This window comes from Mustela erminea, chromosome 12 (assembly GCF_009829155.1).
Source record: "Mustela erminea isolate mMusErm1 chromosome 12, mMusErm1.Pri, whole genome shotgun sequence".
NCBI classification, from domain to species: Eukaryota; Metazoa; Chordata; class Mammalia; order Carnivora; family Mustelidae; genus Mustela; species Mustela erminea.
The window spans coordinates 28,205,335-28,277,423 of record NC_045625.1 but is presented as its reverse complement, the minus strand read 5'-3'; the positions used below and the strand labels follow the sequence as shown (position 1 = coordinate 28,277,423).

Genomic DNA, 72,089 nt, shown 5'->3' with positions numbered 1-72,089 from the left:
GCTTCCCTTCCCACCAGGATTTTTACCTTATGAAAATTCTATTGACAGACACTAAAATCAAAAGAGACACATCTAGAAGAGCATTTCAGTTTTGAATCGGTTTGAGCTGCTGATGAGATGAAGTAGAAATAACTGGAATAAATTACCATAAGTGAAGAAAAATATTACATTAGAAGTTTGAAATTACCCAAGAAACTTTAAACTCACTGTTTTAAGAACTTGACATTATACCTTAGGGAGAATGATGATGTAGTTGATCTTCATTGACCTTTCTTTCCTAAACCAAGACTTGAGTAATTTTCTAACTTAAGAAAAATATCTCAATTTTCTTACCTCTCTAGGATCCTTTTGCTCATTTAGTTTATGAAAGAACCTATATCTTCTTTATCATAGGACATTTTAGTTGAGGAAGTAAAAATAAAAATTGGGACTTAGTAGGCCTAGATTCTATTCTTTGGGTAAATTTCCTAATTATTTAGTAAATACCAAATAAGATAATTAGGTTATTTTCTGAGGTTATTTTGAGCATAGAGCCACTTATTAATCATGAATTGTTATAAACCTCACCTCAAGAAAATATGCCTGGGTCCAAAGGTGAAGACATTGCAATTTTTAAAAAAGAGTTAAATAATTAAATATCTTTTGCATAATCACTGATGAATATTAACAGTGAATTGCCACTTTGGGAGTTGGTATAACAGGAGATAGCCCCTACTGAGCTAAACCATGGGAGAAAGGAACTATCAGGTACCATTAAGTAGTCAAGATAATTAATCTGAATATCCATAAAATATCTTCAGTAACTGATGGGAATTTCAATTTAATGTATGAGAGAAATATTGCTTAGGGCGTGGTTTGGCCCATAAGTCCTAAATTCCATTATTCCAGGATCCAAAATTTAAATACTTTTCATTGCTATATTCCTTTTTGAATATTAGACATTGCCATACCCCAAGGAGTGCTACTCCTAAGAAAAAAAATAAGAAAGAGTGGACTATATAATTAACAAGGTGATTAAAGTATACAGCAATGTTGAATTCAACTTAGCTTCCTTTGGTATGCATATTTATTTATTGAAATAATCTCAGAAAAGTTATTACCATTTTGTTATCGGAAATAGATTTTTAAAAGGACTGTACTCTTTAGAAATAGATACATCATATAGTGAAATTGACCATAGTCTCAATGAAATGTCCAAAAAGTACCACAGCTTATGAATGGATGTTTTATTTTTTTTATTTATTTTTAATTTTTTTAAATTTATTTTCAGCATAACAGTATTCATTGTTTTTGCACCACACCCAGTGCTCCATGCAATCTGTGCCCTCTCTAATACCCACCACCTGGTTCCCCCAACCTCCACCCCCCACCCCGCCACTTCAAACCCCTCAGATTGTTTTTCAGAGTCCATAGTGAATGGATGGTTTTTTTTTTTTTTTAAGATTTTATTTATTTATTTGACAGAGAGAAATCACAAGTAGATGGAGAGGCAGGCAGAGAGAGAGAGAGGGAAGCAGGCTCCTTGCCGAGCAGAGAGCCCGATGCGGGACCCGATCCCAGGACCCTGAGATCATGACCCGAGCCGAAGGCAGCGGCTTAAACCACTGAGCCACCCAGGCGCCCCATAGTGAATGGATGTTTTAAAGAAGTTTGGTGTGATGTAGCTAGCATGACTTACAAGAAAAAGTGGGGTCTCTAGTTGAGTGTGAAGGGAATTCCAAACAAATGGAACAAAGCATCCCAAACAAAAACAAAAAATATATATCCCAAAGAAGTGTTTATTTCTTCCCAAATACTCATTTCCAAAATGAAGGACTTCTAATATAAAGTCTACATCATTCAGAAAAAAAAAAAAGTAGACACTAAAATATTTCAGGTAAAACCAATGGTCACCTAAAAAGAGAGGACACATATGGGAAGCACATAGCTTCCCAAAAGTATAGTCCCACAAGACTACAAGCAAGCAATGGCTTCAGTGTTCTGTGGGGAAAATTTTTTTGGCCCAGAATTCTATATCAAGCCAAATTTGTAATTCAGTGTATATGTTTTAGCATAAAAAAAAGATGACATTTTATTTCAAATATTTTATTTTTCAAGATTTATTTATTTGAGAGAGAGAGGGAGAGAGAGCATGCACTTGGGGGAAGGGACAGAGGGAGAAGAGAGAGAATCCTCAAACAGACTCCCCACTGAGGACAGAGCCCAAAGTAGGGCTTGAACTCAGGACCTAGTTAGGATCATGAATCATGACCTGAGCTGCAATCAAGAGTCTGATGCTCAACTGACAGAGTCACCCAGGCACCCCAAAAAGAAGACATTTTAAAATAAGCAGTGACTTAGAAGGTTTGCCTATGGCATACCCATTCTTTCTTGGGAAGGTACTTGATAAACCACTTCAAATTAAAAAGAAAGAAGTAGAAACATAGGATATAGAAAGCAATGTAAAGAATTCTGGAAAGAGGAAAATGGAAAGGCCAATTCAATACTGCTCAACATATCTAGAGAACAATGAGTCTAGATTGAAGCTATTGCAGGGAGGTCTCTGAAACAAAAACCTTATAGGAGATTTGATTAAATGAAGAATTTGGAAAAACTATAAAATAATACATTTAAATAGTTCCAGGAAAAAATAAACTGATTTAAAAACTCTAGAGAAATCAAATAAAGGTCAGTATAAAAAAAAAAAAAAGAGAGAGACAAACACCGTGATCGTTAGGATTTATAGTCAATAATATTTGGTAGGTCCAAAAAATGAAATGTGAATTATGATTACAGAAGCAAGTATAATTGTTATAAACTTTGATGAGATAAAAAATGAAAAGGCAGAAAGTTCTAAGAAAAGGCAAAGTGGGGATACCATTCCATAGGTTTTTTTATAATTGTTAAAAAAGGATGTAAAGAATTGATGCATTTTTTTTAATTAACATATAATATATTATTTGCTTCAGGGCTGCAGGACTGTGAATTCATCAGTCTTAAACAAATCACAGCACTCACCATAACACATACCCTCCCCAATGTCCATCACCCAACCACCTCATCCCTTTCACCTCCCTCCCCTCCAGCAACCCTCAGTTTCCTGAAATTAAGAGTCTTTTATGGTTTGTCTCCCTCCCGATCCCATCTTGTTTCATTGGTGCATTATTTTAAAATTACAAAGATAACTGAGAGAAAATTTAATTTGGAAAAGTAATAGTGGTTAAAAAAAGTGATAGTGGCTAAATAGAAGGATATATATGAGCTAAACCATAATATATCAAAGCAATAAAAATCATATCTAAAATTGATAAGCCAGGGAAATAATTGGTGCAGATTATATAGATTGTACTAACAAAGTAGCTATTAGTCTCTATGTGACAATTCAAACTTAAATTAATTTAAAAATTTTTAAATTTAAATTTCAGGTCCTAAGTCACACTAGCCATATTTCAGATGTTCAACAGCCACATGTGACTAATGCCTATCATATTGCACAGTGCAAATATAGAATAATCTATAATCACAGAATCACACATACTGTAACATGGATGGATCTTAAGGACATTATGCTAAGTACAATAAACCAGTTACAAAGGGACAAATACTGTATGATTCCACTTATATGAGCCATCAAGTGTAGTCAGATTTATAGAGGCAGAAAATAGAATGGGCTGGAGGGAGGAGTGAATGGAAATTTTTGTTTAATGGCTATAGAACTTCAGTTTTGCAATATGAAAAGAGTTCTGAAGGTGGATTTTGATGATGGTTGTTCAACAATGTCAATGTTGAACTTAGTGTCATGGAACTGTGCACTTATAAATAGTTATGATGGTACATTTTATGTTATGTATATTTTAACATAATTTAAAAATTAAAGTAAAATGTAGAAACACATAAGAAAAGCTAACAATGAGCATCTTTCCATTGTAAATCTAAATCAATCCCATTATCAGAAAGAATATTAGTGGGGCGCCTGGGTAGCTCAGTGAGTTAAGCCTCTGCCTTCAGCTCAGGTCATGATCTAAGTAAGGGTCCTGGGATCGAGCCCCTGCATTGGGCTCTCTGCTCAGCAGGGAGCCTGCTTCTCCTTCTCTCTCTCTTCTGCCTACCTCTCTGCCTACTTGTGATCTCTCTCTCTATGTCAAATAAATAAGTAAAATCTTTAAAAAATAAAAGAAAGTAAGAAAGAAAGAATATTAGTTCTTGAAAGATATGTTTCAGAAATGTTTTCACTTACTAAAAATTCCAATACTGACTTCTTCCTACAACTTAGGGTAAAATAAAGCTTAGAATTCATGCTCAGAAATTACATCCAATGATTCATCTTGAGTCTGGAAAAACAAGCTCAACCAAATCAATACATATCTCTAAGGCAATTAGGATCTTTGGTTTTTCTGCATTCCATCTTCATATAAGGGTATGTTAAACCAGTGTGAAGACTTTTATGACCCACCAGTGGGAAGAACCGATTTAGTAGTGAAAGATGAGTGAAGATGACATAAAAGCCCTGTCCTCAATATGAGGGACATGAAGGATTATAATTTCATGGGTATATATGTAATATGATTAGCCACATTTAGTAAGGAAAGAGTAAAGCAAAATACATGTTTTGGGGGAGATCTTTGAAAATAGAATGAATATTTGTCTCTCCAGATTATTCAAATTTTCACCAAACTCATTGTCAATTAAGTGATTTGTTTTCATGTATCTTCTTCAGGATTAAAAGGAATTTGTCTGTATATTGGGTGTGAAAATGAATAGTAATCATATAATTAGCAACTTTATAAAAATGTATGATTTACAACCAAAAATTGTTTAGGAATATCAGTTGGTTTTCTAAGGATCACCATAGTATTAAATCCCCAGCCTGAAAACAAATTGCACTTTAAGCTATTCAAATTATATGTGTGACAGAACATTAATAATCTCTCCAAAGAGAGACAATCATCCTAATAGTCCTAAATGGTATATAATGTGTCTTTTACTTTCAGAGAAACATATAATGCACAATAGCTTGAATTGCTATTCAAGCAGTGATATTCAGTCAAATTATTTCCTCATCTACCATTAAGTATTATAGATACCAAGAAATGAAGCTTGAAATGTAGGGTCAGAGACCATGCTCTTCCCTGTGCATCTCATTAATTCTAGTATGGCTTCAAGATAAATATTAGATGCTGGACAGAGAATATTGAATGCATTAGAGACAACAGTGTTGATTTGCAAAAAGAAGTAATGAAAACAGCCATTTTTAAATCATAATACAGCTTGCTATTTCTTTGAGAAAAATAGATGAACAATCCCCAACACTTTCCTTCAGTTAGCTGATACTCTAATGAAGGATAGCCACAGTAGACAACATTTAAAGCACCTATAGTAGTGGTCAAACACATTACTTTAGAAATAAAGTCAGTATTTTAAAAACAATTCAGGTTTCAGGGATTGATCAAGGAAAGTTAAGTTAGATGACAGTAGATAAGAGTTATTGCAGCGGAAGAGTTAATTACTAGGTAGAAAAAAAAATAGAAAAGACATTCCAAAAAGAAAAAAAAAAAAAGGTGTAGAAAGTGTCAGAAACCAAAATGAGCACCATGTGCTCATAAAACTGAAAGTGGATTAATATCACTGAAGTACAGGAGGACATAATAAAATAATGATAGTAATTATATACCAAATCTTTCTAGAATTTCCATACTATGTCATGCTCTTATTGTAGGGGATAGATATAATTTATTGCATGCTTTCTAGGTATCTGATACCATTTAAAGCAGTGTGTTCATGTGTTTGCATGTGATTTGAAAGAGTATATATACTATATATACATATATGCTATATCGCACGCTATATATATTATGCATACTATGTATATATATCATGCCATTTAATTAAAGTAACAAATAATTAGGATTCATATATATTTATATGTGACATATATCATATCATTTAATTCATAGTAACAGAATTCATTCCCACTTTAAATGTGAGAAAACTGATTTTCCAAATAGTTAAGTAATAGCCTAAGATGTCCACTCAGTAAGTTGTTGGGCCAGCATTCAAGTGTGATATGTCTGGTTGGTAAAATGAGGTTGGAGAAGTAGATAACTATTAGGTTAAGGCTTCCAGTCTCCCATAAGCCCAATGCAATTGAAAACACATTATTTTTAGATCCATAATTTTCTCTTATCCTTTGAAAAATATTATCAGTTTTTTGTAAAGATATGTTAATATCCCAGAGCTTTACTCTAAGTAAATGATGGGTGATTTGCATCATAAATAAAGTAACAATTTAGGATCATGCTGTCATGTAACAGATTATCATTATCAGTATCATGTATGAATCCTATGCATTCCCTTAAATGAAATCAAAGGGAATGTGCCTTGCTATTAAGACTATGAATATCTTTATTTACTTTTACAACAGGTCTAGCTTTAGCAGAAAGTTTCTAAGAAGATATATGAATGCCATAATTTACAAAACTTTGGTTTTATTTTTTTTTTAAGATTTTATTTATTTATTTGACAGAGATCATAAGTAGTCAGGCAGGCAGGGAGAGAATGGAGGAAGCAGACTCTCTGCAGAGCAGAAAGCCCAACGCGGGGCTTGATCCCAGGACCCCAGGACCATGACCCCAGCCCAAGGCAGAGGCTTTAACCCACTGAGCCACCCAGTCGCCCCAGTTTTATTTTTAATACCAATGTTATTAGGTCACAAAAGTCACAATGCTTCTTGTGTCAAACCTCTTGCTAATGAGAGCAAGAAGCCAAAAAAACTACAGAACCGCCTTAAGTGTTTCCATCCTATATATCGTTTTATTTCCCTGCTGAGTGTTTTATTATGAGGAATGTCGAAATATAAAAGGGTAGAATCATATGAAACTGATCAAACAATAACATAAAACTAAAAGCATTGCCTCCATAGTTACTTGAAAAGTATTATCATTGTATTGCCAAGCAAAAGAAATTAGACACAACTGGTGGCATATTGATGAGACAAGTTTTCTGGGAATGGTTGAGCTGTTTTATGACTTGAAGCAGGGGAAGATAGTTGAAACAGATTCTTTCATCAGTGATTCTATCAACCCTATACCACATCTCCCTTATATTTCATATTTTGAAGCGACCTATGGGGTAAAAAAAATTCATCTCTGACCTTTACTTTCACTGTGCAATTGAATAATTTTACTATTAGTTTTCAGTTCAGCCAGCAGCTAATTTGATTGTGTACTGTTGTATACACTTGCTGATACCAGCAGAGTAGATATCCTAATTGCTGAGCCACTTAAGAATTGTTAATGGACAGCTCCTCTTTAGAGAAGGTAAACAGGGGCACCTGGGTGGCTCAGTGGTTAAAGCTTCTGCCTTCAGCTCAGGTCATGATCTCAGGGTCCTGGGATGGAGCCCCACATTGGGCTCTCTGCTCATCAAGGAGCCTGCTTCCCCCTCTCTGCCTACTTGTGATGTCTCTCTAATAAGTAAATAAAATCTTTTTTAAAAAATTTAAAAAGAGGTAAATATATTTTTCTTAGAAAAACAGCCTGGAATGAAAATCTTGGTTCTCTGACCACAGATGTAGCCCCAGGGATACTTTTCAATACATATGATTTTGCTGTTTTTATACAGAAGTAAGCCCAAATATCTCTGTAAATTTTATGCTTTGATACTGACAAGTGTTAACTGAGAGATACTCAAACCATCTTATTTGTTGAAATGAAAATTTTACCACCAGAGCCTAAGCATTTTTAAGAAGGTTTGTAAAGAAATGAAAAGAGAATATGCACTTGTCCTCTACTAAACAAATATTTTTTTTTCCTTTCCACAAACTCTGTCTTTAAATACTTGATTAGATTTAGAATGGGTGTTTTGTTTTCTTTTGTTTGAGAGAAAATGAAAACTCACTTTCAGAGAAAGATTAGTTTCTGCGTGGCTTGGCCTACATTATTCAGGGGAATAAAATTATGTCTCAACATCAAAACCTTTTTGTTACTGTTGTGGATACTTTTGAAATCCTTTTTATGGGGCCAGGGGAGAGTCAGGTTATCCCTTCACAAGAAGGAAATGAAGTAGACAATTGGACAAACTTCCCAGGGCTGGACAAAGCATTTTTATAGGCGGTCATTATTTCAAAGCCTTGTAAATGTATCTATAGACTGAATTCTGCATACCCTTGGATGTACTACTTAAATCTTTTGACATACACTTATGCGACTTAAGTATGCATGTATGCCAGATTCATACTATTAAGTATGCATTATCGCCTCAGTCCTTCTCCTTTCCCTGTACTGGTGCCATTTGTCATGCAACTTTGCAGCACCCTCCCACTGGATTTTTTCATGACTTGCTTTGGCCAGTGGAGGCACTGCAGATGTAATGTGAAGATTACTTGTGTGTTCCTATATGCCTTCTTACACCTCTGCAATCTCTTGATAAGAAAACACCTGGACTTGTTTACCAGCCCAGAAGGGGAATGAAAGACACATGTTGCAGGGCCAGTTTGAATCTGCAAAGCCCAGCCTAGGCCTCTATATACAGGAGGAGTATGTACGTACCAACTGTATACCTCTGATGTTTTATGGTTTTTGTTATTACAATTACTGTGTCAAAATATAACTGACACAGGTTTCGTAATTCTTTCTTTGCTCACATAGGCAGTATCAAATGTTGTCCCATAACAAATATATTGCAATTATTTGAAGACAAAAGAAATTTTGCAATAAATTTAACAATATCGTATTTTAGATAATTCTATTGTACTGTGATATAGGGTTATCTTTTTATGGTAAAGCACATTGTAAGTGCTTTTCTTAAAATTATGCATTCAAGTTGGACAGAAAAGCACTACCTTTCCATCGTGGAAAAAGGTGTTGCCTTCATAGATACAGGCTAGTGACAGGATGCTCAATTTAGGTTGGAGAGCAGAGGCTGAATTTGAGCCTTGTTTTGCTCCTTTAGCTCAATAATCCAAAACATTTATAACATTGTGAGTCAGGAGAAAAGGTCAAATTAAAAGTTCATGTAATGAACAGAAGAATTTTAGGGCAGTGAAACTATTTTGTATAATACTGTATGGTAGATACATGTCATTATATATTTGTCAAACCCATAGAATATAAAACACTAGGAGTGTACCCTAATGTAAACTCTGGACTAGGGCTTCTCACCATATAAAAATGGTGAGAGTAGACATCCTTGTCTTGTTCCTGATCTTAGGGGAAAAGTTCTCAACTTTTCACCATTGAATATAATACTAGCTGTGTGGGTTTTTTTATGGCCTTCATGACATTGAGTTATGGTCCCACTAAACCTACTTTGTCGAGGGTTTTTATAATGAATGGATGTCGTACTTTGTCAAATGCTTTTTTTTCCTGCTTCTATTGAAATGATTGTATAGTTTGTATTTTTTCTCTTGTTCATGTATCACATTTGATTGATTTGTGAATATTGAACTACCCTTGCATCTCAGGAATAAATCATACTTGATCATGGTGAATGATTTTTAAATGTATTGTTGGATTCAGTTTGCTAATATTTTGGTGAAGATTTTTCTATCTGTTCATCAGAGATATTGGTATATAGTTCTCCTTTTTTGTGGTGTCATTATATTGTTTTGGCATCAAGGTAATGTTGGCCTCATAGAATGAATCTGACAGCTCGTTTTTTCTCTTCTGCTTTTTCGAATAGTTTGAGAAGAATAAGTATTAACTCTTCTTTAAATGTTTAGTAGAATTCACCGGTGAAGCTATCTGGTCCTAGACTTCTGTTTGTTGGAGTTTTTTTTATTACTGCTTGAATTTCATTACTGATGATTAGTCTGTTCAAATTTTCTATTTTTTTCCTAATTCAATTTTGGAAGGTTATGTGTTTCTAGGAATTTATCCATTTCTTCTAGGTTATCCAGTTTTTTGGCCTGTAATTATTCATAATATTCTCTTATAATCCTTTGTATTTCTGTTATGTCAGTTGTCATTTCTCCTCTTTCATTTTTGAATTTGAGTCCTCTTTTTTCCTCTCTCTCTCTTTTTTTTTTTTTTTTTTTTTTTTTTTTAGCCTGGCCAGGGGCCTATCGATTTTATTGATATTTTCAGATAAAATATCAGAGAAAAAATGGTTTCATTGATCTGTTCTAATTTTTTTAGTTTCTATTTTATTTATTGTTGCTGTAATCTTTAGTATTTTCTTCTACTGGTTTTGAGGTTTGTTCTTTTTCTAGCTTCTTTATGTGTAAGTTTAGGTTGTTTAATGTGAAATTTTTTTCGCTTTTTAAGGTAGGTTTGTGTTGGTATGAACTTCCCTCTTAGAGCAGCTTTTCTTCATCTTAACAGATTTTGGACAATTATGTTTTAATTTTCATTTATCTTCATGTATTTTTCTAATTTCCTCTGATTTCTTGGTTGACCCATTCATTATTCAGTGTCACGTCATTTAATCTCCATGTATTTGTGTCCTTTCCAGATTTTTTCTTGTGGTTGATTTTTAGTTTGTGGTCAGAAAAGATGCATGGTATGAATTTGATCTTTTTGAAGTTGTTGAGACTAACAACTTCTAACATGTGATCTATTCTGGTCTAACGTGATCTATTCTGGAGAATGCTTTGTGCTCTTGAAAACAATGTGTATTCTGCTGCTTTAGGATGAATGCTCTGAATGTATCTGTTAGATCCATCTGGTCCAATGTATTATTCAAAGCCACTGATTCCTCATAGATTTCCTATTTGGATGACCTTCCCATTGATGTAAGTAGGATTTTAAAGTCCCGTATTATTATTGTATTACTATTGATTACTTCCATTTGTTAATAGCTACTTTATGCATTTGAGTGTTCCAGTGTTGGGTGCATAAATATTTACAATTGTATCTTCTTGTTAGATTGTTCCCTTTATGATTATATAGTGTCTTTCTTTGTCTCTTGTTACAGTTTTTGTTTTAAAGCCTATTTTGTCTGTTAAAAATATTGCTATCCCAAGTTTCTTTTCACTTTCATTAGCATGATAAATGCTTCTCGCTCCTGTCATTTTCAATCTGCATGTGTCTTTAGGTCTCAGATGAGTCTCTTATAGGTAGCATATAGATAGGTGTTACTTTTTTATCCATTCTTCACCCTATGTCTTTTGATTGGAGTGTTTAATCTATTTTACATTCAAAGTAATTATTGATCTGTATGTACTTATTGCCATTTTGTTACTTGTTTTATGGTTGTTTTTGTAATTATCTATTCCCTTCTTCTCTTACACTCTTCTCTGATGGTCTGTTGGCTTTCTTTTGTATATATTTAGATTCCTTTCTCTTTGTTTTTTGCATATCTGTTACTGGTTTTTGATATGTGATTACCATTATGCATATAACAGTCTATATGAGTTGATGGCTGCTTAAGTTTGAACCTATTCTTTACTACTCTCCTCTCCACAATGTACATATAAAGAGGTAACTTAAAAAATGAGGATAAAGACCAGAAAAGATGATAGAGAAGAGAACCATTTTAACGTGAAGAAAAATTAGAAGGTAAAGAAAGCAACTCCAAAAATCTCTGAGCTGCAAGCTTGCACCTCAAGATGGAACAAGGAACAGCAAGGTGGTTCCAGAGGAAAGCAACTTTAACGTAACTCTATACTTAATTCTCTAAAATTAAATTCCACAAAAACATATTTAGACACCAAGTAATCCAAGTACTATGTATGAAATAACTGTATATTAAATGTTTAAGCAAAAGAATGACTGAATAAATAAGTGAGGTACAGAAGGTCTCAAAATTAACCAAGCATATTAAAAATCAAAGCAAAGATATCAGGTTTAAACTTGAAATGTAAAGAGGTTAGAAAATGTCACTCCCATTTTTACAAGACAAAGCTGAACAAACTGAAATCACTGACCTCTCTTGGGAGCATAAAAGAACTTAAGTTTCATAGCAAACTCACTCTGAGATCTGGACACTGAGATGCATCAGAGAAATGGGAACCAAAATCTTCTCTGGAACAGAAACCACTAGAGCCATAAACTAGTAGGAACATTTTCAGTGGTAGTTTTGATAAGCTGCTAGATGTTATGCCCCAATAATGGGTCCGTGATTAAAGGAGCGAGACTGATACAAGGCGAAGGTCAAGCAAAGCTTTATTTCACGCCAAGCATCAAGAAACTAACCGAAAGTTTGGGTCCACACCTCTTACAAGAGAGGACGACCGTTCTCTGTTTCACAGACTAGCTTTTAAGGGCAAAGGCCCTGCGGTCAGGCCTGGCCACACACTGGTGGCCAATGAGATTGTAACACACACAGGAAATTCCACAGTGATGCTAGGTGACCAATTGAGTTACAACTTACCCTAGTAGACATTTGAACCAGCCTATTTCACCTTGGTTGGGATTGGCGCCAAAAAGGCTCCCCAAGGGCAGGGCCCATACTCCTTGGTAACCAGGGAGGCACTGATCTGATATCTCCACCTGGCCTGACCCACCTTTGTATCTGGGCTTTGTTACCTGAAGCTGGTTTCTGGGACTTGTCTCCAAGTAAATCCCCTGGGGGAAGAGGAGCAGGGACAGTTTCTAAATAGGTCACTACACTAGAGACTAAGTATTATAAGTGAGGTAGAAGAAGAAAAATGGAGGGGGAGTTCATGTTGGAAAATTAATGCCAGTGGTATATTTGGAATTTATTGTCAAGATCTGGGGAAAAAGACAGAAGGGGAAAAGAAAAAAGAAAGAAAAAAAAAAAAACTAGCCGAGAAAATTTGTTAAAATAAAGGTATATCCCAGATGATACAGAAACCCAGCAGAGGTGTTCATATCTTGTATCTTAATTGAAACCAAAATAGATAAAGTGGGTTAAACAAAAATGACAGGAATCCTCAGAGAAATTGATAAATCAACTTTGTGCTGATGATATGGCAAAAGCCTGGGTCAAATAGGGCATCTGAAAAGAGCAGAGTTCAGTAGTTCCAGGAAAAGATCTATCCTGTAGAACTTGAAAGATGACAGCTCCAGAAAGATGAGAGAGGCTTTAAACTGCCTGATTTTGGCTGCAGTAAAACTAATCCAAATGTGAAAACAAGGAGGTGGGGTATAGTTAAAAGGAGAATTTTGGATATTCTCAGAAATCTCTAAACAGCCCAGTTCCCATGGTCATGTGACAAACAGCACAGGATGCCATGAATTTACAATAATAGTGTCTGGAAGGATAAGGCTCACACCAGAGGATTGCAATATATTCTGAAAACCCGGAGAAGACTGCTTTCTCATTAGTTTAAGAGCAAGAAAACAAAGGGAAAGAAAGGCTAACTACATGGAGCAGATGGTATAATGTTAATCAAAGATTAAGGATGATTAGAGCACTTTGAAAGGAGGGCAATCTCAATATTGACATCCACTAATGTCATGAAACAGTTAACATATCTCTTATTTTTTAAAAATTTATAATACAGTAGTTGAAGTTACTGATGATATTTCAAAGTTATCCATAGTTAAAGAGAACTTTTAATAGTTCAAATGCATGTGATTTTTTTGTAGCGTAATGCTAGTTTTCATGTGCATATTTTGGCTCTTGATTTTAGGTGGTTGTGGTATAATTATTTTATAACGTAGTCACCACAGAAACTAAACGCAGTATGTAAATGCATGTTCTTTTGTGGTCCAGTGTGTTTTTGATTCTCATTTAGTGTCCAACTAGTGAACTATCAGAAAGGACAGGAATAAAATATAGTATGTGGTATTTTGGTAATATTTTACTTTCTAAAGTTTATCTAACATTGCTTTTTATTTTTATTTGTGTAATAATTATTAAATTGTATTTCACTTTATTGTTAGTTTAAATATATGCCTAAAGATGAAATATGAAGACCTTAGACATTAAAACAGAGTCTGCTCTATTTTCTTTAATGAAATATAGATAACTTTCTTATCCCAAAATCTTATATTAATGAAGAGATCTTAAGGGTGCCTTGGTGGTCCAGGGATCAAAGTCCCACATTGGACACTCTGCTCAGCAGGGAGTCTGCTTCTCCCTCTCTCTCTCTGGCCCCCCACCCTGTTCATGCTCTCTCTCTCTCTCTCAAATAAATAAATAAATAAAAATCTTTAAAAAAAATAGTGAACAGATCTTAGAATTAACATGGACATTATAAAATTGATATATTAGTATCAAAATAGAGAACCAAATGTGCAGAATGTCCCATAGCTCCAAACAGACAGGTAGTAACTAAGTTTGATTTTGTGTCCAAACCATGTATTATAGACAATTAAGTCCAAATTCAAAGCACTCATTAACATAAACTTGCCAAAGTAGAAAGAATAGATAAGTTAACATTTTCTGTTTTCTTTTCCTCCCCTCTTTCTCTCCATTTCCTCCTTGTGCCTTCCTTCCTTCCTTCCTATTTGCTTTCTTCCTGCCTTGCTCAAGACAATCTGCCAAACTGTCATTCTGTTTCCTTTAATTCCATGCCCAACCTGTACCCAAGCACACTTCCTTAACATCAAAAGGAAAACTTTTGTTTAAAACTGGAAAATACAAGGGAGGCATTGAAGGGCAAATGAATAAAATGAATTTTAATACAAATGGCTTGCTGCCCCCTACAAATTATCACAAAACCTTCCAGAATGAGAGTCCCAGATCTTCAGCATACATTTATTTCTCTGATGACCCAAGTCCTTCTGATTTACATCTTTTACCTTTTTATACCGAGGTATAATTTTGACTATTAAAATGTCTGCATTTTATTTATTTATTTATTTATTTATTAAGATTTTACTTATTTACTTGACAGAGAGAAGGAGAGATCCAAGTAGACAGAGAGGCAAGCAGAAAGAAAGGGGAAAGCAGTCTCCCCGCTGAGCAGAGAGCCCAATGCGGGGCTCCATCGCAGGACCCGGAGTACATGACCTGAGTCAAAGGTAGAGGATTAACCCACTGAGACACCCTGGTGCCCCAAAATGCCTGCATTTTAAAGATATAACTGAATTAATTTTACTAATGTATATATTCACAATTATATATACACTGAAGATTAGATATATAGACCAGGGTGCAGGTACATAGTTTTATCTCACTGTGGTTTTAAATTATATTTCTCAGCTGCATAATTATATTAAGCATTTTTGGATACACTTATTGTCCATGTGAATATTCTCATTTGTGTAGTGTCTATTTAAGGTTTTTAACCAATTATAAATTAGCATGTCAATTTTACCTTTTGTTATTTGTGTATTTTGAATAAGAATTTTCAGATATTTTCTCCCACTCTGCAGTTTGCCTTTTATGTTTCCATTACCAAGATGGTGTAAAAAATAATTTATTTTTCTTTTATTCCTTAATGTTTTATATATACTGTTCACATTTTTATTGAGTTAATTCACTATTCATCTTTGGGATATAGTGGAACATAGTGGGGAATAGATAATATGATTTATAACAAGTTTTTATAATTCCACAATTATATTAGACAGTTCAACATAGAAAGTTGTACATTATTTCTTTTATCTTTATCTATTTTTAGCTCAACATTATTGTGATTTCTCCAAGAATCAACTATGGGAAAATTATTCATAAAAATAGACTCTTCTACTTTACTTCGAGAACTGTGCTTCTTAATCTGATGGCTATACATCCGTTTTCCCAATCATTATAATTCTTAAGAGAAAACTAGAAATATCTCTGAAATAGAAGTTCTATGAGCTTTGAAAGCAGGTGTTACTAATTTAAGCAAGAGACAGAAAATATTTAAAAAGTTAACAGGGGAAATAAGGGCATATATCTCATAGCTGGCAAATTACTGATTTATGACTTTCATTATGCTTTTAGAATTAGAACAAGGATGTGAAACTTTGTGTTTAAATTATTATTCTTTCTATGACCAGATATAGTTTTATATAAACTACATGAAATAGTCATGTTAATAATCTTATACAAAAAGAAGAATCAATACAAAATTCCCAATGAGGTTTGCTTTGTTTCTTCTACATTCTCTTTCATTTCCTTCCTTGAGAAGGCATAATATGCTAGAATAATTGAATCTAAATTATTCATGCTTCTTCTACCTCAGCTAATTTTTCAATAAAATAACTGGAATATATAAACTATGCACATAATTTCCCTGTGACTAGTGATTGGGAGGCAGAATTATTATACTTGTTATCGATACCATTTTTCTGGATGTTCCAGAAACTTCCTAGCAAATATAATTATTCAGCAAATATTTATTTGGTGCCTAGTAATTTCAAGATTCTATGAGAGCCACAAAGATAAAAAGAGAATTCCCATCTTTAAGGAAAAAAAATGAAACCAAGCCAAAAGAATTCTGTACAGATAGTATAGAGTGTAGTATAAGGTATACAAAGATCTGTGCAGAAAGATGAAGTATTGCAAAAAGATGTATGTGTGGACTACAATGAGGACATGAAAGGAAAAAGCCATTGCAACATGTTTAGAAAATAGAGGCTGTTCTTAGCGGGGAAGGCTTAACTCATCCTTGAAATTTATGTTGGTTTTAGGCAACTGGTCTTAGAGAAGATATTCTAGCTAAGCCAGAGGACATGTGAAAAGTCACAAGATTATGAACATGGATGGAAATCATAGGATCTTACAGTTAATTTGGTATATCATGATGCATAAATCTAGGGACAAACAAGGAAATGAGTTTAGAAGGATTGTCTGTGACCAGTCTGGATTTTACCCTGAAGAAGATGGGGATATGATTATGCAGAAGTATAATGTGTTTATTCGGAATTTTAGTAAAATCACTATAGCCAGTGAGTAACGAAGGCAACAGGAATAATAAACAGACTGGTAAATTACCATGGAAATTAAAATTTAGAGCTCATCTTCCCAGTTCATTTCTTAGGCTTAACAAGTCCAAAATGGTCAATTCTGTCATCTGAAATTATCCTACTGATGCTGCAATTAAAACAGTTTATGGGGTGGCTCCATGGGTTAAGGCTTCTGCCTTCGGCTGGGGTCATGATCCCAGAGTCCTGGGATCGAGCCCCACGTCGGGCTCTCTGCTCCGTGGGGAGCCTGCTTCCTCCTCTCTCTCTGCTTCTCTGCCTACTCGTGATCTCTGTCAAATAAATAAATAAAATACTTTAAGAAAACAGTTTATGGGGACGCCTGGGTGGCTCAGTTGGTTAAGCGGCTGCCTTCGGCTCAGGTCATGATCCCAGCGTCCTGGGATCGAGTCCCACATCGGGCTCCTTGCTCGGCAGGGAGCCTGCTTCTCCCTCTGCCTCTGCCTGCCTCTCTGTCTGCCTGTGCTTGCTCGCTTTCTCTCCCTCTATCACTGGCAAATAAATAAATAAAAAATCTTAAATTAAAAAAAAAAAAAAAAAGAAAAAGAAAACAGTTTATGTACCCCTGCACACAATAGACAGGTTCATAGAAAGGGATGTTACTAGATGCCAGCACCCCCACCTAATTCCCACTGTCTAGAAATGATTTCCATCTCTATGCTAGTTTCTCTGGGACCCCTATAGGTGAGTAGTTGAACAAATGCCACATGAAGGAATAACTGACTTTAAAAATAACAAAATTACATGGAAATAACAGAAATAACAAGGACAAACATAGAGAAAAGGTGACACAAATAGGGTGATCATAAGCAGTGACTGCAGTCTGAAAAGGAAAAAACTAAAAGAAGTAGAAAGGAGGACACAGAGAAGCTTACTTATATTGACAAAATCAGGAAGACCTTAGATTTCTACTCTCTCTTATTTTTAGACTTCAAAGAAAATACACACAGATTTATCTGGAATTCACCGGTCTACCACATGAATTTGTTTCTACACGTTCCTCTGTCACTGTCTAATTTGCCGAAATAGCCAACAGGACAGTACTTAATACAAACATAGTTTAGAAAGGGAGTAGATTAAAAGTGCCATGTATGGATCAAGGGTGTAGACTGGTACCCTTATAAAAGTAGATTGACTGCCATGGGAAGGGGAAGATACAGAAACTGAAAGAATTTGAAATACTATAATAGTTGAGATATATGGACTCAGAAACCTAGGCTTATTCATCTTTGTATTTCAATGCCTAACATGATTCCAGGCACATAGAAGGTGTTTAACAAAGTTTCCTTGAATCAGTGAATTGGGTACATTCTATGCGCATACTATGATTGCATTGTTTTATTGTGTTGGGCAAGAGGGGAAAGATAGGGAGAGTAGATACCACAAATTTACTGAAATTGGATTTGCCCAACCTGGTTAGTATAGTTTGTTTTTTGTTGTTGTTGTTGTTGTTGTTTTAAGTATTGCACACAAGTTTAAAATGGTCATTAGCAAATGGCTTTAGAACTCTAGAGAATAAGGTATTACTGTTCCCTTATGTACAAAATATGCTATGCTATCTTTCATTTGCCCTTTAAGATTCATTCTTCATCTTTCTCATTTGACTGCCCCAGAAAACTGACCTGCATTGATTGAATTGGCTGGTTCTCTTGTCTTCTGACTCCCTATTGGATTTGGCCAAAGGGGAGCACCATTAAAAAATGTCAATAAGGGGAAGGGGATAAGATCACAGTTCACATGCCTCTGGCACTTCTCTGGCAGCTCATCTAGGACTGGCTGCTTTCCAGTTAGGGGGCTGCCCTATTCTGTCTTTACTGCCTAAGAGGGATCCTCAGCCTCACTATTGCAGCCCAAATTACTGCAATACCTTATGATTTCTTTATACCCTACAGGAATGCTTTATTATACTCTCTGCAAATTATTCAGTTCTACTTTGGTATTTATTTCTTGGTGGATACATGTGGTAATCAAAATTAATCTAATACATCTAATGTGATATTAATTTGGTAAGATAGTCAATATGTCTATAATTGATCTCTTTTAAAACATACACAAAGAGAACTATTAAAGCTATGGTAGTTTTAACTTTTAGAATCTAGTCTCATTCATCTATTTAAATTCCTCATTTAATGGCTGACAATTTATCAAAAAATATAGAAACATATAATCTTAGTAGGGATTATGTGAGAAATCAATAATGTTTGTTGCTAAGAATAGAAAAAATACCTAGATAGAAATAACTGTGAAAGTAATGCCATTCAGCTTCATAAGTAGACATTTATGAATGAGTTTAATAGAGAGAACAAATCTAAACTATTCTAGATCCAATAAGGATATGATTCATAACATTCAAGCTCACTGTTTTTCAAGTTTTATGTCTTCAAATACATAAAAATAGAAATTTGTAAATTTGTAAATTTATAAATGTTATGAATTTATTTACAGAAATAAAAATATTTTCTTAATTTTAAGGGAAATTGTTTTGGGAAGTTTAGTACTTAGTTTAGAATATCAGAAATGATATTAAAAGATGATATAAAATTGAGCCATTTCTAGAACATTATATATTTATATATGTATATAAATCTTTATAAACAAAATTGTAGTTTAGATGAGTGTTACTTTTTCATATTAAAACAAGTTTTATTTTGACTTCTAAAACTTAAATTTTATTTAAGATAACTATAAATTATATGTATAAATCCCCATACACTTATAAGCAATAATACAGAGAGTATTCTATGTATCCTTTACCTAGTTTCTCCCAGTAGTAACAAATTGAAAAAATGTAGTGCAGGATCACAACCAGGATATTCATATTGATACAATCCACATCTTATTCCAGTTTCCCTAATTTAATTATACTTGTGTATATGTGTGTATCTGAATTTAAATATCAGAATTGCTACAGGGCTTTCTTGCCATTAGACTGAATTTAAATATCAGAATTGCTACAGGGCTTAGTTGCCATTAGACTAAATTCAACATGAAAATTGAAGGCCGCTATAAAAAAGGCACTTGAATGAAATGATATTTTATTGTGAAAAATTAAAAACATTTATTGAATAAGAACTTTAGTTTTCTTTTCAACAAATAAATGATCACAATGAATATTTTCATTTAATTAAACTTGGTAAGCCATAGATTGTTTCAGGATTTACTTCTTTGTTAAAGTCAGAAGCAAAGATAATTGTAGAAATTGGAATTAATTATAAGGGTATCGTTACCAAAATATTTAAGAGACTTCTGCATACAATATTGATAGGAAACTAATTCATTCCTACCATACCCTGATCAGTATTGAAATTAATATCAGAAATATAAGAATCAAGGAAGATCACAAATTACCCTTAAACTTAGAAAACTATTCATCCATATGCCAGAATCTTTTACTTATAGAAAATAAAAGTACAAACTGTGCTGACTTGTAGTTACTTCTAAAGAAGGAGATAAAATGGTAGATATACAAAGCCTCATTAATGTCCCAGATTGTAAGGACTAAGTACTGAAGGAGACAGTAAGCCAATAGAAGTTCTCTATTACCTGCCTAGAGCACCAACATTTAAAAACAGTTTTTCTTAGGAGGCTAAATGTAATGCAGCAACAGCTAATCTAAGGCAAACAGCAGTAAAGAGATTGTCTTTGATTTGGCAGTACTGTTATCTTATAACAATGGAAATGAAGTGAAGCATAGTCGGAATTTGTAACTGATGTAATGCCTGGTCCAGAAATTCCAGGATGTGCAAAATTGACTCCTTATATATTACATACAAAACCATCATCAAGCATAGAACCCTTATCAAACATCTTGTGCTAAGACCACCTATGGCTCCAAATCCGTTGGAGTTGGTACAGTACTGAGCTGGTAATGTAAGTTTATATCAACTAACCATTTAATCTAACATACATTCAGTAGGGTCTGATGGTAACCAGGTGCACTCTGGTATTGGCAAAGAATCTCATTTCCCTTGCTTTTGGAAAGATATCAGAGTCATAAAATGCTCTGTTTATTTAAGGAGAAGTAAATTTTAGAACAAAAAACAACAAAGTGCCTGAAGCACTTAAAAAAATTCCATCATAAAATCCAGGAAATATGTTAGTTAAGATTCAGTAAGTAGAAATTATATTTAAAAGTTACTGTGGTAGGGAAAAAAGCATTCTCTCAAAGGATTTGATGAATCAGTGGAGGGAATAACAGAAATCAAACTGAAAGTTTACAGTATTGTTAGATAGTAGGATAGTAAGATATTAAGGTAGTATTGAAGAATTAATTCATGGAAAACTTACAGGTAATGATGACTTACCAAGTAAACTGTACGAGGAGATGACTTAAGATTGGAGGTGAAGTTCAATAGAATTGAGAACAAGAAAGCCAGAGAATCAGATGCAGATAGGCTAGCCTTGAGGTCACTGAAGATACTGCAAAAAGAACTAACGTCAAAGGTAAACTGAGAACCGGAAACAAGAATTAATTGTAGGACATCAGGTGGCAGCAGTAGAGACAATTTAGAAAGTACTTCTGGAGACCATAAGCCCCCAATACTTCTCATATTCAAGTGACGAGGGAAACATATGTTGAAGAGTCTGTCAAGTACACAATAATATTAGTATCACTGAAGTTATAGGTGCACAGTATATGGAAGCATAATATAATTGTGGGTTTCATCATAAAGTAGAGTATCAGGTGGTCTGCCTTTTACTAATAAAATGATTTTTTTTCCTTAGGGGCATTTTAATTGTATTGTGGAACTGCCAAGGTAACATAAAAAAAGAATGAGTGTATACTAAATATAATTGGTGGTAATCCATATCAAGTGTACATCTCTTTTAGAGTGTCATCCAATAGCACTTTAATTTCATAATGCCCAATGACATTGGCAAAGTTCATAATCTGAATAATAGGATATAGGAAATTATTAATACATTTTAAACACCTATAGATATTTTTTCAAGGCAAGAGGTGGGGATGGGGTGTTAGTACTATGCATTATCTTAATGGTACATACCAACTCTGCTAATAAATAAATAAATAAATAAAACAGTGTGATTTAAGCTGCTGATACACTTGCTATACCACATAGAAAAGATGTAATTGGCCTTTTCAGATACTCAGAGGTATGACTGAATTGATTTAATTCACAAATTAACTTAATTCACAAATTCTGTTTCTTTATTGTGGCATATATGGAGTATAACAGTGCATAGAACCACCATATTTTAAGTTTGTATTTCTAGGACAGTGGTATTATAAAGCATTCTCTATTGCATGCCCTTCAAAGAGAGGCTATAAGTGGTTGTCAGTCTGCCTCGGTTCACATTTTGGCTTTACTTCTTACTAGCTGCATTACCTTAGGTGATTTACTTAGCTTTTTGGAACTTAAATTTCCTTACTTATAAAGTAAGGTATTACAATGATGTGTAATAAAAGAATCACTTTCCCCTCCATCTGGTATATAATACCAATAGTGTATGTCATGTATAGAATTAGTAGTATAAGGTGTATAATAGCACTCAGTAAATGTTAAGGTGCATTACAGTATTGCCATTGTCATCATCATCAGTATCATCATCATCATCATTATAAAGAAAGAACTGGAATATTAGGTAGTTTGAAAAAACAATGATATGTTTCATACACTGAATATTAGATGCTAGGAACTTAACAAATATCTGATTTGGTCCTTGTAATAACCACATAAGGTAGTTATTATTATACAATTTTATAGGTAGAGAAACTAAAGCTTACTGAATCTGGATCAAATTGATTATAGATACCATGCTTTTCCCCTTTTATAGTTTGACCTTATCTTTTTCATTTAGACTTCTACTTTAACTAGCTGATTTAATTCCATATAGAAAATGATGTGCTATTTGCTTTCCTAACTCATAATTCTTAACTTGGAGTACTTGATTCTGCTAAGTTATATTATACTCTTAGCTTTTAAAGAGGGAATATTAAATAGGGATATTAACCTCAATTTTTAGTCACTCCAGTCTAGGGGATAACTAAACATACAATTTTAAATGCTTTGTGGTAGAATCTCTGGTGTTTGGAACATCACATGTTATTAGTTGTTTTTGTGTACAGAAGCAGTTGGTACCTGATCTAAAACAACTCTGACCTTGCAATGACATTGATTTTGACTTTGTTCATTCTCTACAATATTAAAATTGCTTATATAAACTAAATTAACTTTCAGTTTAAATAATATTTCCAACTGTTTCTGATTGCAGTCAAGAAATGGACTAGATATCCGTAATACTCCTTATAATCTTTATCTTCCAAAAATATTCTTTGTATCTCTAATAAAATTGGTAACTTTTAAAAGAATCTGGATAATCTAATGTAATCCTGTTTTGTATACTTAAGGTAACATATTCACTCTGTGCCACCACCTTTAAGTTCTTTGTGCTTTCTGACATCTGTGTTAAATATTCCAACTCTAGGCCATTTTGCAACCCTAAGACAAGCAAATCAGAGAGACACAGATAGGTGGAACACATCACAACTACTTCTACCAGCAGCTCTGCCAAGCTAACTACTTAGAGGGTGTGTGTGTGTGTGTGTGTGTGTGTGTGTGTGTGTGTATCCATATAGTGTGAAGAGGCATGTATACATCTTCACAAAACCTCACATTTTTCTTGAAGCTTTGAAGAAGGTTACATTGTCTTTATGTTTATTTCTCTACCTTGGATACTCTGATAAAATTCATTGTAATTCATTGCAGCAGAAATCATAGATACAATCATTTTTAAATAATTTCATTTGTTAGAAAGCAGTTATTATCATTTTATTAAAAATTCATTACCTAAGTATCAATAATATTTCTTAATATTTGCCTTAGAGATATAACAATGTTGCTTTACCTGCCTCTAATTTTATAGTAAAATAGAGGTTTTCAGTATTAATTCATTGAAAAGAGCATTTTTTTAACCTGGCTCAGACAACTGATGCTTGCCTCTCAGTGTTGAAAGCAGAGTCTAACCAATACACTGCTTGTTCCCCCATCATTCAGTAATCCTAGTTTACATCTTTAAGACATTTGCAGGAAAAAAAATCAATATTAACTCAAACTTGCCTTCTATTAATGATTCAATCATAATTACAAACCAGGAATGAAAGAATATCACTACACTCCTAACTGAAACAAAAAATAGATTTTGTGACAACACATTAGATAGCATAGATGAAATTCCTAAAAACATGAAACTGCCACAACTGACTAAATAAATAGCATATCTGAACTATATAGACCTGAAGCTGATTCTGCTAAGTTAAATTATATATGATAAACCCTATAGCAACCAATAAGGACTCAAAAAATTCAGTGAAAAATCACTACAGATTTAGAATGCTACATCAGAATCTACTTATTTAACGCAAAATAAATCAATAAGGAAGAAATAGAGGAGTAAAAGAGATATGAGACTTATTTCCAGGGAGTTAAAGGTGGTAAGGAGGCTGAAGAGGTAAAGCATAGGGATTTTTAAACAGTGAAATCATACTGTATGATACTGTAGTAGTGATTACAAGACATTAGACACTTGTCAAGAACCATAGAACTTTACACATAATTTTACAACTTTAAATAAACCTTGATGTATGTAAATTTTAAAAATCAATAAAAATACTGTGAGTCTTGGGGCACCTGGGTGGCTTAGTCAGTTAAGTGGCTGCCTTCAGCTCAGGTCTGGACCCCAAGGTCCTGGGATTGAGCCCCACAACCTGCTTCTCCCTTTCCCTCTGCCTGCCACGGCCTCTGCTCTACTCTCTTCCTCTCTGTCAAATAAATAAATAAATTTTTTTTAAAAATCACCATTAAAAAGAAAAGAAGGTTGGGGAATCTCAGGATGAAATGCAGGATGTTTCAAAACAATCTAAATATAATACAATGTATAAAACAGCATCACTGAAGGGAACAAAGGTACTGACTTAAGTAAAGTTTGAAATGAATGGGATCTATAAGACTAAAGACAAAGGAACTTTATATGACCATTGTAATATTGTTGATAAAGTTGTTCTTTGTGGGAGTATGGATTGATTAATAGTTCAGAAATCACTGTACATGTATATTAGACTTGAACAATTAAGTAAAAGAATGCAAATGGTAGGACTCAGGTGCCTCATTGTTGGAGAGAGGTTATAGATAAGAGAGAGGAGTAAGCTAGAATGTTCCATGTGGTAATGGATTAAAGTTGGAAACATCAGTATGGAATAATGTTTAACTTAATATAGGTATATGTGTGGAAAGTGGAGGGTTGGTACATGTACATGGGTTGGTATACACAAATGTATCTCCTTGCTTTGTCAGCTGAGAGGAACTAGAAGCAATGACCACTTAGTAACAATGAACATACACAGAATCTGGATCTTGGATTCAAACACTATACTCCAACATATTCTCCAAGGGCCCCTTAGAGAAATCATTGATCCTACAATGGATAGTGGGGCAGGAATTACACAAGATGAGCCTGCAGCATCTGGTAATGACAGAAAGTAAGAATGCACTAAAAATAATAGTAACAATGAGAGTGTGTCAGTGGTATCCAAGAGCCAACTGAAAGAGCTCCCAAAGGTAAAAGCTGGACCAATCTAAACAGTAAATAAGAAAAATGGTATTGAATTTTAACTGAAAATTTAAAATAAATATCCATGAGTCCTTACTGACATAAGTAGATAAATGGAGAAGACCAATCTCCCATGCAGAAACTTTCTAAATAATTTATGTAGGTATTCCATTCTTAAGGAGGTGAAGTATAATTTCTTACTTTTTAAGTGGGAATAATGACTTTCTTCCAAAGAATACAGGATGAAAAGGGAGAGGGGAAATTAGCTGTAAATCTGACAAGAGAGAAATGTGAGTACTAGTCAGACCAGGTGATCAAGGTTAACATCAACAGCGAAAGTCATATTGACACTCTTGACATGTGATGAGGATGGCACTCGATCTCTGTGATCTTCTTTCCCAAAACATTACTCCAGTCTAATCATGAGACGAATAGCAGACAAAACTCAATGCAAGACATGTTTACAAATTACCTGACGAGTACTCCTTAGAACTGTCAAGGTCATTTAAAAAAAAGAAAGAAAGAAAGAAAAACAAGGAAAATCTGAGATACTATCACAGCTAAGAGGAGGTTTAGGAGACATGACAAAGAAATACGATTTCCTGGATGGGATTCTAGTACATAAAAATGACATTAATGAAAATCCAAGGAAATCTGAGTAAAATGCGAACTTTTGTTAATAATAAAGTATTAATTTGGGGCGCCTGGGTGGCTCAGTTGGTTGAGCGACTGCCTTGGGTTCAGGTCATGATCCTGGACCTCCAGGATCAAGTCCTGAATCGGGCTCCCAGCTCCTTAGGGAGTCTGCTTCTTCCTCTGACCTTCTCCTCTCTCATGCTCTCTCTCACTCATTCTCTCTCAAATAAATAAATAAAATCTTCTAAAAAAATAAACTATTAATTTTTGTTAATTAATTGTAACTAATGTACCATCCTATGAAAGATGTAATTGATGGGACTACTGGATGTGGAGTATACAGCAACTCTGTGTGCTCTCTTTACAATAATTCTGAAACTTCTGAAATGCTTTTTTAAAAGACTAGTAGTCCCTAATAGTTTCTGATTTGCCAAGTTTCCCCTTAAATACTTATAAAGACATGAAACGGTTGTAAAACCTGTTGATCCCGTATCCATAATTCTGAATCAATTGCTTAAAAAGGGACTGATAGAATCAGACAGAAAGCCCTCTATCTTGGAACCACCCGAAAAAGAGAAAATGCCTTGCTAAAAAATTGTTGTTATTTCTACCAGATCTGCTCCCCACCCCACCTATCCTCATTCTTACCTTTGCCCTTCCCTGCATTATAAATTCAAGATTTGAGCAGAACAGATCATTTCTAGGCCTTCACTGTAGTCCGAGGCTGGTACTTCTTGAGAAAACCAAAGTGTTCTTTTTGTCTTCACTACCTTTTTCTCCACACTCACTTAAGTAATGCAGCTCTCCAAAAACAAAACTGGAATGTTAATAGTTAATTGCATTATGTGAAGTAGATTACTTTTTAAGCAGTGAAAGAGAAATAAAACATCCTAAACAAATACGAGAATTTGAGAATTTTCAAATAATTGCTCCAAAATACAGAAATTCTGAACTCGCTGCTAGGAAATAATATAACTGCCTTTGGTAAAAGCCCATTCTAAATTGGAATTGAAAAGTAAGCAGTTTCATTAATATGTTTTTAATTCCAGATCTATGAAAGAGATTCAGAGGGACATCAAAGTCAAACCACACCCCTGCCTTTCGTCATATACTGGCTTTGAGTGAATTCTAACAAAGAAAATAAATAAATAAATAAAAATAGGCCATTAAAAATTGCAACAATGGGAAATGAAAAATACCTTAAGACCTTTATGCAAAAGCATACTTCTAAAACTTACCTACTGTGGCATCCAGTAGAATATTCCCTTAAACTATTCCCATCCTCAATAGAATGCAAAAAGATATGATTTCTATCAAATAGAAACAAAAAACTCAAAGAGGTGAACCGAATGAGATGACAAGTGTACAAATAACAGGAAGAGAAGGAGAGATGAAGCAAATTGTGTAAAAAAGAATTGCAAAATACCTAAGAATATACCATCAATTTAAAGTTTAGGTTGAAGGCAAAATTAAAGATCACAAATCCTAAGCCTTTCCCAAATTGTAGTTCGAACTACAGGTTGTACATTTCAACAGAATATATTGAGAATTTTAATCAAGAGATTAACAAACAAAAATTTTGGACCAAATACATAGAAGATGAATAATTATTTATAAATATTTATCATATAAACAATATCCGGTAAAGTACAATTCTGTTAAGGAAATGTATAATCTGCAAATTTTCACCATAAAGTTGAATTTTCTGGTAGTCTGCTTTTCAGTAGATAGCATATAGAACTTTACTTAATTAGAATGGTTTCCTGTTATTTCCTATGAATGATACTTACTTCAGGGCTCTCCTTGCTGTAATTTTTTATAGGTTTACTGTCAGAAATTTTGCTTACTTAATGTGTATTTGTTATAGAATTTGTACTTTATTAACTTGTAATTTTGACTCAGTAAGTATTGCTTTTTAAATTTTATTATAATTAATACAACCAATTTTAATAATGTGTAGAACATTTCAGAGTTAGTGAATCCATCTCTAAGATTTGTCCCGTTAAGTAGATTTATGCCAGAAAAAAAAGAGAAATTATAACAAAATCATTTTAAAAACTGGATGCAGGAAATTTACTTCTTATCTATGAAAGAAAAAAAATACAGCCATAAAATCAATCAGTTTTATAGAGGGAAAGCATGAAAAAATTTCAGAATAAAAAAGCAAATCAATGAAAATTAAGAGAGAAGGGATTTCTTACAAAATATGCAAATACAGATGCAAAATTTAAAATATTTTTGTTCTGGGCGCCTGGGTGGCTCAGTGGGTTAATCCGCTGCCTTCGGCTCGGGTCATGATCTCAGGGTCCTGGGATCGAGCCTCGCGTCGGGCTCTCTGCTCAGCAGGGAGCCTGCTTCCTCCTCTCTCTCTGCCTGCCTCTCTGTCTGCTTGTCATCTCTCTCTGTCAAGTAAATAAATAAAATCTTAAAAAAATATATATATATTTTTGTTCTTTAAGAAAGTCTGAAAGCAAATGGATTTGAAGCCTCTATAAAACATGTTATAATTTTCATTTATATTAAAATAACCTTTTTGATAGAACTTAACTGTTTTAATCAATATACCAGTAAATATAATTAAAAATACCTGTCTGAGAAATTTTTAAAATTAAGTTAGTTTTATTTTTTATTTTAGAACTAAAATGTGTTATTAACAAGTCAACAGTACAGAAAATTATAAACAAAAAATACAATTTTCTTCCAAAAATTTCTAATCTTGTAGTGTCTGTATATTTTGATGGATTTCTGTGTATCCTCTAATACACACCAAATTAGGATAATAGTTAACACATTCCTTGAGCTATTTTTAAATTATCAAACATCGTGAACATGTTTCTATTTTAATAACTTAAAGAAGTAATATCACAGTGTTTAATAGTCTTTTAACAGTTAGGTCATAGTCATTTGCATTTTTTGTCATCTTGAACAGTACTATATTGTGCAGTGGAGAATATGTAAAGTAGCAAACCTCCATGGTATTGAGGAATGGTGGGTAATATGTACAGTGTACATAAATTTATTTGAAGCTTTATGGAATATAGGATGAGGGTACATTCAACAAACGTAGAAAAATAAGTTTCAACCAAATAGCGAAAGATTACCTGCTAAAAAATTGAACAATATTAAAAAATCTTGAAACTCTGACTCACATCAGTGTAATCTCGGGTATAATTATTTCCCAATTTATTTTCATGTAAGTGTGCCATTTTTTTTCATGTATTTTCTTCTTGTTTTAAGTTCTCATATGATTTATTTGTGTAAATTACTTCTGTTGTGGGGGCAAATATGTATTTGTGCAGTGCGTAATAAGTAAGCATAATCACCTTCCCTTAGTTTTGCAAAATGATAAATTGTACTCTAACTAGGAAAATTCCACAACTTAGAGCTAATCATTCTATGTGACTTACCCATGCCTAAGAAGCTCTATTTCTTAGATTTAGTAAAAATGATCATTTCAAATGTGTTCAGTTGCAATCATTTCAAAATTTACTTCCTGGAGAGGCATTTTATTCTGAGGTAATTATAATCACTTTTTTTCAAAATAACTGATTAGACACTATTTCATCTTCCTGAGAAATGCAGGGGCTGCCTTGTTAAACTACTTTTGAAAATGAGAGCTATAAGTGAGGTGAAAGTGGAGTGATTCTAAAGTTCTGGAGTACTTTAGTTTTGAAATTAAAGATTCTCTAAACCTGCCATTTTTGCACTTCATTAAGCAGCTTAGAGAATAATTATAATGCATTTTTTAAAATTAACTTTCTAGGTTCGTATCAATTTTTGATTGTGGAATTCAAGCAGAATATGCTAAATTGCTCCAGTTCCAATCTCAAGAACTTGTAATTTCACCAAAACAAGTATATAAATTATCAAGAAATACTTAGAGTGTAGAGATATAGTTTAGAGACAGACTTTAAGATATATATTTTTTTCTATTTGGATAACTTGGGTCAGTAGATGAAACTAGTTGCTGTATACTACAGAGGTAGCCAATTAATGAGATAATCCTTCAATTTAGGTAACTTATAAATATTGATAAGAGTATATTAGCATAAAAATCCTCAATAGATTGTATTAATATTAATTTCATCTCTGACATAAATTAAGGGGTCAGCGATCTACATTGAAGTTTGGTGGGTTTTAAACTCAGAATTATATATGCTTGTCATAACATTAAATATAGAACACTTAAATATTTTATAATTAAGTAAAGGTTAAATTCAAGCTTGGCTTATAAAATCTTTAGGCAAATAACTTTATTAAATAACTCTCAATAATGGTGCATATTTCAGAAAAGCTTCTAATATGTGAAATTAAAAATCAGAAACGTTTATAAGTATTGTTGTAGAAGTTACCAATATTAATTAATATTATGATTTTATCTATAGTTTAACATTAGTGAATTTTTAATCTTTTTTTTTTTTAAAGATTTTATTTATTTATTTGACAGAGAGAAATTACAAGTACACTGAGAGGCAGGCAGAGAGAGAGAGAGAGAAGGAAGCAGGCTCCCTGCTGAGCAGAGAGCCCGATGCGGGACTCGATCCCAGGACCCTGAGATCATGACCTGAGCCGAAGGCAGCGGCTTAACCCACTGAGCCACCCAGGCGCCCGTGAATTTTTAATCTTAAGACTAAAAACAAAAAGTAAACTTTTTTATTTTTTTGCTTTTAGTGTGTTAGTTTATAGTGAGAAAGTAAAATCTTCAAAATAATTGGAGATATGAGTACACCTGAGCTACAAAAGCCAAGAAAGTTAACATTAATATCAAGGTTATATTAATGCTTTTATTCTTCCTTCTAGACCCTACATTGCTTATTGAAATAACTGAATAGTAATTGAATAGTTGAATAATTGAATAGTTAATTGAATAATTGAAATAGGCAAATAGTTGCCTATTTGTCATGTAATGTTATTCTTCAGTTACTTATTACTGAATTATTATGTTGCTGTGAACACCAAACAATTTATATTCAAAATGTAGTTACAAATGATTGAAATGAGAGGGTAAGTACATTCACAGAATCTTAAGGTTTATTTTGTTTAACTAGTGTGTCTCTTTATATGTATTTGAACACACTTAAAGAGGCAGATGAAACCAAATGTTGAAGGGGACTTCTATTCCATGTTGTGACCATAGTACCAAATATAAGGATAATAATCACTAAGTGTGTGTGTGTATATATATATATATACATTATATATATATTAAGAAAAGATAGGGCTCTGGCACTACATGCAACCATCTGGTTATACCTAACACATATATAGTTAAAGAAAAAAGGACAGATTCCATGTTTATAAATTTTAAAAACAAGCAAAAGTAAACTATGTTTCTTAATAAAGGAAAATTAGTCATAAAAATTTGTAAAAACTAAAGAAAACAAATGGTGATCATGAAAGGGCAGTGGTTACCTTTGTGGGACAGCAGGTCTTGTGATTGGTAAGATAAGCTAGGAATTTCTTGCCCCAGGTGATGGTTATATGGGTTTCTCTTTATAATATTTGTGAAATTGTGCAATTATGTTTTATATATTTTTGTATGTACATTATTTTTAGGATATAAAATTTTTAAAAAGCTAGGAATAGGGGCGCCTGGGTTAGTGGGTTAAGGCCTCTGCCTTCAGCTCAGGTCATGATCCCAGGGTGGATCAAGCCCCACATCAGGCTCTCTGCTCCATGGGGAGCCTGCTTCTTCCTCCCTCTCTGCCTGCCTCTCTGCCTACTTGTGATCTCTCTGTCAAATAAATTAATAAAATCTTAAAAAAAAAAAAGAAAAAGCTAGGAATAAAGCAACTTCTTGTTTGTACTCTACTGAGTTTATTCAGTAACTTAGTGTTACACATATTTAAAACTCCGCATACCCGAACTGGGTACATTTGATAGGCCATAAACCGAATATAGCTTCACAGTGTATAGTTTTCCTTTCAGTTCTGCACTTACCTGAGAGAAAGGTTAACTGATTCTATCAGTTACTACACATGGAGACTTCTCTGCTATGCCAAACACCAAACACTCATGGCTAGTGGGCTACTTTTCACTAACCTGGACATTTCTGTTCCACCAGTTGAGTTATAAAAGTATACAAAACTAGTTAAGTTTGATTACAGAGTAGGTGTTATTTTTTTATTACACTTCTTAATACAAATATATGGTTTCATTAACTATTATGGAAAAACTAAAATATATCTGTGAAAATAAGGAATGATTTCTATGAAAGCTCAATGAGGTGTTTTAAGAAAACTTTGTTTTAAAAATCCTATAGCATTAATTTTGGAAAATGATTAGGAAAAATAGCCATAAAAATCTAGGTGATTCTTTTTTCAGATAACTTTGCAAGAGTTTTTAATTTAATATTATATTTTAAAGACATTTTCTGCCATAGGTGATGTATTCTAATTGAACTTTAGGTAGGTGGGAGTATATGGAATTCTAATCAGCCCTCTGAAAGAAAAGAACTTAGCCCTTGAATAAAAAAATAAAATCTTAAAAAAAAAAAAGAAAAAAAAGCTTATAGGGGCACGTGGGTGGCTCAGTGGGTTAAGCCACTGCCTTCAGCTCAGGTCATGATCCCAGGGTCCTGGGATCAAGCCCCGCATCAGGATCTTTGCTCAGCAGAGAGCCTGCTTCCCTTTCTCTCTCTCTGCCTGCCTCTCTGCCTACTTGTGATCTCTGTCTGTCAAATAAATAAATAAAATCTTAAAAAAAAACTTAATAGATAACAAAAAAGATTGGTAGTTGCCAGAGGCAGGAATTAGAGTGTGTTGGGGGTGGAGAATGGGTGAAGGGGGTAGTAAATGTTTTAAAAAATGAATCTAGATGCTGACTATGTATATTACTATATCAATTGATAAGAAGAACTTAAATTGACAGAACAGTTATAGCTTAAAATAACACATTCTTGTACATGGTTTTATGAAAACTGTGAGGTAGAGCCATGTATTACTTTAGGATGGGATAAAACTAAAATTTGGAGTTACTAAATGAGTCATTAAAAAATCCATTTTCAATTAACACTATTATTTCACTAATAGTACAGTTATTTTGTAAAAATATTCCCAATTACTCCCTCCTATCCTTTAAAAAAATTCTGTCATTCATCTCACCTATTCTTATTCTATAATCAGAAGTACGTTGTTACTATTACTATTTTGAACTTTTATCTAGTAGATTAATAATGGTAAAAAATTGAAGATTTTATTTTCGTTCAAAAAGTAAATGTTACTGTAGTCTTTTGTCCTTAGCTTTCATATAGTGTACTTTTTCTACCTCATTCTTAAGTATGCTTTGAAAATGTGTTCTTTATTGAATGCAGAGTTATATATTGTATGAATGCACAAAGAATTGTATGAATGCAAAAAAACTATAGTGTTTTTTGATAATTTCTCCACTTTGGGATATTAAACATCTGGACTCTGAATCTTCTATGTTTTCCTTACTTCTGAGGATTAAGTGCCTCTTGTGTTTTCAGAGAAGTATATGACATCTTATCATTTTCTTTACATGTTCCAAGTTGAATTTCTAGATTCCTGGGAGAAATAAGATGCACAATCCTGCTTAGACAGACCTTAATTAACAAATATCCATCAAGTATCTATATTTGCAGAGCATTATTCTAGAAACTGACAGAAACAACAACAACAACAACAAAATACAGCATGCTTATTCAATATGATGATTAGGTTCCCATCTCTGTGAACCTAGCACAGAAAGAGGTACTTAAAAGAGAAAGGAGAGTTGTTGAGAGCTAGTAGACTTAAGAAGATGTGCTTACTTCAGAAATAAAATATCTAAATGTTTTCCTCTGCTTTTACTTATAAATTTTTGAGATAACCTTAAGATCATCTACACATTTTCCCATACAAAGAAATGTCTGTTTTTCATGGGGCTTTGTTTCTTTTAGATAGATTTCAAGTGGCATTGTTTTTGTACATAATGTTAGTATAAATATAACTTTATTTTTCTAGTACTTAACTGATTATCCCTGTACCAACTGTGAGATAATCCATACTTTCCCTATAAATATGAACTGCCATGTTCATTATCCTTGGCTTTGTTTTCAGATTTTCTATTCTGCTTTTTTCTCTGCCTGACTGTTTTTGTGTCTGTATTACACAATCTTAATTTATGTAGCTTGTTAAAACATTAAAAATTCTTGATTATCCCAGAACTTAATTTGAATTATGTTTTAGGTACTAAAAATAATTTTCATTATTACTTTATGATAATCACATTAATATAATAAACTGATTTGAAGTATTATTATTTTTGTGATATTGATCTTTCCATCTAGCTCTTTAATATGCTTTTACTTCATTCTGTTCTTCTATATCTCAGAATGAAATTTAAAATTTTTCTTCCTTGGTTCTTATCCATTTCCTGTTAGTATTTTTATAAATTGAGATCATTTTAATATACTTCTTTTTATTAAAGGAATATAGGAAACTGTTGGTATCTAAAGATTTATTTGCATGGTGTCTTCTAACTTGAATTCCTTCCCAAATTTCATTTTTTCTCAATTAACATATTGGAGTACAAAGTATACAATCATATTACCTCTAAGTTTTGATTCTTTAGCATTCTCTTTGTCTCGTGATAATTTTTACTCTGTTGCATTTGCTGGTATTTCAAGAGCAGTATGAGATAATACTGTTGAAACATACATAATTTTCTTTTTTCTGATATCAGTGGAAATATCTTTGGTATAAGTATGGCAAATATGTTTTATATTACAATACTGAATCCAATATACTAATAGTAGTTGCTTTGAGAAATATGTTATGAAGGTTTCTACAGTCATATCTGAGCTCCATGGAAAACAATACCATGGTTAGTTAACAATGTCTGTTATATGGAGGTAAAAAGGAACAAAATAATACCTCTTTGCCATCCTTGTTTCAGTGTTTAGCATTAATGATAAACATTTGGAGGAAAAATTGAAACTAGATTAATTAAAAGCTTTGAAATGTTCCAAATATTTCACACTTTTAAAACATATGCTAAAGAAATAGTTTTTGATGGGGAAAGAAACACAAAAGCTCTTTATGTTCAAGAAGCTGTAAAACCTTAAACCTTTTATGCATTAATATCTAAGGGCAATGACCTTAGAGCAAATCTCTAACCTATTGAACTGGTTTTGCATGAATCTCAAAGGCTCAGCATACTCGGTGGAGATTAGAGGCATTATTTATGACTGAATTTCACTTTAATACTGAAAATTTTGACCACCATGATGAAAATGTTATCTATTATGCAGGATAAGTTAGGGTCAGGGAAGAGTGTTGATGTATGCTCAGAAACAAAATATAAATGCAGACACTTCTATTTACTGTCTCAGCAGATAAAAAGACACAGCTATCTATTTTTATATATATTTTATCTAATATTTTACATAACTCTCCTTTATGTGTTTTATGTATTTTTATCTATTTTTGTATCTAGTTTTATATAAACTTAGTGGATTAACACATCATTCATTTTATTATCTGCTTTGTTGGTTGATGGGTTCAACTTGGCAGTTCTTTTGGGCGCTTCAGTTAAAGTTTTTTCTGAAGTTGAATGAAGGCCCCAGCTCGTGCTGGAATCTTCTTAGGCTCAGCTAAGATGCTAGAATGATTGAGTCTTTCTTTATGATCATGTAATCACAGTGCCTATCCTTTCCACATAGCTTTAACATAGGTCTCTACACATGATCTCTTCAGCAGAGTAGTTATACTTTCTGTGTGGAAAATCAGGGTTCCCAAAGCCAGAATTCCACGGGAGGAGAAGCAGAAGCTGTCAGTCCTCCTAAAGGCAAGGACTGGAAATTACACAATGCCAATTCTATCATATTCTATTTGTTATTGCAAGCTACAGACTGTCTTTGGAAATTGGCAACCACAATCGACCTTCTGACCCCTGAGGAGTAATAGTCTTCTCACATGAAAATACACTCAGACCCAAGAGTCCTAAAAGCCTTATTCTACGGTGACATCTGGTCCCAATCTTAAGGCTTAATATATTTTCATTTAAACAAGGCCAGGGTATAGATGTGGTTTCCTGAGTTTCTCTTATTCTGAAAACCTGTGAACTAAAATGACAAATTATTTGTAATCCACATACACAGGATAAAATTGTGAAACTGGCTCAGGAGAACTGAACAAACAAACAACAACAACAAAGGGTGGGGGGGATGTCAAATGGGAGGCACATAGCAGTCCCTGGCCATAGCAAAGATAAAATACAGGCAAGTATGGGTTGGCAGTCACTCTTGCTCCACTGATGAGGCTCTATTTCTACTCCTTGGTACTCCTCAACTGAGTTCTGCCCACTGCACTCTTAACTGTAACCATTTTCTCTGAAAAATAATCCATTTTTCCTAATGCTTTAGTTTTCCCAGCCTGATTGTTCATATAGGAAGCTGGAGACTCCAAGACCTCTTTGCATTTTGAACTGTATACTTTGCGAAGTGCATAACTTCTCTGAAATCCTTGCAGACTTTCTGTGTATCAGATTACAATCCACTCCAATAGACAGAAACCATACCTACAAATCTCTTTGAGACAAGTTCCCCTCTCCCTTGAGCTGACAGTAAAGATGCTAAGTGATAATACTTCAAAAGATTTTTAGAAACCTTCTAAAAGAAAAGGTCTATGAAGAATGCTCACAGAAATCTTTGTGTCTAGCTGAGAGCACCATAATAAATCTTCCCGAAGTCTTACAATTGAGTATTATAGCCACACCCTTGGGATGTTAACCCCCAGACCATCTTTTACTGACAGAGCCCTGGATTTTATCTTTTCTCTCAGGCCATTTCTTATTTTGAAACCCATGTGAAAATAAACAGTTTCAAACCCAGCAGGTCCTTACATGAAAATATATTCTCTAGATTCTATCAGAAATTTTTATTTCTTAATTGTTCATTTTACTATATCACATGGTAGATAGATAAAGAGATAGCCTTCCTGAATCCAGTGGACACTTTCGAGCTTCTGCCCAGAAATCTTCTTACCCAAATACTCAATCCCATTAGGTAGGTATCTTATTCACTTCCACATTCCTGTAAGTATCAGTGGGGCTTAACTTTTCACCACTATATAAAACTAGTCACTTTTTTTTTCCAGCTTAGCAGCAATGAGAAGTGATATGGGTAGTACAGATTAGAAGGGTCAGCAACCCATAAAGGATTACCTTAGTAGAGTTCATCGTACATTCTTTATTCACCTCTGATGTGGTAAAAAGGTTACTTGTACTGTCAAAGGAGGGTCAAAAGATGTAAGTCTTCAAAATCCTCAGCTTTCCTGGAAAATGCCTGAATGACTGCATAACAAGTTTCAGGGGTTCCCTCCTAGTCAAAGCCTTAAATTTAACATTAGATTCTGTAAGACTGTGACTATATGTTGTGGATTAATCCTACAAAGACCTGTAGGATTAAAGTTCATGTGTTTAGTTTTGAGAAAATTAGAAACCATACCCACAAATCTCAAAGAGATTTGTGGTTGTAGGAGACAATGGTATCTTTCAGGGAAGTCATGAAAGTGTTGTGGATTATTACCAGAATCTGAGTAGAGAATTAAAAGCCTAAGCTTACCATCTTATTTCTCCAAATTCTTCAATGGAATTAAAAGTAATATATGAAACACTTTATATTCCTTATGTTTGCTTATGTCATTATTTTCACTCTTGCAGCAAGTTTGTGTCCATCCCAATATTTCTTTTTTTCTTTTCTTTTTTTTGGGGGGGGGAAATTTTTGCCTTGCTATAAGCTATTATAGCTTCCATAATTTCATAGCCAAGTATTTGGGCTTTGGGTTGCTGTTGGCCATCATGGCCAAAAATTGGGAAGAATAGATAGACCTGTATTAGATAAAAACAAGGATAAGCTGGAAGCTGCTGGGATATCTCACTCTGCCTCCAACAATGACACATTCTAAGTATAGTGCCTAATTCACTTAACATATCCCAAATCTCATTATTTTCTTTGGTTTTCATTTTCTTTTCTTTTTTTTTTTTAATTTGACTAATGTTAACCTAGAATCAGAGTAGGTATTCTCAGAAATTATGTTTTACCTGAGCCAAGTTAATATAGTTTAAAACACAAGGGAACCATAAAGAGAAGTGGTACCAACTTAGTCAAGTTGACATTAGCTTAGCTCAGCTAACACAGACAAGACTGCAATACTTGTACAAGCTCAAGTGATCAATATTTGCTAATACTTGTTGCCCTTGTTTTCACATAAGTACAATTTCTTTCAGGCAAAAAAACCCATCTTGAGGTACCTGGGTGGCTCAGTTAGCTAAGCATCTGCCATCAGCTTAGTTCATGATCCTGGACTTAAATGGAGCCCTACATGGGGCTCCCTGCTCAGTGGGGAGTCTGCTTCTCCCTCTTCCTCTGCGCCCCACCACCACCACTTGTGCTCTCCCTTGTGCTCTTTCATGCTCTCTCACTCTCTCTCAAATAAATAAAATCTTAAAAAAAAAAAAAAAAGCCATCTCTAGTTATGTTCCAGGCATTAAAGAAATAGAAAAAAAAATTTTAAGATTTTATTTAGCTATTTGACAGACAGAGATCACAAGTAGAGAGGCGGGCAGAGAGAGAGGGGGAAGCAGGCTCCCCACTGAGCAGAGAGCCTGAGAGCAGGGCTCTATCCCAGGACCCTGGGATCATGACCTGAGCCAAAGGCAGAAGCTTTAACACACTGAGCCACCCAAGTGCCCCAGAAATAGAAATTTTGAAGGAAAAAGTTGTCTGCCATTCAGATAACAGGGTTGGAAGATAATCAGAGATTTGACAAATGATGATGCATCACATAAGCATACTGTATGGGGACGTAAAACAAAGTAAGACAGGAGGATAAGGAGCTGTTGGAATTTGAGAAAGAAGCACTAGGTGATGGTAATAAAATGAATAAAAAGAAGCCCTAGGTGATGGGACAATGGCAATATAGGGTACATGGGGGTGGGGGGTGTAGGGAATAAGAAAGTCTGGTCCTTGATTCATTCTTGAATTTAAGCCTTTGCAATTTCTGGAAGAGAAACTTAAATAAAGTATATGTAAACTTCATATAGAATTTACTTCCTGCCAACAACTTAGATTTTAAGCATTGAGTTTTAGAGAAATAGTTTTGTGTTATTTTCTGAAGTTTGCAATCCCATGACTAATTTAATAAACAGAAAATGGAAATTATTTCCATGTATCAAAATGGGTACTTTGAAATGATGATATAAGTTATTATGAATAAAATTATTAGTACAGGGTCTTAGGAAAAGAACTAGATACTTGATGGAAGAGCAGAATAAAGTAAAAAAGACAATGATTGATTTTGCCTACTCATGCTTTTAACCCATTACAACTTGAAGTCCAGCAGACTCTGAGATAGCAAAAGATGGTTTAAGAAATAAGATACTCAGGAAGCCCACAGTGGAAGCAGATGCTGCAAAAGCATTGCAGTGAACAAATACATCTTAAAAGAGGGTACTGGCCTTTACTCTTTGTAGTATGTTGCATATGATTCTAAACAAGTGAGAGTAGCAAAAAAAAAAAAAAAAAAAGTGATTTGTTGCTTGCATTTTGTCAGCTTTTCTTCCCATTAATTCTTTCCCAGATGCACATGTGAACTTTACATCAGGTCAGTGTTCAGCTAAAGCAAGAGCTTCTTTTAATAGTGACGCTTTGATTTGCCCTTTGCACAACTCTTAATGAGCAATTACTCACAGCGATTGCTCTGGGAAAGATGGGGCAAAGGAACTCAGGAAATATTGGTAAGAGAAGCTTTATCAGTGGGATAACACTTCTTTATGTAACTAAAAATATTACAATCTAAAAAAGATGTGTTCTATAATGTTTGCTCTGTACATTTTTGTTTTATTATATGGAAGTAAATGGGAAAAAATGGAATATCATATTAGTTTGCTAGGGCTGCCATTACAAAATACTACAAACAGGGTGACTAAACCAATAGAAATTTGTTTTTCATGGTTCTTGAGGCTGAAATCCAAGATCAAGTTGTCTGCAAGTTTTGTTTCTCCTGAGATTTCTCTTTTAACTTGCAAATGGCCTTTCTCTTGCAACATGTTCACATGGTCCTCCAGGTTTGCACTTTTGCCCTCAATGTTTCTTCCTCTTCTTCTAAAGACACGAGCCATATTGGATTAGGGCCCCACCCTAATTGTCTCATTTATCTCAGTCACCTCTTTAAAGACCTTATATCTAAATGTGGTTACATTCTGAAATACTGAGGGTTGGGACTTCAACATAGAATTTAGGAGGGACACAATTCAGTGTTGGTTTTTTTGTTTTGTTTTGTTTTTGCAAATATCTTGGTGAAATAATGTGTTCTTATTAAAAAATTTATAAATCTAAACTGCCTTACCCAGATTTCATGATAGATACTTTGTTTCTGTTTCTCACATCAATAGCATGGGTTCATATTATTATTACTATTTCCAAACAGGAAGGCAAAGCACAGAGAGATTTAATCAACTGCATTTTTTTTATTTAGGTAGAAAGTGCAGTGTCAGGATCTGATCCTAGTTTTGCTGACTTTAGCACTCTTTCTAATAAAGCTGCCTCTGCATTTTATTCAAGAAGTGTTAATAAGTTGTGAATCAACATCAGGAATTGGCAGATGGTGCCTAGCTATACACATCATTCAATTTAATTATATTTAATTAGAATGATCAAAATGAGTATGTGCAGGAACATAGATAATGTGTATTTAAAAACGCACTGGGCTTATTAATGTGAGATTGAATAAATAGTCCATTAAATTGTATCTTTTAAAATCTTAATTTCTTACAGATTCCTCTTAGAATTTTTTAAATTGGAAACTTGATTATGAAACAATTGCTACAGATGCACACTGTGTACCCAATTCTAACCTAGTGTTTATTGTGAAATATGGACATAATGTAGTTTTAAAATCGAATTGTCAAAAGTAACCCTCCATCTTTAAAAATTATAAGCTACACAAATGATCTCTCTGATATGAGGAAGTGGTGATGCAACATGGGGGCTTAAGTGGGTAGGAGAAGAATCAATGAAACAAGATGGGATTGGGAGGGAGACAAACCATAAGTGACTCTTAATCTTACAAAACAAACTGAGGGTTGCTGGGGGTGGGGGGTTATGGACATTGGGGAGGGTATGTGCTTTGGTGAGTGCTGTGAAGTGTGTAAACCTGGCGATTCACAGACCTGTACCCCTGGGGATAAAAATACATGTTTATAAAAAAATAAAAAATTAAAAAAAAATTATAAGCTACAGTTTAGACCAAGTAATCTAAAGAGAATACAGATTACATTGGCCCCAAAGTTACTCACAAATTTTTAACATGTGATGTGCACTAGCCACTGAGTTATTATAATTATAAATATATTAAATGGAATTTCAGAAATATATGAGGTCCCTCAACTGAAGCAATGAATTCCATCAGGATCAGTTAAAAAATAAAAGAGGAATCTCCACACTGTTCTCTGGATTGCATGGAGCACTGGGTGTGGTGAAAAAATAATGAATACTGTTTTTCTGAAAATAAATAAACAAATAAATAAATAAATAAATAAATAAATAAATAAAGAGAAAAAATTTTCAGTTACTCTTCAATATTGGAACCGAGTAGACCTCCTGAGTATTGACCTCCTAGCCACTGTCATACGCTCATATGTCCCATGAAGATGAAGCAGTGAGACCCCAGTTTTTTTCTTCTGTTTGTGATCCTCATTCTTGCTTGGTTTTCCTGTGTTTTATGTTGTGAGAGCACTTCTCAAATTCACCCTTCTTTAACAGTCTGCCTTCCTTTGTCTTAGATTTTAAGCTTTTTCCAAACCCTTTAGCTAAACCCACCATAGTCAGTGTACACATCTGACTTCCTCCCAGTGGCATAAATCACTGCATTCTGAATTACACCCAATGGCTGAGTAATAGGAAGCTGCTATTCTTTAAGTTCCTATGTTTACCAGGCAACAAACTAGATGATTTATATAAATTTAATAATTTCAACAACCCCAGTGAGGTAGAATCTCTTACTTTATGATATAACTATTATTTTTAGAAAGCTGAGACACTGAGATAGTTTAAGAAGTTTGCTCAAGGGGCTGCCTGCATGGCTTAGTCTATTAAGTGTCTGCCTTCAGCTCAATTCTTAATCCCAGAGTCCTAGGATTAAACCCCACATCAGGCTCCAAGCTTCTTCCTCTCTGTCTGCCCTTACCCCCATTCTTGCTCTCTTCTCTTTTTCCCTCTCTCCCTCTCTATCTCAAATAGATAAATAAAATCTTTAAAAAAAAAAAAAAGAAGTTTGCTCAACATACTCGCATAGTGGAACTGAGAACAAAATCTCTACATTGATATATTGTGAAAAGAGTATCTGCATTGTAGAAAAATAGAGCTTAGTTGAAATATCATCCCTGCCACTTACTATTAAAGCCTTAGTTTTCTTATCTTTAAAATGAAAATATAAATGATGTTTATCTTAGAGTATCACAAGAATTAAGTGGAAAAAAAACATGGAAAGTTCTCATAATATTATTTGGAACAAGGTATATCATCAATCATGTTAGCTTATATTATTTTATGATTGCACTATTATCCCACTACTTAGCACTGCTGAATTACTTGAAGAATAAATAGGGTTGTTCTAGGATAATAGCAGCTGCCTAAACCTGAATTTCTCAACACATCCTCCCAGATAAGCATAATATGAAGAAACAAGATAAAACAAAAGAAACATGAAATAAAAGCACTTGCTTCACAACTTAACAGTACTAGGAGCCAGAGATTTTCACAGGTGAAATTATTTATAAAGAAATAAACAACCAGATATCATTAGTACAGATAATGTGCATGAAAGGAATGAGAGAGAGGAGACTCAAGAGACTCTGCAAAAGAGAAGGGAATTGGAGGTCTTAGACAAAGCACAGATAAAATCACCCACAGGAAGAGAAAGTCTGTAACTTCAAAGTACTGATCACACATCTAGGTCTTAACAAGTCACATATTAACTACATAAAAGGGGGTTCAAAGAGACATGGACCAGAAGTGACACCCTCAAAGAAGCATTTTTTTTTTCCCTAGGAGAAAAGCAGATATATAGAGACAACTTGTTCTTCATAGAGAAATGGCAAGAGTAGGATAGAAGACATGATGGGATACCAGAAATAGGAAAAAGTCTGACCAACCGGATATGAAGCTACTGTGTTAAGCATACAGAGAATGTAAATCAGCTGATTATCCTTTCTCACAACAGAATGATTTCAAAATGAAAGAGAATTATAAAAAAACACTCCAAATCCTCAATCAAGTACAGACAACTATTAAACAAATGATGAAATCTGAAATTCAAAAATTAAGAATGAATTTGGTTTAAAAAATGCAGAATACAATTTAAGGAGAGTTGATTGAACTTAAGAGAAAAATTTATTTAAATAAGCCAATCTCACTATTAAAATGAAAAATAAATTACAACATGTCCAGGAGAATATAGATTGAAATAATTTAGTAAGGGGCTTTGAAGGATGATGGGAAAAATAGCCAAGAGAATAAAAATTACATCCTTAAAAGGATAAGATCAAAAGTGACTAAAATGAACAGTAAGAAAAAAACAAAGCAAACAAAACCCCTGATATATATGTGTGTGTGTGTGTATACACCTATGTATATATATATACACAAATATGTGTATATATATATTATCTGTATGTACAGATTATATGTATAATTAGAAGATAAGAAAAAAGAAAACAAATGTTTTAAATTACAACACATGAAAAATGTTCTTACATTTAAAAAAAAATGAACTTGGGAAAATTGACCCAGAAAAATCCACAATAACACTTAATTTAGTAATGTTGAGCCAAAATTCACAACATAGATACAACATTTTAAAGATTTTACTTATTTTGTTTGTTTGTTTATTTGTTTGAGGGAGTGGGAAAGAGACTCTCAAGAAGACTCCTAACGTGGGGCTCCTTTCTAAAACCCTGAGATCATGACCTGAGCCAAAAACAAGAGTGGGATGGTTAACCAATTGAGCCACCCCGGCACCCTTAGATATAATATTTTCTGACTTCACTTTCTTTCATCAGTGTTTGGTAGTTCCCCTCTCAGAAATAAATCACACTTACCATGAATTTTTTTTTTTTTTTAATGTATTGTTGGATTGGGTTTGTTAGTTTTTGTTTGTTTGTTTGTTTGGCATCCTTGTTCCTCAGGGATATTGACCTATAGTTTTTGTTTGTTTGTTTGTTTGTTTGTTTTTAGTAGTCTCCATCTGATTTTGGTATGACAGTAATTCTGACCTCATAGAATGAACTTTGGTGTTTTCCTACCTTTTCTGTTTTGTTTTGGCTTTTTTTTTTTTAATAGTTTGAGGAGAGTAAGTTTATCTCTTTTTTAACATTTGGTGGAATTTATCTGTTAAGCTATTTGGTCCTGGACTTTGATTTATTGGCAATTTTCTAAATTACTGATTCAATTTCTTTTTATTAAAGATTTTATGTATTAATTTATTAGAGAGAGAGAGAGAGCACAAGCAAGGGGAAGGGTGGGGGGGGGGAAGCAGACTCCCCACAGAGCAGTGAGCCCAATGTGGTACTCCATCCCAGGACCCTAGGATCATAACCTGAGCTGAGGACAGCTGCTTAACCGACTGAGCCACCCAGGCATCACTACTGATTCAATTTCTTTTCTTTTTATAGGTCTCTTCAAGTTTCCATCTCTTCCTGTTTCAGTTTTGGTAGTTTATGTTTCTAAGAATTTATGCATTTCTTCCAAGTTGTCTAATTTGTTGGCATGTAGTTTTTCAGAATATTCTCTTATAATTGTATTTCTGTGGGTTTGGTTGTTATTTCTCCTCTCTCTTTTGTGATTTTATTTATTTGAGTCCTTTCTCTTTTTTCTTGAGAAGTCTCACAAGAAGTTTAACAATTTTAGTGTTTTTTTTTTTTTCTAAGAACCAGTTCCTGGTTTCATTGTTTTATTGGGTTTTTTACTTTCTATATCACTTCTTTCTGCTCTAATCTTTATTATTTCCTTTCTTCTGCTGGTTTTAGGTTTTTTCTGTTATTATTTTTCTAGCTCCTTTAGATATAAAGTAAGGTTGTTAATTTGAGATTTTTCCTGCTTCTTGAGGTAGGTCTATATTGCTATAAACTCCCTTCTTAGAACCACATTTGTTGTATCCCAGAGGTTTTGGACTGTTATGTTTTCATTTTCATAATTTCTTCTCTTATTTTAATTCTTAATTTCTTCTCTTATTTCTTGGTTGACCTATTCATTCTTTAAATGCATGTTATTTAACCTTCATGTATTTGTGGTTTTCCCAGATTTGGGGGCGTTTTTATTTTTTTTCTTTTTATTATTTATTTTAAATTTTTTTGTGGGGTGTGTGTGTGTGTGTGTGTGTGTGTGTGTGTGTGGTTGACTTCAGCATTGTGGTCAGAAAATATGCATAGTATCACTTGATCTTCTTATTTGCTTGAGGCTTATTTTTATGGGCTTAATATGTGATCTATTCTGGGGAATGTTCTGTTTGCACTTGAAAAGAATGCATATTCTGTTGTTTTAGGATGGAATGTTCTGACTATATCTTAACTAAGTCCGTCTGTTCCAGTGTTTCATTCAAAGGTTTTGTTTCTTTGCTGATTTTCTGTTTATGTGATCTGTCCATTGATGTGTGGAGTATTAAAGTCCCCTACTGTTATTTTATTATTATTGATTAAATACTATATGTTCATTATTAACTGTTTTATGTATTTTGATGCTTCCATGTTGAGTGCTTAGTTACAATTGTTATATCTTCCTGTTGGATTGTCCCCTCTATGATTATATAGTGTCCTCCTTTGCCTCTTGTTACAGTCTTTATTTTAAAGTCTACTTTGTCTAATAGAAGTATTGCTACTCCAGCTTATATTTGATATCCATTAGATGTTTCTCCAGCCCCTCACTTTCAATCTGCAGGTATCTTTAGGTCTAAAATGAGTCTCCTGAAGCCAGCATACAGATAGGTCTTGTTTTTTTATTTTCTGTCACCCTGTCTTTTGATTGGAGCATTTAGTCTATTAGTAATTATTGATAGATATGTATTTATTGTCATTTTATTATTTGTTGATGGTGAATTATATGGTTTCTGAAGATTATTTTTCTTATCCTTTCTTTTCTTTCTTTCTTTCATGGTTTGCTGATTTTCTTTAGTGATACATTTCTTTGTATTATTCTTTGCATACTTGTTAGTGGTTTTCAATATATAGTTATCATTAAGTTTTTATATAACCTCTTCTGCATGTAACAGTCTATATTAAGCTGATGATAATTTAAGTTTGAACCTATTCTCTTCACCATGTTTTAGGTATATGCTGTCATACTTTAATCCTTTTATTCCAATAACCTAAAATAATAAATTAATGAGAGCCACTGATGCTTGAGGTGGGGGCAGAAAAAGCATTGAAGTAAAATGATGGCCAGAATTTTCCAAATTTGAATAAAATAAAGTCTGACCAACTCAAGCAGTTCAAGAAAACACAGTGAATATAGAATTTAGAAAATCAAATAAAGGGACATCATAATTAAATATCAGAAAATCATATAAAGGGAAAATATTAAAGACAGTTAAAGAAAAATGACACATGTTGATTATAGTAGACAAACAAATAAATATGTGATAGAATAAGTCCTTTCCTGATAATAGAATTCTAATAAATATAGAATGGATTATGAATTAGAAAATTTCTATTTCAGAATTAATGTAGTAAGTTACATTCTGGTAGGAATTCTTGATGGGTACTAGAACTATGGAGTAGAAGGGTTGTTGTGGAATAGTATATTACATCATCTCAACCCCCCCCCCCATAAATGTATAAGTAACAAAATAAAAACCAGTAACTAAGTGAGTGGTAAAGGAATCAGAAAATACCATAGTAATTCTTACAGTGAGGAGGGCAGACTCTTAGATGGCTTCCTCTTTCTGGTAGTTGGTCTGCTATAAACTCATTTCATTGAATATGGGCAGGAACTGTTACTTAAATCAATAGAATACAGCAAAGATAACGAGATGCTCCTTGCAAGATAATACTATGTAAGTTTGTAACCCATCTTGCTAGTAGACTTTCTCCCTTGCTGGTTTTGAGGAAGCAAGCAGCTATATTCTGAGCTGCCCTATTGAGAAGCCCATGGAATTGAGGGAAGCTTCAGACCAATAGGCAGAAGGGACAGTCCTATGGCCTGTAAGGGTCTGAATTCTGCCTAGAGTCATATGAGATTTGAAGCAGATCCTTTTATAGTTAAACCTTGAAATGATACCACAGCTTCAACTGTGGTTCCCATCTTGGTTATGAACTAGACACCTGCTGAGCCACCCCTGTTTCTCTGACCTAGTGAAACCGTCATACAGTAAATTTGGGTATTCTTTAAGCTGCTAATTTTGTGCCTCACCATTAGGCAATAATAGATTAATTCACCAAACTATCAAAATTAACATCATCAATACAAGACAAACAGAGATTATATGCTACTAGATATGGTATTCTGAAACATATATAACATCACTTATGTAGTGTCACAGCCCATAATACATACTTGAATCTATTCATAGGAAGACAGTAATACCTAAGTTGAGGAATATTCTAAAAAATTATTGGTTATATTCTTTAATGACACGAAAGAAAGAAAACATGACGAACTGCTCCAGGTTGAAGGAAACTAAATAGACATGATAGCTAAATACAGTTTCTGATCCTAGACCAAATCTTATACTAGAAAATAAATAGCTATAAAGCAAAACACTGTGACAATTGATGAAATTAGAATATGCAACGCAAAGTATGCAAAAGGTATGTCCATGCTACGTTTCCTGAATTTGATTACTGTATTATGGCTTTGGCTACGTGGTTAAATAATTTGGTCTTAGGAAATGCATGCTGAAGTATTGTGGGCTTATAAAACTACAGTATGATTTCCTACAGAGAAGGTAAAGCAAATGTGGACAAGTGTAGAAAATTAATAAGTCTTTAAAATAAATCAGTTATTTTTTACAATTTTTATAAATTTTCTCTAAGTTTAAAATTATTTTAAAATGAAATGGTAAAAATAATGATAAACAGACATTCAGTTGTTCCTGAACACATTGTATTCCACTGAGAAACCTAACAGGACTTAGGATTTCCCACGATAGAACCAAGGCCCTGTCATACATTGAGCCCTATATATCGTTAGTTAAAAATGCACAAACTATTAATGTCTTTTAGCTTCTACTAGCTTGCAGAAATCTTGACATACAGAGGTAGAAAAAAATGCAGTTTTTCTCCATTCCTAGTTTAGAAGGTATCCTTATATATTTTATCAAAAGCTAATTAAAATTCCATGCCACTGGTAAAAAGAACATGAACACGAAATTTAGCAAAGGTAGATAAATCACTAGGACACTGGGAATTGACTGCAGGGGAAAAAAAAAACTTGAATATTGCAGCAAAACTAGGCCATCTATTCACTTCAGCAAGAATCGATCGCTTATAATTTATCTGCAGGGCTGCCTGAGAAAGAGAGGGAAAGCCGCAGTATCGTTATCATCATCATACAATTACTTACATGCTAATTGATAATCAACTGTAAGGATACAAGGTAGCACTGAAAAATAGAGAAGGAGAAGGACCTAAATGGGATATAGAAAAAGGAAAATTTTAGTCATAGGGAAAACACAGACCATTTTCTCTCTACAACTTCTCTCTCTCTAATCTCCTGGCTGGGGGAAAAAAAAATGTAATTGGATTTTACTAAGTTACCATTGCTCCTCTCTGGTAATTACAGTGAAATAATGAAACTTAAAGTTTCACAGTGTATATACACTCTACATTATTTTCTTCTTCAATTTCCAAAATGTTATTTTATGACATAGCAACTTCAAAATCAGAAGAGTGTTTAAAAATTGTTGGCAGGCTGGGTAGCTCAAGAGATTTGTAATAGGTTATACACTGCCTTTGATTTCTAGGTCATTGCTTTAAATCCATTCTGCTTAATGACTATTGGCTGTTTAAAGTGAAATGAACTGGTGAGTTTAGCCGAGTTCCATAGTGATTTGTATTACCTACTACCTTTACCAAAAAGTTTGTGTATAAATAGTCTCTAGTCACACCCATGCCTCAATAAGCATGTTGAGAGAATCAGTTAAGAAATATGAGTTCAAGACTGAGATGCAATCACTTTTTTGACTATATATTTATCAACAACTAGTTTGCCTTCTTTTGTCCTTAATTCTCCACTATTTAAATTTGTGCATAAATATGCATGTTTTTAATAAATAAATCATCTATTTCACTGAATTGTTTTATCAAATGTTTTATGTGACCATAGCAACAAACATTTTTTTGAGGTCTCCTGAGGGACAAATACTAAAGTTCACAATAGTTTACTATATTTTATGTAATCCTTACAACTCATTGTGCGGTAGTTACTATCTTTTTTAATAAAAGGGAAAACCACCAGAGAGACCTTATGCAGCTTCCTTAAAACACAGAGCTTGATTCTGAAAGTAAGTAAGTAATCATTCATTTAATAGGACTAAACAGGTATTACTGGTCCAACTTAATTCTATCAAATATTGTCCAAGGCACTGGAGAAATAATGGTGAACAAAAGACACAAAAATCAAGCCCTCAAGAGCCACTTTTTGGAGGGCAAGACAGACAATAAACAAACATGTCAATAATAACATTTCAAATATTAGTAATACCATGAAGAGAATAAATATATTTAATGAAGACAGAGTGAGAGGACATGTGTTGCATAGAATAACCCAGAAAGACTCTATGGAACATTTAGCCAAAGACCTGAATAATGACAAGGAACAATGTCCTTTGTCAATGTGCCGAGATTAATGTGCAAATTTATTATAATTCCATTTAGCTCTATCTATATTCCTTTGCAGTCTTGTCTCTTTCTTGTCTTTCTCCTGATTTTTAAAAGACAAATGATATAGCAAATTTGCTGAGATTGTCATCCAAAATTGTAGACTATTTCACAATCCTAAAAAATAGAGGGAAGAAAGAGAAAGACAGTTAAGGAAAATAAAAATAGCCTTACATATTTTGTAATAAAATGACTTTGAAGTTTAATTTGGTCTATGCCACTTGCCTGTCATGTGATTTGTGATTTGGCTAAATTCCCTCTTTCTTCTCAACAACAACAACAAAAAAGCTTTTGTATAATATCCTCAGTTGCTTTGAGGATTAAATGAAATAACTTTTTAAAATATGTAGAATATAGTAAGTGCTTAATATATGAGTACCTGAAATTAGGAGGTGTGAAGTGGAAATTAAGAAATAATTCTCCTGTGGATATCTTATTTTAAAGATTGTGACTCCTTTTCTTTCTTAATTTAATATAATATGCTAATTGAAAGCATGTTAGAAAATTCAAAATATGACGGTAATATGAAATAAATGATAAAGTTGGTTCTTTGTGATGAGAATATATCTAAGCAGATATATTACATCTATAAATACATCCATCTATTCATTTTCCATTCAAAAAGTTTTAGTTATTTATTCTCACATAGTGTGCTACACATTAGAGAAATAAACTAGGTGATACTCCTCTTCAAAAGAAAGTTAAATGAATGTGATTAAATACCATTAACAATGTACAAAAAATCCATAATAGACCTGAACTTTCTGTGCTACCCAGAGAGGGGTCCACGCAGCGCTCTGCATTCCTGTTGTAATTTTAAGTTACAGCATTCACAATATCGGGAGACTTTGATGTCCTGCAAATGAAGGAGGAGGATGCCCTCAAATTACTTGCAGCAAGAACCCACTTAGGTGGCATGAACCTTGACTTTCAAATGGAACAGCGCATCTGCGAAAGGAAGAGTGATGGTACCTGCATCATAAATCTAAAGAGAACGTAGGAGATGCTTCTGCTGGAAGCTCATGCCATTGTTGACATTGGAAATCCACCTGATGCCAGTGTCATATCATCCAGGAATACTGGCCAGCAAGCTGTGCTGAAGTTTCCTGCTGCTACTGGAGCCACTCCCATTGCTGGCTGCTTCACTTCTGGAACCTTCCCTAGCCAGATTTAGACAGCTGTCTGGGAGCCAAGACTTCTGGTGGTTACTGACCTCAGGGCTGACCACCGGCCTCTCACAGGGGTGTTTTGTGTTAACCTGCCTACCATCGCTCTGTGTAACATGGACTGTGCTGTGTGGGTATTGCCATCCCTTGCAACAAAAACAGAGCTCACTCAATGGATCTGATATTGATGGAGGCCTGAGAAGTTCTGAGCATGCCTGGCACCATTTCCCATGAACACCCATGGGCGGTCACGCCAGAAATCATGAAGAGTTTGAAAAAGAAGAGTAAGCTGCTGCTGAAAAGATTGTGACCAAGGAGGAATTTCAGGATGAATGGACTGCTCTAGCTCCTGAGTTCCATTCTACCCAACCTGAAGGCAGGTCTGAAGGCATGCATGTAACCTCTATGCCTATTCAGCAGTTCCCTCCTGAAGACTGGAGTGCTCAGCCTGCCACTGAAGACTGGTCGGCAGCTCCCACTGCTCTGGCCACTGAATGGGTGCGAATAACCACTGAGTGGTCTTAAGCTTCTCTTCCACAGAGGCAACAAAATGGAAATAGGTTGACAGAAACTAAATAGTTTCTTTAAATTAAAAAAAAAAGAAAGAAAAGAGACCTGAATTTCATTTCAGACTCTATCTTCTACATAAATAATTCTTCAAATTTTGAAATTAGAATTGTAAAGAAAACACTTTCCTCTTAGACCAATTTGGACAATTTGTATATAAATATTGTCGAGTCCTGAGAAATAAGCATTGTTAGTCTATTACTGTTATTATTGTTAGTCTATTACTGTTAGTCTATTATTATTAGTTAGTCTGTTAGTATTGTTAGTCTATTATTGTTAGTCTAGACTATAACTATTACCATTAGTTTATTACTGTTATTACTAGTCTATTACTGTTTCTATTGATGTTTAAATTTCATATTCAAATATTCTATTACTGTTTCTATCAATGTTTCAAATTTAAGCAACAGTGAACAAGGTTATAACTGAACCTGTAGCCAACCAGGGTTGTTATCTTTCAGCCTCACACATTTTTACAGCAAAACATGTGACTTCCTAAATGTTTAACTTGTGTTAAGAATATTCTAAGATTAGGGGTGCCTGGGTGGCTCAGTTGTTAAGCATCTGCCTTCAGCTCAGGTCCTGATCCCAGAGTCCTGGGATCCAGCCCTGCATTGGACTCCCTGCTCAGTAAGAAACCTGCCTGCTTCTCCCTCTCCCATTCCCTCTGCTTGTGTTTCCTCTCTCTGGCTGTCTCTCTCTCTGTGTGTCAAATAAATAAATAAAATCTTTAAAAAAAAAGAATATTCTAAGATTGATACTTAGTATAATATTAATGAAGCAATGTTTTATTCTTTTATAGAGGAGAATAGCATTAAATAGGCTACTTTATGGAAATCTCTCCAAATAAGTGGTCAGGTCGTTGCTGTTATTGATTCCTTATGAAGAATCATAATTGCAGAAATATAAATTGTTTTTTAAAAAACTATAATATTTAATCTTTTAGAAGGAAACCTAATGCTCATGTCAGATCAACACCCAAAATATCCACAGGCAAGTTAATTGCTCAGTTGATGACAGGATTGATTAGGCAGAAAAACAATTACTATGAAGCATAAAATTTGGGAAATGAACTGTTTAATTTAATGAGCAGAATTGCTATTTAAATCATTCATAGCTGATCCTATTATTAGTTATACAAGTTCTAAGGTGAACATCAACCTTTATCATTTATGATAACCAAAGAACGTTAGTATTAGATCTATCCTTAAAAGTCTTCTTGAACTATTTTCATGTAAGTATTCCATGGAGAAGACATGAAATATGAAAAATATTACTAATGAGATTAATATACAATCACTCTTCTGAAAGAGCATTGCAATCAATCTTCAGAATGGAAGAACAAGTACTACTAAACTCATTATGCTTATGGAAAATTATGAGACAGTGAATTTAAGCAGCTTGTTCAAGGTCACAAAATAAAATAATTTCTAACATACAAATAGAAGTCAGTGCTTCAAAGCCCAGCCCAGAGACTTGTCTACCTAATGTTCACCCCCTTTAATAAAACTGTAACCCTTAACTATTCTCACTATTCATAACTGCTGTTCTCTCAAAGGAGAGTCTTGTTATGCTATTATGTTGCATCAATAATACCCTTAAGTAGAACATAAATATATTCTCTTTAAAATGGAGGATCTTCTCTTTTTTTTTTTTTTTTTTTTTTTTTAATTTCCAGCATAACAGTATTCATTATTTTTGCACCACACCCCGTGCTCCATGCAATCCGTGCCCTCTATAATACCCACCACCTGGTACCCCAACCTCCCACCCCCCGTCCCTTCAAAACCCTCAGATTGTTTTTCAGAGTCCATAGTCTCTCATGGTTCACCTCCCCTTCCAATTTCCCCCAACTCCCTTCTCCACTCTAAGTCCCCATGTCCTCCATGCTATTTGTTATGCTCCACAAATAAGTGAAGCCATATGATAATTGACTCTCTCTGCTTGACTTATTTCACTCAGCATAATCTCTTCCAGTCCCGTCCATGTTGCTACAAAAGTTGGGTATTCATCCTTTCTGATGGAGGCATAATACTCTATCCCCAGGGGTACAGGTCTGTGAATCACCAGGTTTACACACTTCACAGCACTCACCAAAGCTGAGAAAAAAGAGAAGATCCTCCATTTTATGGAGGATCTTCTCTTTTTTCTCAGCTTAGTCATATCTTAAATAGGAGGTGTTATATGATATCTCAATTTTGTATGTAGAAAAGTAAAAATTTTATATAGCTTTCAAATAAAAATATATATTTACAAATATTAATGTATATTCAAAATAGTTTTTTATAAACCAATAGTTGATTTATTTCTTGTAAATCCTAGTTATATATTGCCAAAAGTGTAATGTAATATTAAACACTAATATTTCTTAATATATCAAGGATTTTCTCTGTTATTGTAGTTTTATTATAACATCTGTTCATCTTCTGTAAATTTGAGATAAATTCAAATTTTCTCTTTTCTCAATTATTTCTCACTTTTGAGAATTTAAAAAAGTCAGAATGTTCATTGATAATATAGAATAGGCATTGTTTGTCTTTTCTTAGAAGGACAATAGTCAGGCTTCGTGGAAAAACATAACAGGAAACTATTTTTTATATCTGTCATAGAGTAAATGTAGAATTATAGATAATATTTCTGGGCATCTCATTGTACTACAAACAGCAATCAAGGCCATAATTACTATCTTAAGTTTCATATGAAATGTTAAATCCCTTACTGACCATTGTTTTCTATAAGACAAGGAGAATACACTGTGACTTACATCAGGGCTGTCTTCTTCTTCTTCTTACATCAGGGCTTCTTCTTCTCTCTACTTTTCAGCTAGGGCTATTTCTGGCTACAAAGTTCATCAAAGATTGACAGTACTTATTTACTGTTCGACAATTACTCTATTTTTGTTCAGTCATATCTAAAAGACTTTTCCTTTGGTAATCCACTCATATACATTCAAACTGTACAGCTTGTTTAAAAATGTCTTTTATTTAAAAAAGTTTGGTAAAAGTGGGCAGTAACAAAAAATATTAGAGTAGTAGAATTTACATAAAAATGAAAACAACTGATCTCTCATCTTGTTCTGGCATGATCAATGCAGTTACTTGGGAAACCTGTTTATCAAAGCCAACTAAAACTGACATCTGCATACTCTGTGTGAATTACATATGTGCAGCAAAAGACATATACAAAAATGTTAATTGAGGGGCACCTGGGTGGCTCAGTGGGTTAAAGCCTCTGCCTTCAGCTCAGGTCATGATCTCAGGGTCCTGAAATTGAGTCCCACATCCGGCAATCAGCTCAGCAGGGAGCCTGCTTCCCGCCCCCTCATCTGCCTCTCTTCCTATTTGTGATCTCTGTCAAATAAATAAATAAAATCTTTAAAAAAATAGAATGTTAATTGAATAATTTCCTGTAGTAATTCATACTCAAATGTTCTTCGCTGGTAAAAAGGATAATTAAAATGTGGCATATTCACATATTCATTCACTGAAGTACTATGTAATGGCAAAAACAAATTGTTGCAACAAATAAAACATAAATGAATAACTTCAAAGCTTAAAGTTATAACTTTAAGTGAAAGAAACCGATATCAAAGTGAACATTTGGTATAAGTTCAAGATTAGTCAAAACTAATTTATGATGGTAGAAATCAAAGCATGGTTGATATTGGTATGATCCATCTTTAATACTTCTGGGATGCTACTCATGTTCTGTATCTTGACCTAAATGGGGATTACATAGCTGTGGTCATTTTGAAACACATTATATGAACTCTAAACTTTCTTTTACATGCCATACTTCAGTAAAATTGTGGTCCCCTCTAAAATGCAGCAGTTCAGTTTGGCCATCTGATTTTGTTTGGAGTTCAAGTCTGTTCTTGTTTTTAATTTTTTTTTCAAGTGCGAGAAAAGGGTACAAGATAAAACAATTTTAGATAAAATGAAATTCTCTGGTTTGTTAATGGTTGAAGATTCCAAGTATGGCCTGGGACTCAAAATGCTGAATGAGAGTATCATCTCACTCCTTAGTCAAAGGTAAAACCTGCTAATAGCAACATACTTCAAAGGGGCAAAGAAAAGCTCCTGATGATGAGAATGTGAGGGGTTCATATCTGAGTAGTTTTAAGCTATTTAGTAACCAAAATGTTAGTGGATGGAGTCTAACAGAAACACGAATAGAAAAGAAAAAAGAAATTCACATCACATAATATATCTTTCATCTGATCTGGTTTTTACGGAGAGCTTCCTCAAGGCAAAAACTTTGCTAGTACGTACCTATTGGTAATCACAGCTTGAATACCAGCCATAAGGGCTGCCAAAGAATACTAGGGAAAAACATAGAACTGTTGCTTACTGCAGACTACAAGAAAATAGACCTCAGCAGGTTAGGGCATAGCAAGTATTTTGTTAAGGCCTAATTCTGGTTGCAGTAGTTCACCTGTTCTGTTTTCACTATTCCTGCTTTCCTACTTGGGGGAAGTCCTGGTCTTTGATAACATATGTCATGTTTGATTGCCTTTCATTCACGATTCTTAGGTTGTGAATGAGCTGTAACTTCAGTTTGAGGTATCCTCTTAACCCACAAAGTATGGTCACAACATCATACTTAAAAGTTCTGATAAATGATCTAGTAAATTAATTTTGTGGAATTCCTGTTGCCTTAGGTCTCTTTTTCCTTTTTCTGGGCCTTTCTGGGAAGGGCTGAAAATGCAATGAGCTGTTTGTTTGTTTGTCTGTTTGTTTGTTTGTTTGTAAAAACATATTAAAATTCTAAGTAACAGAAAGTTTGTATAATAAGTATTTAAGGTAGAGTCAACTGTGTATCTGGACATTCAAAAATTTTAAGTAACTCCATCCCACAGAATCCATTTATCTAATCTGTTAGGACTTTATTTCCATAGAGGGGCAAAAATAACCTCAATGAGAACTTATTCCTCTTTAGAGTGTCTTATCTTTCCTAGAAATCTATAGATAAAAATCAAATGATCAGGACTTCTTTTTCTTCTCAGTGCTTGAGGAACCATTATCTTCCATTTTCCCCCTCCAGGTGATGGTGATCTGTCTTTGGCTGGTTTTCCTTACTTATATATCTTGGAAAACACAGATTACAATTATTCATCTAGCCTGTTTCTGACTCAGGCACAATCCTCACTCACACTGTCTTTTTCAAATCAGCAGGAAAGGAATTCAGTTTCTTTGTCCATAATTCTTTTCTGTATCTCTTTCCATTCTCTTGTGTATGGGAAAACAGAAAAATCCCTTTCATCCTTACTGAATCTTTCAGTGCCCTCCCTGTCTCTCAGCTCTCCATTTCTTTCGTTAGTATTTCGCTGTAGAAAAGATGCCGTATTATTTATTAGAGAAGTACCGTTAACTGCACGTCACACCTTAATTTTTACTTACGTTCAACATGTATCATGATCTAATGATTAAAAGCTACTAGCAGTAGATAAATTTTGACTAAAAGTTAGATATTTCACCATCTAAGTGAAAGGGTAGAATTATATTCATAGGACATAGACTAAGACATCTATTTTTATATTTAACCATCATATCTATTAAAATGATTTGTTATTAAGGCAAATATTAATGAAGGAGAAAGAATACCATGCTTATCAATTTAACACGGAAAATGGATGAACAGTGTTTTCTCTTCTAAAGGTGTTATAGAGAAAACAGTGTTTTCTCTTCTAAAGGTGTTATAGCTTACCTTTATTGAGCTAAAATTGTATCATTCCTATTTTATATTCTATAACACATTGCTTTACACAACTTACATATTTGCATATTTTCTTGATATTAATTATATAAATTATACAATAGACATATGTAAAGGCCATTCAGTGCCTTACAAACTACTGTCATTTCAATACCTTCATAGTTTGTACCCTAACGTGTCAGTAGCAGCCCACAATTAAAGACACAATGTGTTTTTAAATTGTAATCATGCAATAGGACTGCTGCTTAATTGAGAAAAAATGTCAGCTTCCTCATTTTCAGGCATCATAATTCAGCAAGAGGTCTTCAAGCATCACTCAGACTCAAGTACTTGTCTATACTGTCTAGGACTCTAAATTAGGAGGCAGTAATGAGAGAGGCAGAAAGAATGGATTCAGGAGGATGCAGCAGTGGTGGCCACATCTAGTTTCCAGGCAAAGCAGTGACAATAGACAACCCGTGGTTTTAGTCTCCACTGGCGGCACTGGTTTCCTAGGTGAACTGATTTCATGGCATGAATTTTACATCCCTGTACTAGTGCCCTTCTTCTGAGCTTTACTTCCATATCTCCATCAGTTGAGTGATTTTCTAAATGTCCTATTAATACATTCCTTCTTAATGAAGAAAGAATGCATTTTGGTGCTTTGCAAATAAAAATGCCTATGCATTTGTCAACCACAGCCCTCATATATTCATGACTGATTAATTTAGAAAATCTAAGCCTGAAATGAATGCTTCAGAACAGTAGAAAATAGTTATTCTGGAAGCCCAAAGATTAATCAAGACAAGATTAAAACTCTCAGCATCTATGTGTTCAAATTCGTCTATAAGAAAACTATAATATTTATAGATACTTCTACTAAACCATTTTCAAATCATTTTAACAAGCTAGAAATACACTATTCCACCAATAAAGCCCATGAGAGTAAAAATAGAAAAAAAAGTGTTGAAACAAACATCCAAATTCTATTATTCTTGACCTGAAATAAGATCTCATGTGCCTTGACAACTAGCCTGGTGTTTTCCTACTGAAGTGCACTGCCTCCCAGCTATTTTAGGGGAGAAATGTGTTCTACTTAAATTACTGGCCTAGTGAATACTTTGGGAAGTGATCTCTGATCTCTTTTTCTGAAATCATGAGTACTTCTAAGTCTTCAGGGAAAAGACTTGAAATACTGAGCACTGTTTTAGAGTACAGACTTTTTTTTTTTCCTGTGTAAAAGTGATTGCAATAAAGAGAATGTGAGAAATGAAGGATTCAGAGGAAGAAGGGCAACTATAAAAGGTTGGTCCACGTTGACCATAAATTATTAAAGATTTTAAGGTAAGGGGCATTACCTTATGGGCTTTGACAGTATTTGTTTTTTGGTTTTGATTTTGGTTTTGGTTTTAATTCTCTATGTATTTCTCTACTTCAGAAGCTAGAAATTGGCAAAAAAAAAAAAATCCTTTCATTTTTAACCACCCATAATAATTAAATATTTAGTCAAGTGTTTAAAAATAGAATAGCCCATATTTAAGTTCCTAACAATCCTATAGAGCAAAAAGAAAAAATTTATATCCGTAAACCTATACCTTGACTTTGTCTGGGGAACTAAATAAACAATATAAGTAAACTTTATTAGTCCCTACCACATTCCTCTATAATATAAACGTAAATTACAAAATTGAATAGACTCTTTTTTGAAAGCTGTATTATCTTTTTAAGAGGTTTACTAAATAGTTGATTTGTTTTCCTTAAGAAACAGCAATAACCTGGGGTGCCTGGATGGCTCAGTCAGTTAACTCTCTGCCTTCGGCTCCCGTCATGATCCCAGGGTCCTGGGATCAAATTCTGCATTAGACTCCCTGCTTAGTGTGGAGTCTACTTCTCCCTCGCACTCTCACTCTGTGCTCTCGCTTTCTCTCTCTCTCTCTCTCTCTCTCAAATAAATAAATGAAAATCCCAAAGTGCTGATAAATCACAAAAAGATTTGAAATGTGACTTTTCCCAGATTGCAAAAAGAAGAAAAATACTTATTTGAATATATAAAGTCAAAATGACATAGTCCTCTTAGGAAGACAGAGATCCAAATAAATTAGTGTAACTCTTCCCACCAAAAGCAAGTTGGGACATTTAAACAATGATTTACAAAGGGGACCCAGAAAAGTGTATCCAAGCATTTATTTAGTTCCATAACCCAATTGACAGTATAATAATAGTACTTAAAAATGATTTTTAAAAAATAAATAAGAGATGTCACATATAATTTCATAATGTATTATGTATATAGGTATATATGTTTTACTAGACTTTTTCTACTAACCAGAACTTTCTAGTCCTTGAACTTGTTAGAAATTGAATCTATGATTTGAATTGACAGTAAGCCCTTCAAAAACATTTTCTATTCTTAATATACTGTATTCAGAGAAACCAAGTTAGTAATGTGTAAGGAGCAGATAGTATGTTAACAGAAGGTACTTGCCAATTTTCTGCTTTTCTTTGTTTTATTTTTACATGAACATCTGGGTGTTTCCTTTTTCAAGTTTTGCTTCCTGTAGAGGGTGAGACTGGGACTGTGTTAGAATCCTGTTGTTAAGGAACAAGACTAAATGTGGTACTTAAAATTTGATGAAAAACTTTTGGGATGTGTAGCATAAGTAAGTCTCTGAGCAGTAATAAGACATTTTGTTGCAATGTTCAACAGTGATTTTTTTAATAAAACAATGATTTTGACTTGGTCTCTATTTACCTTTATACTTCCCAGACTAGACATTAAACACACACACACACACACACACACCATGCTATATCACATAAAATTATATTCAGTTCCTCTAACATCTAACATTTTCTCTTACTTCCAGGCATTCAGGCACGTTATTTCCTGTGTTTATGCATTTTTTATAACTTATTCCATCTGGTTAATTGCAATTCATACTTCAAGCTTTAACTTAGATGGCATTTCCTCTAGGAAGCTTTCATAACTGCTGAGATTTCTCCAACCCCACCCAGTAGTTTCAGTTAAATGCCTATTCTGTGTGCTCCCTGTATTATCTATATCAGGTGCATTTATTGACCACATTAAACTTACCAGTGCACGTACTTGTATCTCTGTCTAAATTGTAATTGCTTGGGAACTGTGGAGGTCATGTCTGCTCAAACTTTTCAGTATCTAGCATGCCTGGCATATAGAACATCCTCAATAAATAATTGCTGAGATCAGTCTTTAAAGTGGCCCTTATGTCAGTGGTCAAAAATAAATTGTGGTGGATGACAGACAATTACTGAAGTGTCACTCCTGAACTAGGAAAAGTGAAAGGCACAATGTATAGTATTATGTTTTAGGAAGAGTACATTTAGGGTGAAAATGAGTAGAGGACAGGTTATGAATCCACAGTATTGAGGAAGAAGCTTATGTTGTTCTGTGTCCATGCACTGTCATGAATTAGAAAATTAAAATTACTATGGATCTCAGCCTTGGGATTCCAAAATAAGCTGAGACTTGAAGATATATCTCAGATTTGAGAAGGAAAATGTTAATAAAGCAGCATTGGTTGAGTGCCAAGTTATTAAATAAGATGAGCATTTACTCACTTGCTTTAATAACCTCACTGCCACCAATGTAGGCTACGTTGAGAAGGCTCAACGTAGGAAGAAACTCACCAGAAGCTTCACAGTTCCACAGTTCAAACTGAGTCCTTCTAAGTCAATAATATTGATTTCATTTTGTTCCTAAGGCAACGATAATTTATGATGAATTTGTCATGGTAGACCACGTGTATGGAAAGATAATGAATAGACTCTTACTTATCGTAATAGATAAGTTGTTTTCCTTAAATATTCCTGCTATTTCTTGTGTGCCCCTTGCATTGACCAATTGTTATCCTCAACTGTTTTCCCCAAACTTCCAATAAAATTGAAACTACTTCTGGTATTTATGAGATGTAATGAACCTTGAGGTACATAGCTTATCAAGCATCTGCCCTATAAAGAGAGACTATCTCTTGTTTCTTCTTCTCTTTTAAAGTTTCTTATTTATTTATTTTTAAGGCATGGAGGAAAGGGAGAGGGAGAGAGATAATCCAAAGCAGGCTCCATGACCAGCTCAGAGCCCAATGTGGGGCTCAGTCTCACTACCCTGAGATCATGACCGATTCTGAAATCAAGAGTTGGACGTTTAATTGACTGAGCCATCCAGCTGTCCCTTCCCTTTTAAAGTTTCTATCAGGTTCTCACTTCAAAATCTAGATTCTAGGTTTAAACTACATTAATATTTTCATAAATGATCAAGGCCAGTGTGACCTTATGGAAAAAAATAGACATTTTGAAATAAAACTGTATTATAGAGAGAACACTTCCTCTAATAATTGCTTACTTCGTTGTGCCCTTCTCAGTGCTGCTTTTTATCAGTCACCTAATAGAATCAGTTTCTCCTTTGTCTTTCGCTTTTTGTCTCTAACAAATATAGAATATGACTGAGCTGACACCTGTACCTTATTATTTTCCAAAACATCTCATGTCATCGTAACCACAATAGTTGAGACATTTTAAGTTTTATCAATATTAATTTAAACAAATGCTTGAAGATATATTTCTCTGATAATAGAAAATGGTCATCTCACCTAATAAAAATCTTCAAAATTCTCTAAGACACAGAAGGAAAGTGTGATATAGCTGTCTTGGTCTTCCTTGATTCTTGGAAATTTAAGATATGATCTGGGGAAATGAAAATCTTAAAAAAAAAAGTTTGGATCACTGAACTTGCATTCTCATAGTCAGCTTTGTATATTTCTATGCTTATGACAATTTGCAGGCTGAAGGTTCTTACCCACCAATGGAAATCCCCTTTTTATTGTTTTTCATAGAAAGCTGATAAGGCTTTTGATGGCAGTTGTTCAATAACTTGACTGAAGATTGAGGCATTAGGAAGAGTATCACATACAATTAACTTATGTCCTTGAATGTAAGTCAAATCTGTTATAAACAGTATATTTTTTTTAAAGTATGCTACTTTTATAATCATTTTACTTATCATAATTTCTGATGAGGCCTTAGTTCTGCCATTTTGTTGTCATTATATATATATATATATATACACACACACACACACACACACACATTTTAAGATTTTATTTTATTTATTTATTTCACAGACAGAAATCACAAGTAGGCAGAGAGGCACAGGCAGAGAGAGAGGGGAAGCAGGCTCCCCGCTGAACAGAGAGCCTGATGCGGGGCTCGATCCCAGGACCCCAAGATCACCACCTGAGCCGAACGCAGAGGCCCAACCCACTGAGCCATCCAGGCACATATATATAGATATAGATATAGATATAGATATAGATATAGATATATAAAGATTTATTAAGATAGAGTGAGTGAGAGAGAGCACATGAGCAGGAGCAAATGGAGAGGGAGAAGCAGACTCCCCCTCTGAGCAGGAAGCCTGATGCAGGGCTTGATTCTAGGACCCTGGGATTATGACCTGAGCTGAAGGCAGACACTAAACTGACTGAGCCACGTAGGTGCCCCCTTTTTCTATATATCCTATGTACTTTTGTTCATTTCTTCCATTGCCTCCTTATTTTATAATAGATTTTTAAATGTACTTTTTAATTCCCTCATTTTATTATATATTATTGAGGGTTTTTTTTTTATGCTTAGTCATTTCCCTAGGGAATAAAATTACCATCCTAATTTATGATACTCTAGTTAGGATTAATGCCAACCTAACTTCAATAGTATGTAAAATCTTTGCTCCTATATAGCTCTATATTCCCCCTTCCCTTATGCTGCTGATATGATCACAAATTACACCTTTATACATTGTGTGTCCATCAATGTAGATATGTAATTATTGCTTCATGCTGTTGTCTTTTAAATCAGATTGAAAAAAATTTACACACAAAAATAATTTGTGTTATATTTTATATTTACCTATTACTATTTGCTGTTTTACCTTTACTATTATTCTTTATTTTTTTAAGTGGATTCAAGGTACTATCTAGTATATTTTTAGAAAGTTTTTTTTAAAAGATTTTATCTATTTATTTATTTATTTGAGAGAGAAAATGAGAGCAAGAGAGCACACATGAGCAGGAGAGGAGTGTAGGGAGAAGAACAAGCAAACCACACTAAGCATGGAGCCTGACATGGGGCTGGATCTCACAGGCCTGAGATCATGACCTGAGCCAAAATCAAGAGTCAGAGAGGCTTAACTGACTGAGCCACCCAGGTGCCTCTATCTAATATAGATATTATATATATATATAATTATATATGTGTATGTATATGTATGTGTGTGTATATATATGTATATGTATATATACAATTTAAAGATTTTATTTATTTGCTTTAGAGAGAGAAAAGTACACAAGTAGGCAGGGTAGAGGGACAAGGAGAATGAATCTCAAGCAGGCTCCACACTGAGCACAGAGCTGAGCCAGGGCTCCGTCCCACAACTGCAAGATCATGACCTAAGCCAAAATCAAGAGTCAGATGCTTAAATGACTGAACTACCCAGGTGCCCTTGTCTAACTTATTTATCTTTCATCCTGAAGGACTCCTTTTATTGTTTCTTATAGGACAGGTATGATAGCAGTGAACTCTCTCAGTTTTGGTTATTTAGGAATGTCTTGATATCTCCTTGAAGGAGAGTTCTGCCAGATATAGAATTGTTCATCTTTTTCTCTCAACACTCTACATATGTCATCCCACTGCTTCTGTCCTACAAATTATCAGAGATTTCTGATGACAAATTAGCTGTTAATGTTATTAAGACTCATTTGTATGTGTGAGATGAGGAGTCACTTATCTCTACTTTCAAGATTCTCTCTTTGCCTTTAGGGGTTTTTAAAAAATTTTTAATTTGAATTCAATTTAGTTAACATACACTGTATTATTAGTTTCAGGGTAGAATTTAGTGATTTATCAGTTGCATATAACACCCAGTGCTCATTACATCAAGTGCCCTCCTTAATGCCTGTTACCCAGTTACCCCATCCCGCACCCACCTTTCCTCCAGCAATCCTCAATTTGTTTCCTAGAGTTAAGAGTTTCTTGTGTTTTGCTTCCCTCTCTATTTTCATCTTATTTTTTTCTCCCTTCCCCTAAGTTCATTTGTTTTATTTTTTAAATTCCACATATAAGTGAAATCATACAGTATTTCTCTTTCTCTAACTGACATATTTCACTTAATATAATACCCTTTTGTTCTATCCACACTATTACAAATGGCAAGATTCCATTCTTTTTGATGGCTGAGTAATATTCCATTGAATGTATATACCACATCTTCTTTATCCATTCATCTGTTGAGAGACATCTGGGCTCTTTCCATATTTTGGTGATTGTGGACATTGCTGCAATAATTATTGGGGTGTATGTGCTCCTTTGAATTACAGAGCTGGAACAAATAATCCTAAAATTTGTGTGAAACCACAAAGGACTCCTAATAACCAAAGTAATGTTGAAAAAGAAAAAGCTGGAGGCATCATGATTCTAGACTTCATGGTGTATTAATTACAGAGTTGTAATCATGAAGACAGTATGGTACTGGCACAAAAACAGACACATGGATCAGTGTAACAGAATAGAGAACCCAGAAATGGACCATCAACCCGCTGGTCAACTGGTCTTTGATAAAGCAGGAAAGAATGTCCAATGGAAAAAAGACAGTATCTTTGCCTTTAGTTTTTAACCATTTGATTATGATATGTCTAAGTGTGGATCTCTTTGGATTATCTTATTCAAGTTCATGGATGGGTAGTTGGTTGTATCTTCTTCAAATTTGTGAAGTTTTCAGGCACGACTTCTTAAAATATTCTTTCCTTTTCTCTTTCTCCTCTCCATATGAAGGTCCTGTTCTGCATATGATCGGACACTTGATGGTGTCCCACAGATCCTTGAGGTTTGATTCAGTTTTCTTCCTTCCTTTTCCCTCTTCCTCAGATTGAATAATCACAGTTAACCAGTTTTCAAGTTCACTGATTCTGTCCTCTGTTTTAACCATTTCTATGCTTCTCTAGTTAATATTTCATTCTTGTTATTACACTTTCCAGCTCTGGGATTTCTATTTTTATAGTTTATATCTCTTTGTTGATATTCTCTATTTCATAAGACATCATTTATATATTTTCTTACTTATTTGAACATATTTATAAGAGCTCATTTAAACTTTTTGTTTAATAAATTCAATTTGTGGGTTTCTACAAGAACAGTTTCAATTGATTCTGATTTTCCTCATGTACATGGGCAATACTGTGTTGTTACTGTAAGAGCCTTTTACAACTTTAAAAAATATATATTTATTATGAAAGAGAGGGAGCACAAGAGAGGTGAAGAACAGAGGGAGACGCAGACTGCATGCTGAGTGGGGAGACAAGGGGCTCAATTTTAGGACTCTGGGATCATAATCTGAACCAAAGACGATTGCGTAACCAACTGAGCCACCCAGGTGCCCCTTCCTTATACAACTTCTTAAGAGACAAAATAAAGTTTTATTGGATTATATAGTATAATAATTATACTTATTATATTATAATACTTATTATTATATTTATTATATTATAAAGTATAAAGTAGTATTGGATTATATAGATATATATACACACCTGAGTACAAATTGACATTTATAGCTCTAAATGCTTATATTAAAAAAGAAGGATTTCAAATCAATAACCTATCTTTTCAGTCTTAGAAATTAGAAAATAAAGAGCAAACTGAACCCAAGGCAAGTAGAGAAAAGGAAATTATATATATATAAGATAAATGAAAAGTGTATAGAAAAGAAGAGAAGATTAACAAAATCAGAGTTGAATTTATAGATCCATTTGAGGAGATTTGACTCTTGGTATCCTCTGCAATCCATAAACTGATTATGTACTTCCATTTGCTTAGGTCTTCCGTGACTCATATGTGTTTTGTAGTTTAGCATCATAAATAGTACATATTTTTTGGGTTTATACCTAGTTATTTCATGCCTTTTAGGAATACAGTAAATCTTGCCTTTTTTTTTAATTACTAACTTTTCATCAGTAATATAAAAGTTACTTTTCCTACTACCTTGATAAAGTTACTCATTCTAGTAGGACTGTTTATATTTTTTGAGATTTTTCTCTTTAGAACACACTGTCATGATGAATATAGTTTTAGTACATGTGCTGCCAAAGCGAGCACTGAATAGAGATAGTTTTAATTTTACTTTATCTTGGTATTATGATGGGAACAATTTTTCTCTGCACCCTAGGGTGATAGTGGAATCCTTTTTTTGCTTTTGATATGCTATTTATTTTTCTAGGTTTATTAGAACCCATTAAAAGACTAGGATAATTTACTCTGACTATATCCATTAGCTATCAAAATGAAAACCATAAGAGATTATTACAGATTCCATGTAGTTCTGTGCCCCATTTCACAAAGTATTAACGGTAATTAATATCAATGTGTGCCCCCTTCAATTTCCTTCCCCAAGAAGTTAACTCAAAAGTACACAAAAATGCAGTCACTGAAAAGAAAAGCTGTCTTGAAGAGAATATTAGTAAGACGTGTGTTCCTAGAAACAGTAGATTTGAACATAGTGGTAATTTCTGCTGACTATGAATTAAAAGGGCTCTACAACTAAAACAGTGACCTTAGACAAAGGAAAAGATAGATCCAAATGAAGGAAATTTCAGTGCCTGTGTTGTAAAAAGATGACAACTTAAAGAGCCTAGGTGTGAGATTGAATTAGAATGAAGAGAGAATAAAGATCTGTAATCACTTTCTGAAATTCTGTGCCCTTTAAATTTGAATGCAACTTTGCTTTCTTTCATCAGTAAAATGAACAATCTCCCAACACTAAAGATGTCTCTTTTATAGGGTGGGTAATGTGTAAGGAATGTCGTGTGTGTGTTTGTGTGTAATGGAAATGTAAAACCTGGTTAATAAGGAAAACTTAATGTAAGAACAGGGCCAACTACATGGGCATGCAACCTGTCTAGTCACTCAGAGCCCTGTGAATAGTAGTCTTTTTGTCACTTTTTGAAATTATTAATAATTTTTGACAAAGGAATCCTGCATTTTCACTTTATCCTGGGCCCCATGAATTATCTAGCTGATCTTTTACAGGGGATTTGGAGAGATACCAGTTTATACGTCTGAATACTAAATCAATTTCTTTGGCTTCTATAAACCTGAGGACTTGGTGAAAAGTTCTGAGCTCTGTCTGATGATTTTCTATGCAGTGACAAGGAAAAAAGGTGTGCTGAGGGAAGTAGAGAATTGTTACATAGTCATAGATAACCAAATTCTTTTCACATTAAGTTTTAGATATTCTGCACACAATTAAACTTACCTATATTTAACTTTAGAAATCACCTTTCTTCTTTATCCTTTATCTTCCTGCTTCCTCTGTCATCATTTCATGCAATAAACATTTCCTCTAGGCATTTAAAAGTAGTCATTTTTTTGAACTACATGCCTGCATGTTCTTTCTTTTTTTTTTTTTTCTTTAAATTTTATTTATTTATTTGACAGACAGAGATCACGAGTAGGCAGAGAGGCAGGCAGAGAGAGGAGGAAGCAGGCTCCCTGCTGAGCAGAGAGCCCGATGCAGGACTTGATCCCAGGACTCTGAGATCATGACCTGAGCCGAAGGCAGCGGCTTAACCCACTGAGCCACCCAGGCGCCCCTGCTGCATGTTCTTTCACTGAACACCAACATACAGCATCAAATAGCCTGATGAAGAATATGCCAGCTGATTGTCAGGTTTATTCCATTTGAGTTTTTATTCCTATTAATAAGCTACTTTCCCGAGGATCAGAAATTCAAGAACTGTTCTTCAGTCACTATCTACACATGTGACATTCATGTCACTTACGAGTTCTCTAAGCTTCAATTTTCTGAGGTCCTGATACTCTAAGGTAATTGAGAGGTTGAAATAAGCTTCCAGAAATTTCTTCAGCAACTGTGAAGTTTTTGTCAACCATGGAACTCTATTAATTATCTGGCATTATATATTAAAGCAAGCCAAATTAAGCCTATTGAGATGAGTAAAGGAGGGAACAATCATCACATTGCAGTGGAAGGAGCAGTGACTCTGGTGTCAGGTTAACGGATTTAAATCCTTTCTCATCACCACTGCCACAGGGTACCTCCATTTATTGTCTGTAAAACCGGAAGAGATGTATAAATGAAACACCTGTATTAAAAACATTAATGCCTTTATTCTTACTAAAATTTTACAGATTTGCATAGCCATTGTCCGCTACTATACCTCAGTATTATTTGCCACCCATTTCACTCTTCCTATGCTTCATTTATTATTTTCTTTTTTTTTTTTGCATTAAACATTTTTTCGTGTTATTGCTCCATCTCCTCTAATGTAAGCTACCCTAAATACAGCTTCTTGAAAAATTTGGTGCAACAGAAGCAAAGTGAATTAACCAGATAAGAGGCCATCAATTTCATGTATGATACAAAATACAATTTTAATATCCACAACTGCCCTTTCTTTAAAATAAACAATTTTTAAAATTGTTAATTTTTAAAATTTTAATTTTTAAATTTAAATTTTTTAATTTTTTAAATTTTAAAATATAGTGTTGAAACTTAGCATTTGATAATTGCAGGAAGTTAAAATGATACTAAATGCATAAAGTATCATCATTTAATGTATGCTTATATTTAAACAGAAATACCCAAGAAATGCATACATTAGATGTTTTGAGGGAAAAAAAAATAGTTTTGTTCAGATGTGTTTAACATCCTAAAATATCCAGGTAGTAATCACTAACATATAATTTTAATCTAATTGCCTTAGAATATGTTTTTGAAATTATACAATAAAGATACAGTTATGGGACCAAAATAAAACCCTAGCAAGATTGCTCAATCGTATTCAATAACATAACTCATTTTTTAAAAAAAAATTGTATTCAATAACATAGCTCATTAAAAAAAAAAACATAGCTCTTGTTTCTCTTTCAATTAAAATCATAGTTTGATTCTTTAACTTCATTTCTGTAGCTAATCTGTCCTCGGAGACAAATATCTACTATCCCCTAGGCTAATCTGCTCTGCTTGCAACAAATTATCTGATCTCAGATGTCACTTAGGAAACATAAATATCATTTTAAATATGTTTTCAAATACCACTTAGCAGTGTTTAGTTTATCAGAAAAATATTTGGAATGACATCAGGGATTCAATTGCCTTCCTCTTAGGCTTTATTTAACATAATTAAAATAAAAAGCAATGAAATAAAAGTGAAAAAGATACCAGTATTTAGCCCTGATATTTCATCAACTAACTTACCCTGATGTTTTCTAATTACTTATAAAATATGGGTTTTACCAATGAGCATTCAGCTTATGGCCTCTATTAAAAGACACCATTATTTTGGACAAATACTCCCAAAATGTTGGGTGTTAAACTTCTATTATTTGGAAATTATATGGAAACTTATGAAAGGTCAAGGTAACATCACTACTGCTATTACATACTGCAAGCTATACACTTGTGTGGTTACAGAACACACATAACACACATTTTACCTGCTATTCATGAATACCACATAAAAAAGCATAGTACCAAAATGTAATATTCCCCTGGTTATATTTTATTCCTTTCTGTGATTATCAGGCATTCCCCTCTGACAAAGCTGCAAAGGCCTGTCAAACACATTTGAGTAGCTAATATGGTCAGTTGCTAAGGAAACGTCTTTCTACACCAAGCAATATACTCTATTAATGGACAAGAGATCTAATGAATCAAGAAAGATGGAATACATATTAAAGAGGACTTACTTCCTCAGTGATCACTGCTTGATGAGATAACCAATCAGATTTTAAATTCAACACTAAAGACCTCATTTTTGCTTTTCTTTTTACTTGACAATGTATAATTTGTCTCCATTAATAGTCCTCTTCATTTTGAAACTCCTCTTCCCTTAGATTTCACAAGTGAATTCTGTCCTAATTATTCATATCTCCTTTTAAAAATTATTCCTTAATCATTGATGGATCAGCTGAGCATCCTCAGAATAGACATACATATTATACACTTACACACACACACACACAGACATACACACACACATATATGTGTGTGTGTGTATATATATATGTATATACACACACACACACATACATACTCTGATCTTATATAATATATACATAGGTGTGTATATGTGTGTGTGTGTATACACATGTATGTATATATATAATCTCGATTCTGTCCTGAGCCTCTAATCCTCTCACCTATTATATATTCTTCAGTCCTAAATCTATCCGTAGCACCACACTCACTACTCACTGAAGAGGGATTGCCTGATTGGAAATTTATCCAATAGGTACAATAGATAGCCATCATCTTCCTTGCATTCTCCATCCCCTGCAATCTGATTCTTCCCCTTTGCAGTCTGGCCACCTGTTACAATAGTACATATTAAATCCTGTTAATCAATATCAACAATTTAGACACATCTCTCCCAGTAATTTGTTATCAACCCAATCCAGTATGATTTTGTAAACATCATGTCACATGGTTCCCTTGTCCATTTTCTTTCTTTCTTTTTTTTTTTTAAGACTTTATTTATTTATTTGACAGACAGAGATCATAAGTAGGCAGAGAGGCAGGCAGAGAGAGAGGAGGAAGCAGGCTCCCTGCTGAGCAGAGAGCCCAATGCGGGCTCGATCCCAGGACTTGGGGATCATGACCTGAGCCGAAGACAGAGGCTTTAACCCACTGAGCAACCCAGGCACCCCCTTGTCCATTTTCTACCTTAATTCAACATTTATTTTTGTTGACACACATTGTCTTCTTGAGATATGTCTGGTTCCAGTTTCTTTCCAAACTTTATCTCTACTAATGAATTATTACCCAATTAAGTAAGAGCTATCTTTATCAGATTTAAAAATCTAATAATTTTTGCTATAATTAAAACTTAATACACACATATTTAATGGTTCTTGATTCTTTTTTTAAAAGATGTTCTTCATTTATTTAACAGAGAGTGAGAGAGAGATCACAAGTAGGCAGAGAGGTAGGCAGAGAGAGAAGGGGAAGCAGGCTCCCTGCTGAGCAGAGAGCCCAATGTGAGGCTTGATCCCAGGACCCTGGGATCATGACCTGAGCTGAAGGCAGAGGCTTAACCCACTGAGCCACCCAGGCACTCTGGTTCCTGATCCTTTAAAATGGTATCTATGGCTACCTGGGAATAAGCCTAACCAAAGAGGTAAAAGATCTGTACTTGAGGAACTACAGAACACTCATGAATGAAATTGAAGAAGACACAAAAAGATGGAAGACCATTCCATGCTCTTGGATCAGAAGAATAAACATTGTTAAAATGTCTATACTGCCTAGAGCAATCTATACTTTTAATGCCATTCTGATCAAAATTCCACCAGTATCTTTCAAAGAGCTGGAGCAAATAATCCTAAAATTTGTATGGAATCAGAAGAGACCCCAAATTGCTAAGGAAATGTTGAAAAAGAAAAACAAAACTGGGGGCATCATGTTACCTGATTTCAAGCTTTACTACAAAGCTGTGATCACCAAGACATCATGGTACTGGCATAAAAACAGACACATAGACCAGTGGAACAGAGTAGAGAGCCCAGATATGGACCCACAACTCTATGGTCAAATAATCTTTGACAAAGCAGGAAAAAATATACAGTGGAAAAAAAACAGTCTCTTCAATAAAAATGGTGCTGGCAAAATTGGACAGCTATATCTAGAAGAATGAAACTCGACCATTCTCTTACACTGTATGCAAAAATAAAATTGAAATGTATAAAAGACCTCAATGTGAGACAGGAATCCATCAGAATTTTAGAGGAGAACATAGGCAGTAAC

At 33.9% G+C, this 72,089-nt stretch overlaps 1 pseudogene; it reads left to right on the top strand.

Moving 5' to 3' along the window:
* Positions 1–16,513: 16,513 nt before the first annotated feature.
* LOC116569963 lies at positions 16,514–51,547 on the top strand (annotated as a pseudogene).
* Positions 51,548–72,089: the final 20,542 nt, after the last annotated feature.